Source organism: Chrysemys picta, chromosome 13 (genome assembly GCF_011386835.1).
Source record: "Chrysemys picta bellii isolate R12L10 chromosome 13, ASM1138683v2, whole genome shotgun sequence".
Classification (NCBI taxonomy): Eukaryota; Metazoa; Chordata; order Testudines; family Emydidae; genus Chrysemys; species Chrysemys picta.
In genome coordinates, this window is record NC_088803.1 from 6,960,903 (window position 1) to 7,028,845 (window position 67,943).

General features: G+C 51.0%; 3 protein-coding genes and 2 pseudogenes across 3 annotated transcripts; 4 read left to right on the forward strand and 1 right to left on the reverse strand.

Annotated features, from left to right (window-relative positions):
* Nucleotides 1–3,343: 3,343 nt before the first annotated feature.
* On the forward strand, nucleotides 3,344–4,425 carry LOC135975548 (olfactory receptor 10A4-like; annotated as a pseudogene).
* A 32,808-nt stretch (nucleotides 4,426–37,233) lies between these two features.
* On the reverse strand, nucleotides 37,234–39,111 carry LOC101946591 (apoptosis-stimulating of p53 protein 2-like). The gene has a single exon (XM_065566721.1). It carries the CDS (start codon nucleotides 39,066–39,068, stop codon nucleotides 38,268–38,270), a length of 801 nt encoding a protein of 266 aa, XP_065422793.1. The 5' UTR covers nucleotides 39,069–39,111; the 3' UTR covers nucleotides 37,234–38,267.
* Nucleotides 39,112–47,341: 8,230 nt separating this feature from the next.
* Nucleotides 47,342–48,289, forward strand: LOC122173193 (olfactory receptor 4D2-like). The gene has a single exon (XM_042847149.2). The coding sequence runs from the start codon at nucleotides 47,342–47,344 to the stop codon at nucleotides 48,287–48,289; it is 948 nt and encodes a 315-aa protein (XP_042703083.2).
* A 6,346-nt stretch (nucleotides 48,290–54,635) lies between these two features.
* Nucleotides 54,636–55,647, forward strand: LOC112061787 (olfactory receptor 14A16-like; annotated as a pseudogene).
* Nucleotides 55,648–65,912: 10,265 nt separating this feature from the next.
* On the forward strand, nucleotides 65,913–66,884 carry LOC135975467 (olfactory receptor 11A1-like). Its single transcript, XM_065566520.1, has one exon. It carries the CDS (start codon nucleotides 65,913–65,915, stop codon nucleotides 66,882–66,884), a length of 972 nt encoding a protein of 323 aa, XP_065422592.1.
* The last annotated feature ends 1,059 nt before the right edge of the window (nucleotides 66,885–67,943 follow it).

A 67,943-nucleotide genomic window follows, 5' to 3' on the forward strand; every position in this document is an offset into this window, starting at 1 on the left:
ATAGGGTAATTTTTGGCCAGCTCCAATCATTATATTTTAACATATTTATCCCGCTAATGGGATGATGTGCAAGTTATTATCAAGACCACTCAAGAGAAGAAATGAGAATCCAACCTAGAGGTCTTCAGCTTCTCCGCTTAGCCCATTATGTGAGAAAGACTTTGGGTGAACATTGCATACCAAGCTATAGTAGTTAGTCCCTTACCAGTAATGATCAATGGGAAATTTGGGTAAACAAGAAAATCAGGTTTTTACCCCCAGGATGTCACTGCTTTTAGTGATAAATTATTTATTGCTTCAGATTTACCAGCAGTATCATCCCATATTAAGCCAACAGCTAACTGATTTGGATACTTGGAGACTTTCTATGGGGTCCTGGGGTTCTACCTCTCAGTCTTATCAAAAAGATGACTGAGAAGTGACTTGATTACAGCGTAGACCTTCCTTCATGCGGAGAAAGGACCTGGTACTAAAGGGCACTCTTAATTTAGCAGGACAGGAACCAGTGGCTGGAAACAGAAGCCAGACAAATGTAAATTAGAAAAATTGGGCACAAGTGTTTAACCTTGAGGGCTTGAAGGGGGACACTGACTCCACACTGGCCGGAAAGAAGTTAATGAGGACCTGGGAGCTCAGTCAGCCCTACCCTATTACACCTACGAAAGAGGTCAAACCTTGAGTGAGGAATTAATAGAGGAAAAGCCCAATACAGTAGGGGATGATCAGGAGAAGGGATGGTTCTCCTGTGCTAGCAACTTGAAGGAAGGGCTGGCTGAGGTCAGAAAAAAACTATAGATTGCATGGAGGAAGGCTAGTCTGGGGCCAGAGGATGTCCTGAGACTGATAAATACAAAGAGCCTCTTAGGGGCAGATAACCCTGGTGTAGGACCTCTACATTAGCTTTGTTCACCATAACAAATCTTCTTTCCTTCTGGGACTGTGGAGGAGTGGGCCCAAGAAGGGGCTTTGAGAAAGGCCTAGGGACAGGCTGAGTTAGAAAGTAGCCCAGGGGGAGGCAATGGGAGTGAATAGACAGAGCTGAGCTGCTTACGACAGGGTCCCTGGGCTGGAACCCAGAGTAGAGGGCAGGCCGGGGTTCCCCTACCAGTCTGCCGAGGATGGTGGCACGAAGACCCGCAGAGATGAGCTGGAAGGCCAATGAAATCTGAAGTCAGGCTGAAGATCTGGTGTGCAGCTGCTGAACTACTGTTGAGCTGAACTGAGTTTATCTCAGAAGGGGTGAGATTATATGTGATTTAGCTGGAGGGCCAAGTCACGAGAACTAGACCACAGAAGAGTGGCCAAAGTGACAGTTGGCACGGGGTGCTGAAGAAGAAGACCCTGCTAGGCCATGCCCAAACATGAGGAGGCACGCCAGCCAGGGAGTCACCCTTCCAGAGAAGATGATTAACCACTGGAACAAGCTACCATGGGAAGTGGTGAATTCTCCATCTCTTGATATCTTAAGATCAAATCCAGATGCTTTTCTGAAAGTTGCTTTAACCAATCACACATTATTGGACTAAATACAGAGTTAACTGGGTTAAAAGTAATGTCCTGCTATGTACAGGAGGTCAGAAAAGATGATTCAATGTCTCTGCTGTGAAACTATGAACCTTCTTCTAAAGCAGTTGGTACTAGCCAGTTTAGAGATAGAAGAGCGGGTAAGGTGGATGACTGACCTCCTCTAAAGTGGCAATTCCCATGTTCCTTACAACTGGTAAAGAGAAACACCTTCTTTGAAGCTAGAAGTTGTCTTATCTCCGCAACTTTCTCACTTAGGTTAGGAGTTCACTTGTTACACTTGTTTGTAAGTTCTAAAAATAAATGCAGTATTAACTCTGTCTTTGAGGCAGTTGAAAATTCCCATTAGCAGAAGTTTCCAGGGAGTTGTGGCTCTCTCATGTAATGAATAAGAGGAGGCAGTCACTTTTGGGATCAGTTAAAAGCCAGCAGTGCCAAGTAGGAGAATGGAACTGGGGGTCCTGTGTAGAACTCTCAGGTCTCTTTACTGAGGTCCATGAAGATGATGGTGATAGACTCTAGATCCTGTATCGTACTCTGTGAAAGACTGCATGAAGAGGTCACATCAGAGAGTCCAGCTTTTGTTATACTTGTTTTTGAGGAAGCACAAAGCTTCTCATCAGATTCACAGAAGGTATGTATATTGTCATGAATGATGTGTAACAGATTTCTTTCTGTGAGACACACCCTGAGCAGACAGTTTAGATGCATGTAGAACACCCTGGGTTTACTCAGTCAGCCCTAACCAGAGAAAATGGCAGGAATTTCAGAGGATTTATGATCATTTGTATATCCCCAGTCATTCACTGCATAAAAGCCAACCTCCAGGATTGTTGTTGGTTAAAGCCCAGAGGTCAGTGAGACCCCAGAAGGAGGTAGAGAAGGTTTTCCCTTTCCTTCATCCATCTATCTCTCTTTCTTCATTAATTTGTCATCAGAGTGCTTTTTAGGTTACAAACGATAAAAGCAACCCTATAACACATGAGCTTACAGTTTGATATGACTGAAATAATGTAATTTCTAGCTGACATGAAGAAGAAATAGGCAAGTATTGTATCTGATATTTACATGTCTAGGATTTGTAAACCTGTTAAAACACCCTAAAAAAAGACATAGAATAACAATCAACCTACTAATATTGTACTGCTTAACTAAAACTTCACATACAAATTCACCACTAAGGAATCAGTAAACAATTCAGAGATGTGTGTCACAAGGAGATAGAATCATAAACCATAGAAAGAGTTGGAAAGCATTTTGAGATGTCACCTAGTCCACCCTCCTGTGCTGACCATCTAGACCATCTCTGACAGCTGTTTGTCTAAGCTGCTTTTCAAATGTCCAATGACAGGGATTCCAAAATCTGCCTTGGTAACCTGTTCCAGGGCGTTACTACCCTTAGAGTTAGAATGTTTTTCTACTATCTAAACTAAATCCATCTTGCTGATTTTGATGGTATTTGCAAGGGAAAGGTCATAGAATATCAGGATTGGAAGAGACCTCAGGAGGTCATCTAATCCAACCCCCTGCTCAAAGCAGTACCAATCCCCAGACAGATTTTTGCCCCAGATCCCTAAATGGCCCCCTCAAGGATTGAACTCACAACCCCGGGTTTAGAAGGCCAATGCTCAAATCACTGAACTGTCCCTCCCCCCAAAGTGTAGAAATCCCAAAGAGCCTCTCCCTACCTCTATAATCAGTTTATACATCAAATAAAATAAAGTAACACCCCCACCCCTCCACAAATGTACCTGTTTCATGTCATGTCCCACAGGCTACTGTTACTGCTTTTTAATTATTACTTTTCTTGCTAGAACCCATGGCAGACACAACAGAGGGAAATAAAACGTCCATTACTGGATTCATCCTCCTGGGCTTTGGGAATATCCATGAACTTCAAATTCTTCTCTTCCCGCTGTTTCTAGTGATCTACATTGTGACTGTGGCTGGGAACATCCTCTTCATTGCACTAGTTTTGGCTGATCAGCACCTTCACAGCCCCATGTACTTCTTCCTGGGGAACTTGGCCTGCTTGGAGACCTGCTACAGCTCCACCATCCTGCCCAGGATGATGGCTGGTCCCCTGGCTGGGGACAGGACTATTTCATTCAATGGGTGTGTCACACAATTTTATTTCGTTGGTTCTCTGATTGCTACAGAATGCCTTCTCTGATCAGTGATGTCTTATGATGGATATTTAGCCATATGCAATCCTATGCGCGATCCAACCCGTGTGAGTCACAGGTCTTACCTGAAGCTCGCAGGTGGCTGTTGGATAGATGGATTCCTAGGTAATAGCATAAATATGTTATCGATATCTCAGTTAATATTCTGTGGGCCCAATTGTATTGACCATTTCTTTTTGTGATCTCATCCCCCTTGTAAAACTCCTTGTAAAACTCCCTGCAATGACCCTCACCTGATGGAAATGGTGACTTTCACACTCGGCTTGCTTTTCTCACTCGTCCCATTCCTGCTTACCTTCATATCCTACATCTGCATCATCTCCACCATCCTCAGAATCCCGTCCATCACCGGGAGGCGAAAGGCCTTTTCCACCTGCTCCTCCCACCTCATCATGGTGAGCATTTATTATTCAACTCTGCTGACTGTCTATATGTTCCCAACCACCGACATCCTGAGCGACTTCAAGAAAGTTCTGTCTGTTGCTTACACAGTCCTGACTCCCTGGTCAATCCCCTCATCTACAGCCTGAGAAACAAAGAGGTCCAGGAGGCCCTGAGGAAAGCTTGTAGAAAGTTCATGTTTGGACCACGCTAACCTGTCAATTTCCTTGGGTTAAAATAGATATAACATGGGTTGGGGTAGGCCCTGAAGCGAATCCTGCTGTAGTCCCAGGTCGTGTTTCCCTGAGCTTCATTGGGCTTCATGTCCTGCTCTTAAAACAGTGTCTCGCACCTTTCCAGGCTACTTTACCCCCTTCAGGACTCTGATTTCTCTTGCCTATCTCCAAGTTTCACCTCACTTAAAAACTGTTTGCTTACAAAATCAGACATAAAAATACAAAACTATCACAGCGCACTGCTACTGAAAAACTGCCGAGTTTCTCATTTTTACCATATAATTATGAAATAAATAAATTAGAATACAAATATTGTTCTTACGTTTCAGTGTATAGTCTGTAGAGCAGTATACACAAGTCACTGTCTGTATGAAATTTTAGTTTGTACAGACTTTGCTAGTGCTTTTTATGTAACCTGTTGTAAATCTAGGCAAATCTCTAGATGAGCTGATGTACCCCCTGGAACACCTCTATGTACCCCCAAGCTACACATGGCCCTGGTTGAGAACCACTGCTCTGACAGCCCTGGGAGACAGGCAATTTTGGCAATTAATTGTCTTTGACTACTAGCAGTAAATATGCCCAATGGCTTGTGATGGGATGTTACATGGGGTGGGATCTGAGTTATTACAGAGAATTCTTTCCTGGGTGTCTGGCTGGTGAGTCTTGCCCACATGCTCAGGGTTTAGCTGATCGCCATATTTGGGGTTGGGAAGGAATTTTCCTCCAGGGCAGATTAGCAAAAGCCCTGTTTTTTTTTTTTTCCTTCCTCTGCAGTGTGGGGCACGGGTCACTTGCTGGAAGATTCTCTGCACCTTGAAGTCTTTAAACCATGATTTGAGGACTTCAATGGCTCAGACACAGATTTGATACAGGAGTGGGTGGGTGAGATTCTGTGGCCTGCTTTGTGCAGGAGGTCAGACTAGATGATCATAATGGTCCCTTCTGAGCTTAAAGTCTATGATTCCATGAAAATGGACAGCCATCTTGATAGACAGACAGCAAGAAAGACAATTAGATGGATGGACAGATGGATGGATGGATAGTTGGTTAAAGAGATGATTAGGTAGATCAGTGGGGATACATGTGCATGCTCTCTGTCTCGCCCCCCCCCCCCCCGACCCACCCCACATCAGGCAGTGTGCTCCATAAGTGCCCCAAGGTGCTCATTTCTATGGGTCAGAACCCAGAAATTTGTTCACACTCCATGTCTATTGTCCCTTCATGCGGCATCTGAACCTGCCAGGAAGGAGGCCAATTGGTGTGGTCCACATGTGGCTGCTTGTCCAACTAAGGGCAGGGCTGAATGACCAGGGCTGTGAAATTCAGTTCTGGATTCTGAGACTCACCAGGTTTATTGGGGGTGTTTGGATCTGAGTTTTTTGTCTCAGATCCTGAAGTCCAGGAAGCTTCATTCAGGTCCGTTGCTGCTGTGGATTAGACTGAGACCACCAAGTGATTCCCAGAGCGGCTGGACAGAGCTGCAAGACCGTGGCAATACACACTTGCTGCCAGTGATGCAGATGGCCCCATGGATGTCTCAGACAGAGGTGCATCTAGCATCAGTCAGTTGAAGGCGCAGCTCTATGGAGAACCATTGTGCCTGGACATCAGTGGTACGGGCAGCGATCAGGGAGACATTTGGAACATCCGGCTAGCTCCTCACTCTCGTTTTCACCACCCAACTCAGTTGTCCACAGTGGAGCTACTTTCACTTACCCCAGCTGAGGGTCTCCCTTCAGCCGTCTGTTACACAGAAAATTGCAACTCTCAGAAACACTAATCAAGAATTCATTTCCAAGCACGCACACACTGATACACAGGCAGGCACAAAGAGACCCCCAGAGAGACACACACAATGCAGAAATACAGAAAGCAGGCACTCACAAGCATATTCCATATAAGGTGGTTCACACAAAGGCCCCCCCACACGATATGCATCCACACACACACACAGTAGCACTATCACATACAAAGGCCCTTTGTTTTGAGTTTTTACCAATTTTTACTGAAAATTTACCCCAAGCTATTTTTTTTAACCAATTTTCACCCTAATTTTGGACCACTCAAAAATACTGATTATGTTAAAGCCGGGGTTCTCAAACTGGGGGTCAGGACCCCTCAGGGGGTCACGAGGTTATTACATGGGGGATCGTGAGCTGTCAACCTCCACCTCAAACCCCGCTTTTTACTGTGGTTGGACACAGTGTGCAGAAGGCACTTGGAGCTCTATTTCCTTGGCCACATGTAACCTGTCCTTTTTCTGGTGGCTCGTCCAGAAAAGGAGGACAAGAGCTCACTACTGCTACCATCTGAGGGAGTTGCTGGGTTGAGATCAGCTGGTAGAAGGAGGCAATAGCCCGAGAATCTGGGACTTCAAGGCCCTAGAGTGACCTCTTACCTTTATAGACCCCCCCCCCCCCAATCATACACAGCTATTTTAAAGTTTAGCGTGATAGTAAAGAGACCCCTTTTCAACCTTCCACACAAGAGAAAGCCTGCAGGATTTGTCATTAACTATTTATTTCTCCTCTCCTGGCTCCCAAACTGCTTCTCCTCCCTATTGCCACCAGCCACCTTCGAGTTCTCCCTCTTCTCTCCCCGGCTCTGCTCACTTGATTGCAGCAGCCCCCCCCCCATGGTTCCTCCGGCTGTGCCCCCTCCATGGCTCCTGCGGTCATGCTGTGCCGCCCCCACGGCCCTCCTCTCATATTCCTCCGGCCATGCCATTCCGCCCCCGCGGCCCCCGCATAGCTCCTCCGGCCATGCCGTTCCATCCCCTCGGTCCCCGCCATGGCTCCTCCGACCATGCCATGCCGCCCCCGCCATGGCTCCTCCGGGCAGGCCAAGCTTCCGAGCCGAGCGTGGGCCCCGCCTGCTGGCGCCATGGTAACCCCTAACTAAGGCGCCGCTTTTGGAAAATGTGCTGAGGGGAAGTGGCTGCTTCCCCTGCACCCCCCCAGCTACTCTTCTGGTGGGGATCACTGCCGGGGCACTAGTTCAGCCCCACATTTTTGGGTGGACCTCCCACAGTGGGAGCTGCAGAGCACTCCCCCACAACACACAAACACACACACCCTGGTGCTGGGAGGGGAACAGGGGAAACGACAAAAGAAGCAAGAGAGGAAGAGAAAGGAGGGAGGGCTGGAGGAAAAGGTGAAACAAAACGGACAAACCCCAATGTCCCCAGTGATTCTAAGGGACAAAATCCCAGGTGCGGAATAAAATGCTGCCTCCTTAAGCTCATGTTTTCCATGCCTAGAATTCAACTCTCACCCGATGGATCAGACTGAACAGGTTTCACACCTGGAGGAGGCTCTTACCTTCTACACAGGGACGTCTGCTTTCTAGTACAATCACGAAAAGGGAAGGAGAAAACTCGACAGAGGTTCCTCCTGCCGCTCACGTACGTGAACCCGAATGTTCTCTCAGTCCTCAAAGAGAGACCTCGAGACAGAGACTTGCTGAAGCAAAGCCCCAGGGGTCTCTGAGCTTTCCCGGGCCACTCGCCTCTGTCCTGCCAGGCTGATGTCAGCATCTCTCTGTGAGGTCACCACCTTTGACCAATAGTCTGAGGTCCTGCAAAAGGCCTTTGTGATGTCACTGTCACGCCCCTCCCTTGCTGTGCTAATGTCCTGCCCCTGGCCAGGCACTTGGGAGCTTTGAGCTACTCCCTGTGGATCACCCCACTCAAGGCGTGTTCATTTTAGGAAGCGAGCCGACTAGACAGTAAAACCTCAGACACTGCTCCCAATGCCACACTCCGTTTTTCAGAAATTACTAGACTTGATGGCCAGAAGAGACCATTAGAGCATCTAATCTGACCCCCTGCATGTCACTGGCCTCCTGTATGACACCATAGCTACTTTGGGGGCAAACACATTCCAGAAAGGCATCTAGTCTTCATTCAATGACATCAAGAGATGGAGAATCCACCACTTTCCTTGGTAGCTTGTTCCTGTGGTGAATCATTCTCGCTGTTGAATATTTGTGCTTTATTTGTAATATGAATTTGTCTCTTTTCACCTTCCAGCCACTGGGTCTTGGTCTGCCTTTCTCTGCTCGATTAAAGAGCCCTTTAATAGCCAATCTTTTCTCTCCATTAAGGCACTTCAACACTTCAATGAAGTCACCTTTCAATCTTCTTTTGATAAGCTAAAGAGGTTGAGCTTTTTCAAGCGCTCACTAGAAGGCATTTTTCTCCAGCCCTCAGAACATTTGGTGGCTCTTTGCCGCCCCAGCTCCAATTTCACAACATCTTTTTCAAAGGAGGACACCAAAACTGGATGCAGTATTCCAATATCGGTCTCACTGATGCCGTGTCACCTCCTGTGACGCTATTGACATAATCTGTAACTGTATAGATCACCGTTGCCACCACTGTTCTATATTTGCAGCCAATATTGTATAAAGGTTGTCGTGGAAGGGGTCTATGGAGAGGTTCTGATTGGCTGATTAGAATTATGCTCTCTGTATATGTGTAGCAGTTTTGTAGTTGACGTTCTGAATATTGGCTCTATACTGTCTGTATTTCAAACTTGTGCTATGCTTCCGGGGAACACCCCAGACAATTTGGTGTTAGTTCTGCCTAGCCTGCTTGATGGCCCTCTAAGGACCATGACCTATACAATTGACCCATTGAGAGAAGGTAGATACACCTTGTGACTCAGCAAGGCATGCAGGGACCTGCCTATGGACAGAACTCTAAGGTTTTTCTATGCCACATGCTGGATAGAGTGTCCTTGGGACAAAGAAAGCAAAGACCACACGGCAAGAGACTATAAAAGGCTGATGCCTTGTCTCCATCTTGTCTTCAATCCCGCTTCATACCTCTGGAGGGACTTGGCTAAAAAAGGAAGCTCTATACAAAGGACTGAATGACCCATCCCAGCTGGGGATGTACTCCAAAGACTTGATTTGAACCTGCAGTTTATTCTATCACTGCTACAAGCCTGAACCAAGAACTTTGCCATTACTGTATGCAGGGCTGGCTTTAGGAAGTGCGGGGTCCAATTTGAACATTTTAGGCGGCGCCCCGACAGGGATGAGTAAAAAAAAAAACACGTAAAAACCCCCTTTCATTTCTTCCATGTATTATTTACTTTCCATAACTATATAAATAAAATCAAAATTACATATTACATATATTGCTTGCTGGAGGCAGGGCAGGGGCAGGGCAGGGGTTGATTGGAGGTAGGGTCTGCCTGGAGGCAGGGCAAGGGGTGTGGGGCTGGCTGCGGGCAGGCAGGGGGTGTGGGGCTGGCTGCAGGGAGGGGCTGGCTGGAGAGAGGGGCTGGTGGGGGCAAGTGGTGCGGGGCTGGCTGCAGGCAGAGGGTGTGGGGCTAGCTGGAGACAGGGGCTGGCTGGAGAGAGGGGCTGGTGGGGGCAAGGGGTGTGGGGCTGGCTGGAGACAGGGGCTGGCTGCGGGCAGGAGAGGGGATGCGGGTCGGAGGCAGGGCAGGGGGTGCAGCAGGGGCTGGCTGCAGGTAGGGCAGGGGGTGCGGGGCTGGCTGGAGACGGGCTGGCTGCGGGCAGGACAGGGGGTGTGGGGCTGGAGGCAGGGCAGGGGGTACAGCAGGGGCTGGCTGCAGGCAGGGGGTGCGAGACTGGCAGCAGGCAGGAGCTGGCGGGGGCAGGGGGTGCGGGGCTGGCTCCAGGAAGGGGGCGCGGGGCTGGCTGGAAACAGGGGCTGGTGGGTGCAGGGGGTGCAGGGCTGGCTGTAGGCAGGGGCTGGTGTGGGCAGGGCAGGGGGTGCGGGAGGGGCTGGCTGCAGGTAGGGCAGGGGGTGCGGGGCTGGCTGGAGACAGGGGCTGGCTGCGGGAGGGACAGGGGGTGTGGGGCTGGAGGCAGGGCAGGGGGTGCAGCGGGGGCTGGCTGCAGGTAGGGGCTGGTGCGGGCAGGGCAGGGGGTGCGGGGCTGGAGGCAGGGCAGGGGGTGCAGCAGGGGCTGGCTGGAGACAGGGGCTGGTGGGGGCAGGGAATGCGGGGCTGCAGGTAGGGCAGGGGCCCCCCTGCTTCTACCACCCTGGCCCTTTAAATAGCTGCCAGAGCCCTGGGGAAGCTGTGGGGCCCTCGCGGCTATTTAGAGGACCGAGGCAGCAGAGGTAGCTGGAGCCCCAGCACTTTAAATAGCCCCCAGAGCCCCCGGTTACCCCAGGGCTCTGGTCCAACCACTAGACCCCACCGCAAGCGCCATAGCTCCCCCTTCTCCTCCACTGGGTACATAAAACTACAAGTCCCAGAATCCCTTGCTTCCCCCTCCCACCTCCTGAAGAGGCAGCCAATGGGCCGGAGCCGTTTCTGATTGGCAGGTGCGCGCGCCAGTGGGGATGATCCCGGTCCCGGCGCGCGGGGGCAGCAGACGATGGCAGCGCCGGGCTGGGAGCGGGCGCTGCGGCTCGTGCTGGGGCTGGCGCTCTCCGTGTACGCGCTGCACGTAGAGAGCTCCCGGGAGCGGGACCCCCGGGTACCGGGACATGTGTGGCCTGAGCCCCTCCGTCAGCTGCTCCAAGGTCTTCACTTCCAGGTGCGCGGGGGGGACCGGCCCCATTGCAACCCCCTGCCCCAAGGCATGACTCCCCCTCCCCTCATTGCAACCCCCCGCCCCATGACATGACTCCCCCTCCCCCCATTGCAACCCCCCACCCCAAGGCATGACTCCCCCTTCCCCCATTGCAACCCCCTGCCCCAAGGCATGACTCCCCCTCCCCTCATTGCAACCCCCCGCCCCATGACATGACTCCCCCTCCCCCCATTGCAACCCCCCGCCCCAAGGCATGACTCCCCCTTCCCCCATTGAAACCCCTCGCCCCAAGGCATGACTCCCCCTCCCCCCATTGAAACCCCTCGCCCCAAGGCATGACTCCCCCTCCCCCCATTGCAACCCCCCGCCCCAAGGCATGACTCCCCCTTCCCCCATTGAAACCCCTCGCCCCAAGGCATGACTCCCCCTCCCCCCCATTGCAACCCCCCACCCCATGGCATGACTCCTCCTCCCCCCCATTGAAACCCCTCGCCCCAAGGCATGACTCCCCCTCCCCCTGTTGCCAGCACAGAGTGCCCGAGGACAGCAACAGCGGGTTCGTTGCCCGGTGTGCTTCGCGTCAATAAACACACCAGGGGGAGAAGCAAACAAAGTTTATTTGGGATCCCAAAGCGATGCAAGGAGACTGGCAAGTCTCAGATCAAGCACATTAACAGGACCAGTTTTTCTTCTTTTATACATTTTGCAGTTAAGCCTGACCGCCCCCCCTTTCCCCTCTAGCCCTCCCTTTCTTCCCCCCATTCCTCCCTCTACCCCTCCCGTCCCTGGTAACAGTTACTAAGCAAATAACGATTACATTTAAGCAGTTCAATCATTCTTGGCAGCTATAAGCCTAGTTTGTTAGTAACTTCTTTAAACCGTTATCTTGTCCTTTTTCCCTTCAGCCAGAAACATGCAGGCCTCATTATTACCGCTTGAGCAGGGGGTTGCACACAGATAACTGGTTGCTTACATATTCCAATTGCACCTGGCTTTTGAGGTTGATTAGAGTTTAAACATGGAAGGACAGAGTTTGGTTCACTTAGGCCTAGTGCAGGAAGGCTTCATTGACACTTAGTGGCCTTCCACCCTCCCGAGTTACCTAGGGTGAGGCTTAATGACGTCAACACCCCCATTGCAACCCCCCGCCCCATGGCATGACTCCCCTTGACCCTATTGCAACCCCCCGCCCCATGGCATTACTCCCCCTTCCCCACCACCGGCTCCATGGCATGACTCCCCCTCGCTCCTCTGCAACCCCCACTGCTTCCCACTGCATGACTCCTCCTCCCCCCACTGCAACCCCTGGTCACCACTGCAACCCCCCGGCCCCATGGCATGACTCCCCCTCGCCCCATTGAAACCCCCCGCCCCATGGCATGACTCCCCCTCGCCCCATTGCAACCCCCCGCCCCATGGCATGACTCCCCTTCCCCGCATTGCAACCCCCCGCCCCATGGCATGACTCCCCCTCCCCCCATTGCAACTCCCAGCCCCATTGCATGACTCCCCTTGGCCCTATTGCAACCCCCTGCCCCATGGCATAACTCCCCCTTCCCCACCACCAGCTCCATGGCATGACTCCCCCTCGCTCCTCTGCAACCCCCCCTGCTTCCCACTTCATGACTCCTCCCCCCCCCACTGCAACCCCTGGTCACCACTGCAACCCCCCGGCCCCATGGCATGACTCCCCCTCGCCCCATTGCAACCCCCCCGCCCCATGGCATGACTCCCCCTCCCCCCCTTGCAACCCCCCGCCCCCATGGCATGTTCCACAGACAGAACACTGGAGACAGTTTCTCCCCCGGCAGTTAAACTGCTTTTCTGACTAGACAAACAGTTTGAACTTCCCTCCCTGTTGTCACAGACCACATGGCTTTTCACAGACAAACACTGGGAGATTGGGATGGCTTTCTTAACAGGCAAATCGCCACTCCCAAGAGACAAACCACGGGAGACAGTTTCTCCCTCATACCCATTGAGCTGAACCTGTTTAGTGGTGGGTCTCCCTTCGGAGATCCTGTCCGCTGGCAATTGGGCTAACATCCCTGGGTTCCCCACTGTAGCCTTCACAGTGGGTCTCCTCCATACATCGCACTGACATCTTGCGATCAGCTGGGGAGGCCCATGGGGAACCGGGCACCCCTACTGATCGTCAGACTCCCAGAGCCTCCACTCAGAAGAGGGGGCAGGGATCTGACAGGGAGGGGACGTGGGGGATGGACTCTGTACCGGGGCAGTGGGTTGTGGGGGAGATCTCTGCATTAACTCCATTTTCTGCATGACCTGAGACAAAGCATTAAGCAGGATGCTGAGGGGCTGGCAATCATGTTTTCCCATATCCTCCCCTAAATTCACCAGCTCCTTCCAAATCATGTTCCTAAGGGTCTCCTGGGTCAACGCTGCCCAGGGTTGTGGGAGGTAGGGGAATTAAGATTGGGAGGGTGCCTGGCAGAGTGAGGACCATTATTTGTAAATGTGATAGCCTGCACAGGCTCTGAGGTAGTCTTTTTGCTGACTTGTCTTTTTAAGACACCAGTTTCTCGCAGCAAATCTCCTGCTTGTTTGATTTTTGCCACTAGTTTACTCCAGGTGAGGTGTTCTAAATCCACAGTCCCCATGGTCAATTTCGTCTGAGAATTTAGTCCTGCATAAGTGCTCTGTACTAATTCATGTCCCTGATACTGGAAAGTGATAATCCCATTCTCTTCCGTCTGGGGTAATGAATCAGAGACAGCTGCCAGCATTTTCTTTCCAATTAGGTAAGCTTCTGGGGCCTCTCCTGGTTTCTGCTCTTCCATTATATACAGTTTCTTAAGGGAAGATGCAGGCAGTAATATTTTAAGAGCACTTATCATCCATTCCCGGGTGCAGGGCAGTCCGCTCCCAAGAACCTATGCCTATGTCTGGAGCATCTGCATCACAAGGAGAGGCGCATAACTGAGCCAATTGGGTTAAGTCCATGCCATCAGCAGAGGGGTACATTTGCATGGGCCAACCATGCAACGGCTGTGTCATGGTTCAGTGGCCCCAGTCTCTCAGCAATAGCCTTGGCTTGACTAGGAGACACCTTACTACATCCGTGGCCAGCTCTGTTGTGGGAAGATCAGCTCCTGCAACTATGCGCTTCACCTCCCTTGTGGAAACGGGCAACATTATGCCTGTGTGGCCAATCGGGGTTAAATGGGTTTTGTGGGACAGCATCAGGGGGTATCTTTGTTTTCCCAGGGGGCTCCAAATCACAATCCTCTCTTAACCTTACAGCTGCTACCACCCCCTTATGGGCACTAAGTTGGGCACGCAAGTTACTGATTTTTGCCTCACGCTCCTGATGGTCGGCTGCTGCCTTCGCTGCCCTGTTCTCTTCTGCCAAGAAGCCAGTTGCTGCTCTTGCTTCTTCTAACAGAACTTTTGTGTGTGTTAACTCTTTCCTCTACTGTTCTGCAGTCCTGCTGGCCTTGTCTCTCTCCTCTTGTATATCTGTGAGTACAGTCACCATTCTGAGCTTTTCTGCTATCAACTCACACCCGTCTCTCACATTTATTCAAACGTTGTTGTAACTGCTTTTCCTCAAGCTCTAATTCCTGCCCTCTCTTTACCATTTCAACCATGTCCAGACATGCATCAAATAATGCCCATGCAGCAGCTGCGTCCTTTGCACTACCACGTGGCTTAACGGTTGTGCAATATTGTTCCAAGCTCAGACTAGCTTCAGTCAGGGGATTCTCACGCTGAAAACACCCCCTTTCCCAGGGGCATTTCCCCTTTTTTATTACCCATCTCTCTAATCTGTTGGTTTTCTCCTGTCTCAAGCGAGCAGCAAAAAGGTCTTTTTCAGCCATCTCTATTTCCTTATTTCACTAATGATCCCCACCAACAGCTCTTTCTAACACCTTTACTTTGAAGGCTCTACTCTTAACTCCTTATTTCACAGTTCTACAGGTATTCTAAGCACAATTCTTATCAGAAGGTTACCAAATAGTGTATGAGAGAGAGAGACCTTGCTAGAGGAGCTTGGTCTGAAAAAAGAACAGAAAGAAAGCTTACTCAGGTCTGTGCCTCAGTTTCCCCACTCCACAGCAACTACTCAACAATTACCACGTGATTAGAGTCACGTGCTGCCTGCATTCTCCACCAGTTTGTTACCAGATTTGCCCATTACTTTGGGGTATGCTCATTTATTCGGGTTACTCCTCTGGGGAAGGGGGTTCTGTAATCCTGTCAATGTAGTGCTTGTGTCACTTGTGTTTACATATGGCGCTCTACTTCTCCCTTCTGCAAGTCCCCTCCCAATGGAGCTATCCTGCAGGACCTAGGGTCCCTAGGGCTGGGTTACTCCCACCCCAGAACCGGATGAACACCCACACGTACATTAACGGAGCAAGTCTGAGTGGACCGGGTCAATCTGCACTGTCAAGCTGACCCCTTATATGTCTCTGGGCTCCATGGACTGGGTCAAGCAGCACTTTCAAGCTGTTACCCTTATGCGTCCCAGATTCAGCACGTCCCTATCCCCACTCCCCCAAAACAATTGTACTGGCCGTAACCTACTCGATGAGCAAAGCCCGCAGTATTTTGGGCGCTGCAGGGATCTTTAGCTTAGGTAAAAGAAGCATTGCTGTAGAGTGAATGGGGGAAACTAAAAACACAAACGAGTAAAGTTCAGCAAGAGAGAGAGAAGCAACCAACTTAACCATAGAAGTTATTTATTGAATAATAGTAATAACTACATAAGGAGGACTAAACCAACATAACATACATGATTAAAGGTTAATACCTAAGGTAGAAAGGAAAACAGAGAGAGAGAGAGAGAGAGAAAGAGGGGGGTCTCACCCACTCCATGAGGCTTGAACTGGTCAGGGTTCTCAGATGATGGTAGTAGCTGAGGGTCCTGAGGGCTGGAGACAGGCAGAGCCCCCAGCACGATCAGTCAGGAGCTGGAGTTCCAGTGGAACTGATGCATAGTGTGGATCTAAGCATCAGAACCCTGACTGGAGGGTGAGTAGGGATTTTTGTAGAGAAATGACAATGGTTGAAGGGAGAACACTAGATTTGTTTCTAGGTAAGCTGATGACTCAAGGGTTTTCTTTAGACTAGACAATAGGAGCTGATCACTCTGGGCTATGGGTGGTGTTTTCTTCCAGGGAGCTCACAATGCAACTAGGCTGTTTCAGTATTTGAATATCAATTAAGGATTCATGACTAGAATTGGTCTGATAACTGCTGAGCTGGGTGTGTGTGCAGGTGTAGATTCATTAGCATCTGGAGCAGAGATTCCCAGGATGCAGTGCTTCCCTGCTTTTTCTGGTCCCAGAATTCAGTGTGGTTCTCTGTTCTCCATTCTGTATGGAAATTGAGATGTCTTCCTGTCCCATCTTTTATGCAGATGAGGCTGGGGGAGTTGTCTTTGCTCTCCATTCTGTATGCTAATGGAGATGTCTTAATCTTGTCACCCTTGTCAGGAGGGGTCTAGGTGTGTCTCCCAACGCCCTTCCCTGCTCTCTGCAAGTTTTCTTTTTCTGATGGGTTTTGGTTTAAGCAGAGCCTGCGGAGGGGCAGGGGGTGTCTTTCATGAGTCTGGCTGGATACTGCACCCTGGTTCCCCAGGAACACAGAGGTGTCTGGTATCATCTGGGAATCTGTTTACCGCCATCAACCCAATGATCAGATCATTGATGCCTAGAATCTTCCCTGACGTGTTGTAATTGATTGGATCTCGATTTGAAAACGGTTCCCACATTTGCAGACGGAGAAATGTCAGCAAGTTGAGTGGAAGGCCATTGCAAGCTCAGCTAATTATGCAATGTGGCTTATGCCCCATCTAACAAGTTCCTTAAACAATAGCTCTCAATTTTCATTCACATTGTTCTGTTTAGTGTTTTTCTCCAAAATACTTTCACTAATCATTTTGGTCAGCTTTGGAAAGTTAGCCCTTTCAGTGCACCAAATATAAATATTGCTGGTGGGGACTGCCCTCTATTGGTCATAAGAACAGCCATACTGGATCAGACCAATGGTGCAGCCAGCCCAGAATCCTATCCTCCCACAGTGGCCAATGCCAGGTGCCCCAGAGGGAATCGACAGAACAGGTAATCATCAAGCGATCCATCCCCTGTCGCCCATTCCCAGCTTCCGGCAAACAGAGGCTAGGGACACTTCAAGAGCATGGTTTTGTATCCCTGCCCATCCTGGCTAACAGCCAATGATGGACCTGTCCTCCATGAACTTTAGTTCTTTGTTGGACCCTGTTATAGCCTTGGCCCTCACAACATCCTCCTGCAAAGAGTTTCCCCAGGTTGACTGTGTGTTGTGTGAAGAAATACTTCCTTTTGTTTGTTTTAAAACTGCTGCCTATTCATTTCATTTGGTGACCCCTAGTTCTTGTGTTATGAGAAGGAGTAAAGAACACTTCCTTATTTACTTTCTCCATACCCGCCGTCGTTTTATAGACCTCTATCCTATCCTTCCTTAGTCATCTCTTTTCCAAGTGAAAACTCCCCTCAGTCTTATTAATCTCACCTCATAGGGAAGCTGTTCATCGTTCATCATTATCCACCACAAGGAGGCCCACAACAGAGTAACCCCTAGTTGGGTACAAAACTTTGTATTAGAAAAGTATCTATAATTTTTCAAAATCTCCAAGGACAATTTACTCCTGGCTACGTGAGACCTCCCCCGTCTGTCTCCCAATAGGAAGTCCCCCGGGCTAACCTAATTTCTTCCCACAAGTCACAGACAGGTACAAAAGGAGAAACATTTCCTGCTCTCTGGTTTGGATTCAGTGAACTGTGCCAGCCCCCCACCGGTTTATCTGCTGGGCTGTGTTAGTTAGCAGATTGATCCCTGTCCATTCGAGGTCCTGGGGTTCTCAATAATGTAAACCAGGTAATGATGTGTCTAATGCAGGGGTTCTCCAACGTCACTGCACTCCGACCCCCTTCTGACAACAACAATTACTACACGACCCCAGGAGGGGGGACCGAAGCCTGAGCCCTCTCGAACCCCAGGTGCGGGGGAAAGCGAAAGCCCGAGTCCACCCACCCTGCGTGGGGAGGCCACAATCGAAGCCCAGGGGCTTCAGCCCCAGACAAGGGGCTTGCAACCTGAGCTTGACTGCTTAGGACTGAGGCCCTCAGGCTTTGGCTTCGGCCTCAGTCAGTGGGGCTCGGGCTTTAACTTTGGCCCCAGGCCCCAGCATGTCTAAGCCAGCCCCGGTGACCCCATTAAAATGGGGTTGCAACTCACTTTGATGTCCTGACCCACAGCTTGAGAACCGCCTCCCTGCCCACCACTTTTTGTACCCTCTCTCCCCTACCTCAGTGGGCTGTAACCAGCGACAGGAACATTCCAGTCATACCCATCATCCCCTGGGTTTCACCATTTCCCCTCCCCAGGGAGAATTTCCATCTCCTCTTCCTTATTGCCCAGATTCCGCTGCCAAGAGCACTGGTGCTTCCCTTCACGAGTGATATCCTGCAGGGAACATACACCACAGCACAGCATTCCCCTGCGTCCACACTGGTGTTCCTGGCTTACAGATAACCCATCCTGCAGTGAGAGACTCCATCTCCCGTGTCCCTTTCTTCCCTCCACTGCAAGGTGCTGGGGGAGAAAGAGAACATGTCCCGAGGGCTGAGGCCCCATGGGATTGCTGGCGTTGCAGCATGCTCTCCAGGAACCCTCAAGCCTCTGCAGCATCAGAACAGCAGAGCCTGGATTGGAGCAAGGGAAAGGCCTGTTTTCCACAGAATCCTGCCCTCAGGCCTGGAGCATTTAGAACAGAAATCCCTGGGGGAGTTAATGTTGCTCTAAAAAGAGCTGCCAAGGGGGGTGCCGCTTCTTGACACCACCACACCAAGGGATCTGTTTGTTGAGCTGCGTAAAGCCCTGCACTGATTCTCGGAGAGGATTCCCCCGAGCAGTTGGGGGAGGCAGGACCTTATTCCTTACCACCCGTGACAGGGCCATGTGAGAGCTTGTAGGAAGACAGAGGCAGCTTTCTAGAGGGTTAATTCAGAAATTCCCTGTGGAACCTAGGGTCTGCGGCCTACGGCAGGAAGGAGCCAGGTGGTGGTTGGAGAGACTCTAGGAGGAATGCTATGGGATGGGGCTCTGATCTCCTCTTCACTCTGCTTCTTCCCACCCCCACCTTTGGGGTAAGTGCATCACCTTCTCCTTACTGCCTGTGGGTGGGAAAGCAGAGATGGCAGGAGAGAGGTTGCCCATTCAGCCCACGCACAGGGGGATCCATTGCAGCTCACGTCCTCCTGCTTGTCCCAGCCCAGAGCAATGCCTGTCACCGAGCCTGGACTCTGACTGCATTAGTCGCCAACAGGGGAGTGTGGTAGGAGAGGACACAACATGTCTACACAGAACTTTTTCTGGACTGCTGTGGTTGGGGGAGAGAGGCCAGATTCCATCTGGCTCTTTAGGACTCTGAGGAAGCTCTGGGATCTGGAGAGACGTCTCTGGAGCCTCGCAACGTGCAGGTCTGGAGACGTGGCTCCTACCTAGTCCAGCGTAACCTGCCGTGTTCCCCCACAGGAGCCATATGAACAGGCAACACTGCCTCTATTTCCTTGGCCACATGTACTGTGTGCTTTTTCTGGTGGCTCGTCCAGAAAAGGAGGACAAGAGCTCACTACTGCTACCAGCTGAGGGAGTTGCTGGGTTGAGATCAGCTGGTAGAAGGAGGCAATAGCCCGAGAATCTGGGACTTCAAGCCCCTAGAGTGACCTCTTACCTTTATAGACCCGCCCCCATCATACACAGCTATTTTAAAGTTTAGCGTGATAGTAAAGAGACCCCTTTTCAACCCTTCACCACACAAGAGAGAGCCGGCAGCATTTGTCATTAACTATTTATTTCTCCTCTCCTGGCTCCCAAACTGCTTCTCCTCCCTACTGCCGCCAGCCACCTTCGAGTTCTCCCTCTTCTCTCCCCGGCTCTGCTCACTTGATTGCAGCAGCTCAGCGGATGGTCCAGCTTTACTCTCACTTCCGTTCTTCTTCCCTTCTTTGGGTGGCTGCATTTGCCATTGAGCAGGCTGATGGAAATACCTGAGTGCTCGGCCTAGGCCAGGGGTCTCCAACACGCGCCTGCGGGGCTATTTCTCTAGGTGAGTGGCTCCGGGCCAGAGCTCAATGCCGTCCTGCACCCCAACCCCCTGCCCTGAGCCCCCTGCCTGCACCCCAACCCTCTGCCACACCTCACAATCCCTCCTGCACTCCACACTCCAACCCCGAGCCTCCCCCCTGCACTCCTGCCTGCATCCCACACCCCAACCCCCTGCCCTGAGCGCCCTACCTGCACCCCAACCCTCTGCCACACCTTGCACTCCCACCTGCACCCCACACCCCAACCCCCTGCCATGAGCCCCCTGCCTGCACCCCAACCCTCTGCCACACCTTGCACTCCCACCTGCACCCCACACCCCAACCCCCTGCCATGAGCCCCCTGCCTGCACCCCAACCCTCTGCCACACCTCGCACTCCTTCCTGCACCCCACACCCCGACCTCCTGCCCAGAGCCCCCTACTGCACCCTGCATCCCGACCCTCTGCCTCACCCCTCCAACTCCCTGCCCTGAGCCCCCTGCACCTCAACTCACGCCCTGAGCCCCCGCCACACCCGTCCTGCCCCCTCTGGGGGCAGGGCTGGGGACAGCGAGTGGGGGTGTCAGCGATGTGGCCCTCGGGCCAATGAACTAGTCCTCAGTCAGCCGTCATGGTCATTTGAGTTTGAGACCCCTGGTCTAGGCTCACAGGCCCAGCAGCTAAAGCCAAGCCCCACTGAGAGCAGGGGGAGATTAGCCTGGAGTGTCAGGAGTGGAGGCTTGGCCCATGGGGACCCAGGCACTGCCGCTGCTGCCACCTTCGTGGTGAATCCTCCAACGCCTCGCCAAAGGGCTCTTCCCCATTCCGCAAACTGGCCTCACGGGCTGACTGTCTAGGAGACCAGAAACCCTTTGTTAGAGCCGGAGAGGCTCTTGCCACGGCTCCCTGAGGGTCACAATCAAACACCTGCGAGTCTCTAGGAGGCTCTCAAGCAGTTCCCTGCTCAGGCACTTGGCACCCACTAGCCATGGGTCTCTGACAGCGGCATTGCCAAGGGGAGCTCAGCAGATGGTCCCTTTTATGACTTCCTGAGTGGGAGGGAGGTTGGTCTTGTCATTTAAGGCCTAGTGTCAGAGTCAGGGCTCCTGGGTTCTCTGACTTTGGAAGTGGCTGGAGTCTAGTGGTTGGAGCTGGACTGGTATCAGTCCCACGCTTCCTTCCTGCCCCTGTCAGGGACGTCGTGTGTGACCTTGCAGCCAATTGCTTTCTATCCCTATGCCCCAGCGAACAGGGATAATACTGACCCCCCACAGAGGGGCTGGCAGGGGCAAGGTGGGGCTCCAAGTGGCCCTCCCTGAATGTTTCAATCACTTGATGGTGGCAGCGCTACTAAGGCAAGGAAGGAATTTGAGCCTTGGGGAAGTTTTTAATCTAAGCTGGTAGAAATAAGATTAGGGGGTCTTTCATGCAGGTCCCCACACCTGTACCCTAAAATTCAGAGTGGGGAGGGAACCCTGACATGCGCTGACCTTAGAACCTAACCCCCACGTAAGATGTGACTCCACTGTATTCATTTTTGATAGTTTAGCGACGCTCCAGGGAGAGGGGAGGTGGGAGGGGCTGGCCTCTCCTTTTGCCTCTCAGTTAGGGCTCAGTCTATAATCAGCTTGGCTAGGCCCCAGGCTGTGCAGCCCAGGGGAAATCACCCTGTTACAGGCCTGCTCTGCTCACTCCCACTGTTCGTGGCCTGGGGTCCTTGCTCCCCATTTCACACCTGGTTTCCAGAGGAACTGAGGACACACAGGCCCCTCTGCCTGGAACTGGAGTTTGCTCGTTCTGGTGACTCTGACATTCAGAGGCTGACAGGTGTGGTGAGGGGGCTGGAGAAATCCCATTGCTGCAGGAAGAGGAGCTGGAGACCAGAGATGCCAGGTGATCAAGACTACCGGATGCTCTCTTCATGCCCCAGGGGCTGGAGTCTCCTGCCAGAAATGCTCTCAGGAGTCCAGGTTCGATGACATCTCTGGAGAGCCCCTTCCTAGGAAGGAAACCAGGGTGGTAGGATGATGGAGAAGTCTCTGTCCCAGAACTGGGAGCCAGGGACAGGGGAAGCTCCCAGACAGGCTATGCATCAGGGATGCCATTTCTCCCGCAAGAGACCCACACGCCCCAAGGAGTAAATGGCTCTTACCTCCATGAGGGACTGGGCTCTTCCATCTAGGCCTCTTTGAGAGCCAGCATTGCTTGCTTGGATGGGACGAGGTGACCTGTCCCCACTGCTCCCTGACGCGGCTCAGCTACAGGATGCGCCCGTCTGGGAGGCTGTGCCAGATCCCAGGGCCTGGAAGACAGCTGGGAAGGAGGCTCCTATTCCTGTCATACCTAGAGACCCCATAGAAGGGCCAAGGGGAGAATAAAGGGCAGGAGATGAAGCTAGCCCTGAGCCTCTGTCCCACCCCCACCTCCTCAAAAGTGGAGCTTTCTGAGCTCCAGTGGGGCTGTGGCCCTGACACAAGCGCCTTTCTGCACCACATGGGGCAGGGAGAGCTCTGCATGGGCGCAGCAGGAATGGGAGGGGGGTAGACCAAGGAAAGCGGGGAGAGGAGTGGGTGCAAGGGAAAGAGGTCCTACCCCATATGAAGGAATTTGGGGGGCAGAGGGAAGAACCCTGCTCCACAGAGAGGGGGGAGAGTTTCTGTGAGTGCCAGGGGGCTCCATTTCCCCTTCCACTAGCTCTCCTTCTCGCTCTCCCACTCCGAGGGAGGCCACGCCGGCTGGCCCAGTCTGGTCCGGACCAGACTCTGCAGGGTAGCAGTGGGCCCACAATAGGGCTGGGTGGTTTTGACGGGGTTGGGACTCACCACCATGGCGCCTCCCGCTGGTCGCTCCCGGAATTAGCTCACTCCATGAGGAACACCCTCTGCTGGCAGTGTCCCATCCATCTCTTGTCCTCCATTGGCATCTGGACCCGCGTTGCTCACTGCTTGACAGTGTCCTTCAGGCCACTGCCCCTCCATCAGTGCCCACTAGTCCATCCTCACCCCATTCCAGGGGGCAGGGGTTAGTAACAGTCCTTGCACCTGCTTCGGTGGCCAACCACAAACCCCAAAGTCTAGCCTCTTGTCTCAAGGGCCGGTTGCAGTTTGACTCAGCCACCGCATGGACAGGTGCAGTTCAAGAGAGAAGAGAGGGACCCAGGCCCACCCACTACTCTCGTTCCCAATCCAGGGATCCTCCAGTGGCAGCCTCCCTGCTCTCCCCTTGTCCAACTGTCCCTGGGCCACTTACCCTTCAGGCCCTTTCAATCACGGCCTGCAGTCTGGCAGGTCTTAAGCCAGAGCTGTAGTATGCTCCCTTGAGCCTGCCTAGCACTGCTCTTTCTGAAATGCTGGTCTCCTGCTCTGGAGACAGACCTTCTCCCATGAAGATCTGGGACAGACTGCCTGTTGCTCGCCTGGGCAGCCTTTATATAGGGCCTAGCCTAGCCCTGATTGGCTGGCTGTAATCTTGGCCCTGACTGGCTCTCATTTCGTCCTTCTCTGATTGGCTGCTAGCCTGTGCAGTCACTCTGGCCTACTCTAGCGCCCTCTTGCATGGGGGTGGAGCAGCCGCCCCACCTCAGCGATCAGCTGTCGCAACCAGGTGCGGGGCCGGCTCCAGGCACCAGCGGAGGAAGCCCATGCTTGGGGCGGCATTCCGTCCATCTTGGGGCAGCACAGGCCGGGCGACTTTTTTGTTTTTTGCACTTTGCCAGTTCGGGTGGTGGCAGTCCAAGTGGTTGGGGTTTTTTTGGTTTTCTTTTTGCTCGCTTTGGCAGTCCGAACGTTGTTTTTTGGGGTTTTTTTTCCTTGGAGCGGCAAACATGGTTGAGCCGGCGCTGCTGGGATGAGGTCGCTCAAGTGGTCAGCCTCTCAACACAGTGTATCAGGGGTGGCTCAGGCCTGGGCAGGGCCCAAGCACCCCACAAACAACCAAACTTCAAGGGCGGACCCCGGCCTGGGTGGAACCCTGGCAGCCAGCAAACAGACAGGCTTGATGGGGCTGGCTCTAGTCTGCGCGGGGCCCCGGTGGCCAGCCAACAAACAGTTCCTGTCCTGGGCTACAGCCTTCTTGCACTATGTAGGGAGTCAGCCACCCGGGGTGGGGTGGCAGGGGGACACGGTCCCACCCTCCTCCCCTGCGTCCCAGCCCAAGGCGCTGGCAGGGGCAGGATTGCTTGCCCCTGCGTCGGCGGGGATCCAGCCGCAACACGCCGACTGAGTCGTGCCGGGCTCTGCAGCCATCAGCTCCTGGGCTGCCCCTGGGCTACTTCCTGCCTCCCCGGGGTTTGGTATCTGTGGCCTCCAGGCCTCTTCCGGCTCCTTGAGGTAAACTGCAGTGGGTACTCCGGGCCAGTCCTCATTCATGCCTGGGGTTAGGGTTAGGGTTAGGGACCTCTGGAGAAGAGTCCAAGTGTCCTCTGTTGAAGGCTGTCCCCCAACTGTGGTGCAGGGCAGGCCTTTTATATTTCCGGTCCCACGCCCCGGTCCTTACGGCGAGGGGGGCGGGGCGATATAGGCTCCGCCCTCCAAGGGGCATGTAGGAGATCCCTCGCTCTCCTGCTCTGAGGGAGGCCACTCACTCGCAACAGAGTGTACCAGAGGCCCCAGTGGCCGGGCAACAAACAGTCCAACAGGCGAAGGGGATGGAGTGATATAGGCTCCGCCCTCCAAGGGGCGTGTAGAGGGGCCCTCGCTCTCCTGCTCGGAGGGAGGCCACTCAGTCTCACTACACTCCCCGTTTAGAGGGAGCGGGAGTTGCTGGTGGCCTTGGAGGCAGAACTGCAGCACTTCCGGCACTTGGCGCAATTGCCGGATGATGTAAAGTTGGTTCATTATGTTGGCCGTGACGTCCTCCTGCTGCAAGGGAACGAGGTCCTGTCAGAGACTGGAATCATGGGGAATTAAGGGCACCTGGGACCAGCAGCATTTCCACCCAGCATCCGCGCACCTCTGAGGGATGGAGTCCCCCTCCTAACCCCCAGAATGGAATCTTTCTAGGGACCTCCAGTGCCAACCCCCCTCCTTGTAGGGGGAGCTCCTGCCGCCCACTGCCCCTGACAGCTATTCCACCGCCAATCCACAGCTCAAGTTCTCCGACCCCTCTCCTCCAACCTCACCCAGGTTGGGCAGGGAGGGTGCTCTAGGGGGGGCAGGGGGCAGAGGGATTCTGGCAGCAGTGAAGTGGGATGTGGGGAGCTTGAGACCTTTCCCCAAGTCATCCCAGCCACTGAGGCTGAAGCCGCAGGATGGCAGCCCTGGTGAATGGGGCAGATCAGCAGCCCCTGCTGACTGAATCCTCCCGTTCTCTCTAGAGCGAGTCCAGCCCTGCCAGCAGCAGGAAGAGCTTCCCCTGCCCATGTGCCTCAGAACTGCCCAGTCAGTAGCCATCACCCCTCAGTCCTTGGCCTCCCAGGCTGCCAGTGAGGGGAACAACTCTGGGTGGTGGCACGGGTGACAGGAGAGGCTCGCAGAGGGCACGTAGAGGACTCTGCTGCCCTTCCCAAGAACAGAAGTCCGTGCTGAGGCAATGCTTGTCATTCATTAGCCTTGCTAAAGAGCTGGGCTGGAACTGCTCCAGGGACAAGCTGGCTCCCTCCTGCTCATGGAGGTGAATTCATCTCCCTTCCCAGGAGCAGCTGCTCTCACTCTCATTCCCCACCAGTCGCCTTGCTGCCAGGCCGGCGAATGGCCAGAGGATGGGAATGAGGCCTGGGCCCCGCCCCAATCTCCTGAGTCTAATGCAGCTGCTCACCTTGCTCCCCATCAGCTGCTGGGCTTGCCCCAGGAGGGAGTAAGTGAGGAGCAGCCCAGCCTGGCTGACACGCAGCAGGGGGTCGTGCATGGCCAGCACTGCTGTCTGCAGGAAGAATCTTCTCTGCCCCTCCGAGAAGAATTTGCCAAAGTCCTGAAACCAACCAGATGTGAGGCTTCAGCAGATTGCCCAGAACCAGGCTCCAAATCCTGCCTAGAACTGCAACTCTGTCGCGTGGCTCCAGGAGGCAGCCACCTGCCCTGCAGAGCTGTGCCATGCCCTGGCAGAGTGTCCTTACCTCCCCGACCCTGGCGGTGTTCTTGTAGCCCAGGAGCCTGCTGTCCTGGTGCCAGTCCCAGCACCAAAGGTCTTCGACCTCATGGATGTTCAGGTCTGGGAAAGAGAAAGACACATACACATTGGTCATTCTGGTTGCAGGGCTTGTGTCCTTCCAATCCCATTGGTGGCTGCACAGTGGGCAGAGCCCAACAGAACTGCGGGGGTGGTGGAGAACACAGAAAGAGATAGAGAGAGACTGATCCGCCAGCCGGGGTCACTCGGAGAGAAATTGGCTGGGGTCCCAGTCTCACTCGTCTAGCCGGGTTCCTTACCCCTCTGGCGCAGCAGGAGCTGGTAGAGCCGGTAAACCCCCTCCCTGGCCTGCTGGCTGATGTCCTGGTCTGGGTCACTGATGGACAGAGCCAGCAGTGCCACGTGGTGGCCCATCCTGGGGAATTCGGCTGAGTTCTAATGGAAGGGAGAGGGAGAGGGGACTCCATCAGCATTTTCCTGTCAGCTCCCAGTCCCCGCCTGGGCCAGGACTCTCCTTCCCCTCAGCCCCTCTGCAGGAGATGCTAGAGGATAGGAGCTAGAGCTGGATCCTTAGTTATCTCTGCCCACAAGGGAGCCCAGAGAACAGGGATGTGGGCAGGGCCCTCCAGGAGGATTTGCTTCCCCAGCTGCTCCAGGATGTCAAGAAAGCAAGAACCTGGAGCATGCTCCCCTTACAAGCGAGAGCTGCCACTTAACCAGGAGAAGAAGAACTTGAATCAAGCCAGGCTCATTCTCTGCTCTGACTCTGCCTCCCCAAGAGGATCACTCCTAACCCACAGCCCCTGCAGCAGCAGATCCTCCAGCCCGTTGGAGCCGGCCCCCCTACGCCTGGAGTCAGGAAGCTGGGCTCAGAGGCCACTTATGTCAAAGTCAGGGAGGGTGATGATGGACGTGAGCAGGGTCGCACTGCTCCTGATGGCCCTGGCTCTCTCTCGTGGCACCCTGGACACGGTCCAGTAGTTAATGTGCTGTGGGGAAAGGAGGCAGCTCAGGATTGATGGGGGTGTGTGCATGTGTTGTGCTAATGGCCCCTCTCCATCCCCAGGGGGCTGATACATTGGCTGCGGTGGGGGTGGAATATCTGATTCATTGACCGCAGAGCTTTAGAAGGGGACTCTTGCCCCCAGGACGATGCTTGTATCCTGCAGGTCACAGCTTGTCATTGTCTCTCTAGATTGGGACAATGCTCGGTGTCGGGGCTGGTCCCATCCTCCCTGAACTGCTGATTCCTGAACAGCTCCCCAGGAAGGACACAGACCCCTCCCCCCTCCCTGGTTCTCAAGTACTTGGCTGGGTGAAGGGACTGAGTGTGAGCACAATCCCCCCAGGAATCTCGGGGCCCGTCAGAGACAAGGGCTGATTTTCTGGGGCCCTCCTGTTTCTCTAGGAATGAGGCTGTGTCTCGTCCCTGAGGACCATCTTCTGGATCTCCCAGGAGGGGTTCAGACTCTCACTCCCCAAGCCAGCCAGCAGCCCTGTGCTTAGTGCTCAACACAACCAGGCAGAGCTCTGGGTGAAGTTCCGGCTCCTTCCTCTGTCCTTCAAGGAGGAAGGGCCTGACCCTGCATTGCACTGACTGCTCTGACCAAGGACGGCCACTGGGGGCCCAGCTAGGAGGACAGTCTGGAAAATGGATCTAAGTGTGAAGGTCAAATTGCCCCCACCCCGCTCATCGGGCTCACCTCCAAGATGTAGTGGAGCTTGTCCGTGTCTGGGGTCTTTGCCAGCAGGTTCCCCAGCATGGCGTCCAGAAGGTGTGGTATGACCCTATGCAGATCCTGCAAAGCAAGGGAGAGCCATGGATCAGACTTAGGGAAACTGGGGCTACACCTGCCACAGGATGGAAAGAGGGGTCTCTGGGAAGCACTGGTGAGACCCCCAAACACATATCCTGGCCTCTCTCATTCACATCCCACTGCAGGCAATTAGCAAGTATTCAGGCAGGATGACAGCTGGTTCTTGAATCCATGATTTTGCTGATCTACCTGGACTTGAGTGGTGCCCTTCTCCGTGCCCAGGGTGAAGACGGCATGCAGGGCGGCTTGGAGGAGGTGGGTCTCCAGCTCCGGCTCCAGGACAGGTGTCATGGTGCTGGCAAGAGAGAGGAGCCCGTATTAGACTGTGCAGTGCGGGGGTGGGACTAGCACCGACACTGACGTGAAACTGCAGGGAAATAGGCAGAGGCTGGCGAGAATGGAAACTGAAGCACCGAGCCAGGGAATGATAAGGCCGAGGTTTCCCAGACAGACTGTGACAGGGCAGGAATGGCGCCTGTTCCCTGGACCCTGCTGCCCCTCCTGTATCTGATCCTGGGAGTCAGCCTCTCCCCAAAGCCATTGCAATGTGACTGGAGTGAAAAGAACAGAGCAGCCAGGAGTGGGAGGGGCAGTGATTCCCAGCCAGGGGCCTAAGCAGCACCGGGGTTAGGGGAACCGGGCGGGAGGGTCTCGGTACCTGAGGTTGGCCACAGCAATGAGGGAGTTGGCCAGGACGGCGCTGGGTGGAGAGTCAGGAGGAAGCTGCTCAATGAGCTCCTGTGAGACCCAAAGGAGACAAAGGAGCGTGTGAGATTCGGGCCTCACTGACACTCCCCAAGGAGGAGATTACACAGCCAGCAGGATCTCCCCAGCTGCCTCCCGCTTCTCCGATTCCTGCCCACTAATTCTGCCGTCTCCTCTCCCCAATCTTCAGCCCCAGCAATCCCTGCCCTCAGCTGCCCTCCAGCATCAGCCATCCCCCAACCGTCGGCCCGGGGAGACCCCTGCCCCTCCCATGTCTCTATCCACCCTCCAGCTGCCGGGCGCCGTGTCTCACTCACCACAATCCTCTCCGCCACAGCCGCCTTCGAGCAGTGTGGCTCCAATGTGTCGTCCCCTCTCTGCTGGGCAGCGAGGCACGCGGGGTAGATGGCGTGCAGGAAATCGAGCTGCTGCGCCTGGTCCTGCGCCCACCAGGAGTGGGGTTAGGGGAGAGAGAGCCAGTTAGCCAGGGACCTCCCTGCCCCAGCCACACCAGCTGCAGGACTTAGGCCTGAATGGGGGATAGTGGGGACCTGCCTATTGTCCAAATCACCCACGACTCCTCCACAATCAGGGTCAGGAACTGGGACAGTGCCTGTGGGGGGAGGAGATCCCGGCTGGTGTGTGACAAACACCCCCATCTTGGGGGTCCCAGATCGTGAAGGAGAAAGGTCCCCATTAGGGCCAAAACCTTCTGCAGGGGGTCGGGATGCTGGGAAGGGGCAGGACAATCTCAGTTCCAGCACAGCTGGGGAAGGTTTGTACCTTTTCTCGGCCATGGAGCTGCTCTCGGATGTTCATGAGAGCAGCCTCCTCTGTTACCAAGTCTACCCGTTCTTCTTCCTCCTCCTCCTCGTCCTCAGAGTGCCTGGCGGACGCTGCACCAGGGAGAGATGGGGACAGGGTGACGCCTGCTGCCACTCGGGGGAAGGAGAGGGGCATGGTGGGACAATGTGTCCCCTTCCCACCTCCGGGACATAGGGCAGATTGGGCCCCGCACTACCCCCTCTCAGTGATGTTGTCAGCCCCCAATTCCTTCAGGAGCCCATATCAAAGAGACCCCCCCACTGTCCTGGACTCCGTTGGAGGTGCCTCCCCTCCCCACCCCCCATGCAAAATGGAGGACCAAGGACCAAAGTGGCAGCATCTAGTGTTGGTGGGGTTCACATGGCTCAGGCCAGACACCTGGGCTGGAGACCAACCCCCATAGCACTGCTCAAGGGCCTGGGCCCAGGGTGTTCACAGCCCCCTCCTCACTCCTCCCTGAACCCAGCCTGGCTCCTCACCTTGAATCAAGCAGAAGCATCCGTCGGCCAGGCTGCTGTCCGAGTCGCAGGCGCTTCTGCTGTCGGATGGGGAGCGGCCCGAGCTGCTGGGGCTGGCAGAGGGATCCTCCACCTCCTGCCCTGGGGAGGCTGGAAGGTCCTCACTGACCGAGCAGGGCGATGGCCCCTGTTGGAAGTTGGGGCTGGGCTCCTGGGGCCGCTGCTGTCCACACAACAACAAGCCTCAGAGCCACCCTGCCCGGTTCCGCCCCTGGGCTGGGTCCTGCCTGCCCAGCCGCAGCCTGGCCCAGCTCCATTTTGGCCTGGGAGGTGATGCTCCCACCTCGGCGCCTGCGCCGGGAGCGGGTTTCCTCCGCCAGAAGGCTGGGCACTTCCACCTCCTGGCGCGGCCGGGAGCTTCTTCCCCACCAGCGGGGACGGAGGGGCCGCTCCGCTCCTGGGGAAGATGGTGGCTGCTTCCCTCAGGCTCTTGGGCCACCTGCAGAGCCTTCTTCCTGAACATCCTCAGGAGCCCGGCCATCCTGGAACCCAGCGGGGAGCAGGCGTGAGTCTGAGGTCAAGGCAGCCACTCACTAACCAGCCTGTTTGGTCCCTCCCCATCCCTGCCCCAGCCGGAGCAGCTCCTGCTCCCCCCACGGCGGTACAGGGAGGGCAAGCTACACACACTGGCAGGAGTTCATTGCATGATCTGCTCCCCCTCAACGCTCCCCCTCGTCATCCCTGGGGCTGTAAGAACTGGGGAGTCTCGTCCTTTTCGAGCACTGGGGTCAGTCACAAAGACCACTGGTCACTTTGGACAGGCAGCTCCCTCCTGCCATCCCAGACCACACTCACCCCCTCCCCACCCCCGGCCCAGGCTAGAGAAGGAACAGAACCCAGGCAGGGCCGGCTTTAGGCTGAGTGGCCCGATTCCCCGGAATCGGGCCCCGCGCCTTAGAGGACCCCGCGCACTCACCCCGGCGGCAGTCATCTTCGGGGGCCCGCTCCCCTGGCCAGAGCACAGGCCGGAGCGTGGCAGCCCCGTAGCCCCGCAACCCAGGCTGGAGCACGACAGCCCTGTGACCCCGTGACCCCGGCCGGAGCGCGACAGCTCCACGACCGCGGCCGGAGCGCAGCAGCCCCGCAGCCCCACGACCCTGGCTAGACCGTGACAGCCCCGCAGCTCCGCGATCCTGGGCAGACCTCCAGACGGAGCACGGCAAGCCCCGCGGGGCCCCCTCCCACACACAGCACTCCGAAGTGCCTCTCCAGGAATCGGGCCCCGCACTTGCTAAAGCCAGCCCTGAACCCAGGAGTCTGGACTTCTTCTGGGAAACCATTCCCCACTTCAAAGTCCCTAGGCATAGCAAGGCCAGGGCCCCCTCAGTTCCCATTGATTTCCATGCTCAGCAGCTCACCGGGTCTGGCCCAGCTCAGAGACTCTCAGCCTGGGGAACAGTCTCCCACAAGGGAAGGACTGGGAGCCTCATTGCTGGGACCTTGCCAAACACACTGGAGATGGCTCTGGAGAAGCCCCTCCCCGGTCTGAGTGCGAGGGGTTCCTGGGGGCTGTTTGCAAATCCAATCTCCTTTGGGAGAGATTCTCTCCCCCTCTTTCTGCCTCTCCCTGGACAGACAGGGGACGCCACCGAGGAATCCTAATGCCACTCACTTGCTCTGGTGATGGAGCGATGGATGGGGGATTTTCAGGGTCGTCCCTCGGCCTTCTCCTCACTCTCCAAGCCCAAGGCAGGCTGGAGAGGGTGGTGGTGAGCTGAGGAGTTACCCTGCCCAGCAAGCAGGCAGGGTGATGGCACGGGGCGATCGGCTGGCTGTGAAAACAAGAGTCTGTCTTATTGCCAAGGGACAGAGAAACTCGGCCAGCAGCAGCGGGTGCTGGACACCGCCCTAGTGCGGGGGTGACAGCGCGTCCAGGTTCCCCACATCCCAGCACTTTACACACCTTCCTGGAGCCTCCCAACCCCCCTGGGCTGTCGGGACTGCGACCCCAACCCCACTGATGAGAACCAGGCCTGGGGAGGGGAAGCTACTGGCTCAGGGTCACACCAAGTGTCAGAAGTATGGTGGGACCCAGCAGGCCTTCTTTCCAGGCCCCTTCGCTAACCACTGCTGCACACTCCCTCCCACAGCTGGCAATTACAACCAGGCCCTCACGTCCGCTCCCCCTGCTTTGAGAGGGAGTGTGCTCCGCTGGAGTGACTGGACCAGGGGATTGGGAGTCAGGACTCCTGAGTTCCATTGCTGGGTTTCCTGTTGGTTCCACTGCTGGGGGTTTTCCTTTCCCTGTGGGACTTTGAGCAAATTGCTCCCCCGTCTCTGGCTCTGTCCCCAGCAGTCAAAAGGGGATTTCATACTTTCCCACTATTGGAAAGTGCTGGGAGAAGCCCCCAGCAAAAGCTGCTCTGGCAGCGCTAAGCAGCATCTGCCCATTGAAGGTGAGAGCGCACTGCCCAGGAGAGAGGAGAGTTTGGCTCTGGGGTTTCACTTCAGCCCAGTCTAGAGAGAGGGGCCCAGCCATGGAGTCTGGCTCAAGAAGACCAAGTCTCCAATTTGTTAAGGGCGTTTTGAATTCCAATCCTGTGCTCCAAAGTGCTTGGTGTCATTTGCAAATTGTAGAAGCATGCTCTCCACTCCATTTTCCAAATCCTTAAGGAAAAGATTGAATACTACCGGCCCCCGGACTGATCCGTGCTGGATCCAGTAGGTACTGCCTCTCCATTGGACAGCCAGACATGGAGAAGGGCTCTTGGAGTCTGGGCTTTCAACCAGCTTTGCACTCCCATTACACTGATTACATCTAGACCACATTTCCCTCGTTCGCTTGTGAGACTGTCCCATGGGACTGTGTCAAAAGCCTTAGTGACACCAAGAGAGATCACATCTACTGTTTACCCACCTCCACTAGGCCCGGAACACTGCCAAAGAAGGAGCTAGGATTGGTTTGGAATGATTTGTTTTTGACAAGTCCACGCTCACTAGTCCTAAGAACCAAATTATCCTGTAGGTGCTGACAAAGGGATTGTTTAATGATGCAGTCCAGTCTCTCTCCAGCTATGGAAGTGAGGCTGGCTAGTCTGTAAGTCCCAGGGTTCTCTTTGTTCCCCTTTTACAGATAGGTCCTGTCTTGTTAATGCATGGGAAGATGTTCTTTTTCAGGGATCTCAGACGAGAACTGGGGCACAGCACCTGCTTTGTTAAGGCCACAAAAATGGAGGCAGGAACCTCTTCTCTCCTGCTGGCAAAGAACCCCAGGTACCTAAAAGACAGGGCCTCACATCCCTGAATGAGCTTTTAAAAAGACAATGCTTAAAAAATTTGGCCCCGACCATTTCTTGTTTCTGCAGACTAGATATTTTAGCAAACTTTAGAATTCCTTGGTGCTAAACACTGAGAAATTCCCCTTTCTCCTTCACAGAGGCTTTAACGCCCCTTATCTCACTTAGGCTCAGGACCGCCCAGACTTTGAGAATTGTCCCTGTTCGCATTGGACAGATGGGGAGGAGCCTGAGCTACAGAGAAGGGAAGGGACCTATCCAAGGGCCTAGACAGCAAGGCGGGGGCAGAGCCAGAAAGAGAAGCCACCAGTCCGGACTCCTGTTCTAATGGACAACAAACCCCCCAGAGGCACGGCAGAGGGGAAAGTAAGCCGGGCCGGTCTGGTACAGCGTACCGGCAAGAGCCAGTACGCCGTGCCGGACTGGACCGGCTTCTGTGGCGGTGATTTAAAGGGCCCAGGGCTCCAGCCGCTGCGGGGAGCCCCGGGCCCTTTAAAGTGCCGCCGGAGCTCCGGCAGCCGGGCTCGGACGGGGATTTAAAGAGCCCGGAGCTTTGGCCGCTGCGGGGAGCCCCGGGCCCTTTAAAGCGCCGCCGGAACTCCGGCAGTTGGGCTCAAGCAGTGATTTAAATGGCCGGTGCTACTGCCACTGTGGGGCTCCCTGGGCCCTTTAAAGCACTGCCGGAGCTCCGGTAGCCGGGCTCCCGCGGTTCTTTAAGGGGCCGGAGCTCCTGCCGCTGTGGGGTGCCCCGGGCCCTTTAAAGCGCCGCCGGAGCTGCGGCAGCCAGGCTTGGGCGGGGATTTAAAGGGCCCGGAGCTCCGGCAGCCAGGCTCCCATGGTGATTTAAAGGGACGGAGCTCCTTCCATTGCAGTCAGCCCCGGGCCCTTTAAAGCGCTGCCGGAGCTCCGGCAGCTGGGCTCCCGCGGTGATTTAAAGGGCCGGTGCTCCTGCCACTGCGGGGAACCCCGGGCCCTTTAAAGCGCTGCTGGAGCTCAGGCAGCCGGGCTCCTGCGGTGATTGAAAGGGCCCAGAGCTCCACAGTGGCTGGAGCCCCCGGCCCTTTAATTCGCCCCTGAGCACCGCGGCTCCCAGCTGCTCTTATCGATTTCAAAATAAAAAAATACAAATAAAATCGACTATTTCAGCTATTCTATTATGTCACAATCTGATCTGAGTAAACGTGATAGGACACCTCATCTTATGCACTGCTCCTAGTGACACTCTCCAATGGATCCCCAATGGATCCCCATCCTCCACCCACCGTGAGGTAGGTAGGAGCGGATCATTATTATCCGTATTTGAATGAGGGAGAAGCTAAGGCTGAGAAAGGAGAATTGACTTGTCTTAGGTCACACAGCCAGTCAGTGGCAGAGTTGGGACTAGGACCCAAGAGCCCTGATTTTCAAACTAACCATCGGATCTTGAATTTCATACATTGAATGACCTGAATAAAGTGCTCTCAGATGAGTTCCAGACCAACAACAGTGCACAGTAATTATTCAGCAAGTATTTGAGGAGAACTGCAATGGTAGAGAGAATCATGAGCTGCTCAGAGACAATTCATGCAGAGACGGAGCAAAATTCATCAAACCTAGAACTGCTTATGACTTATTTACTTGGTCTTAAAAGAGAACAAGGACCTGAGTCTCCTCCCTGCCAATAACCCCCTGCTCAGCCAGTCAGGGTAGAGGCTGAGGACGGGAGGCAGAGGGTTCTCACCAGAGAGCCCAAAGGATGGCTGAGGTCACTGGTGGGGATCAGTGGCGTAGCCCCCCCATGGCTTCTCTGGCTGTGCCGTTCCATCCCCAAGGCCCCCAGATGGCTCCTCCGGCCGTGCCGTTCCGCCCCAGCGGCCCCCCATGGCTCCTCCGGCCGTGCCTGTCCGCCCCCGCGGCTCCCCCATGGCTCCTCCGGCCGTGCTGTTACGCCCCCGCGGCCCACCCCCTGGCTCCTCCGGCTGTGCCCCCGTCATGGCTCCTCCGGCCATGCCGTGCCGCTCCCTTGGCCCCCCAATGCCTCCTCCGGAACGCCATGCCGCCCCGCGGACCACCCTCATGGCTCCTCGGGCCATGCCGTTCCGACCACTCGGCCCCCCCATGGCTCCTCCGGCCGTGCCCCCCCCCGCGTGGCTCTTCCGGCCATGCCGTGCCGCCCCTCGGCCCCCCCCATGGCTCCTCCGGACATGCCGTGCTGCCCCCTCGGCCCCCCCTCATGGCTCCTCCGGCTGTGCCGTTCCACCCCCTCCGCCCCCCCATGGCTCCTCCGGCTGTGACCCCCCAGGGATCCTCCGGCTGTGCCCCCCTCATGGCTCCTCCGGCCATGCCGCCCCCCCATGGCTCCTCTGGCCATGCCGTGCTGCCTCCGTGGCTCCCCCTCATGGCTCCTCCGGCCGTGCCCCCCCACCATGGCTCCTCCAGCCGTGCCGTTCCGCCCCCTCGGCCCCCCGATGGTTCCTCCGGTCATGCCATGCTGTCCCTGCGGCCCACCCTCATGGCTCCTCCGGACACGCCGTTCCGCCCCCGCAGCACCCCCCTTGGCTCCTCCGGCCATGCCATGCCGCCCCCGCGACCCCCCCAAGGCTCCTCCAGCCATGCCATTCCACCCCCGCGGCCCCCCCATGGCTTCTCTGGCCATGCTGTGCTGCCCCCGAGGCCCCACCTCATGGCTCCTCTGGCCGTGCCGCCCCCCCATGGCTCCTCCAGCCGTGCCGTTCCGCCCCCGCGCCCCCCCCATGGCTCCTCCGGTCGTGCCCCCCCCCTTTGCATGCAGGAGGTCAGCGCCGGCTGGGCAGGCCAAGCTTCAGAGCGGAGCGTGGGCCCCACCTGCTGGCGCCATGGTAACCCCTAACTAAGGCGCTGCTTTTGGAAAATGTGCTGAGGGGAAGTGGCTGCTTCCCCTGCACCCCCCAGCTACGCTACTGGTGGGGATCACTGCCGGGGCACTAGTTCAGCCCCACATTTTTGGGTGGACCTCCCACCGTGGGAGCTGCAGAGCACTCCCCCGCCACACACAAACACACACACCCTGGTGCTGGGAGGGAAACAGGGGAAAGGACAAAAGAAGCAAGAGAAGAAGAGAAAGGAGGGAGGGCTGGAGAAAAGGTGAAACAAAAAGGACAAACCCCAATGTCCCCAGTGATTCTAAGGGACAAAATCCCAGGTGCGGAATAAAATTCTGCCTCCTTAAGCTCGTGTTTTCCATGCCTAGAATTCAACTCTCACCCGATGGATCAGACTGAACAGGTTTCACACCTGGAGGAGGCTCTTACCTTCTACACAGGGACGTCTGCTTTCTAGTACAATCACGAAAAGGGAAGGAGAACACTCGACAGAGGTTCCTCCTGCCGCTCACGTACGTGAACCCGAATGTTCTCTCAGTCCTCAAAGAGAGACCTCGAGACAGAGACTTGCTGAAGCAAAGCCCCAGGGGTCTCTGAGCTTTCCCGGGCCACTCGCCTCTGTCCTGCCTGGCTGATGTCAGCATCTCTCTGTGAGGTCACCACCTTTGACCAATAGTCTGAGGTCCTGCAAAAAGCCTTTGTGATGTCACTGCCACGCCCCTCCCTTGCTGTGCTAATGTCCTGCCCCTGGCCAGGCACTTGGGAGCTTTGAGCTACTCCCTGTGGATCACCCCACTCAAGGCGTGTTCATTTTAGGAAGCGAGCCGACTAGACAGTAAAACCTCAGACGCTGCTCCCAATGCCACACTCCGTTTTTCAGAAATTAGTAGACTTGATGGCCAGAAGAGACCATTAGAGCATCTAATCTGACCCCCTGCATGTCACAGGCCTCCTGTATGACACCATAGCTACTTTGGGGGCAAAGACATTCCAGAAAGGCATCTAGTCTTCATTCAATGACATCAAGAGATGGAGAATCCACCACTTTCCTTGGTAGCTTGTTCCTGTGGTGAATCATTCTCGCTGTTGAATATTTGTGCTTTATTTGTAATATGAATTTGTCTCTTTTCACCTTCCAGCCACTGGGTCTTGTTCTGCCTTTCTCTGCTCGATTAAAGAGCCCTTTAATACCCAATCTTTTCTCTCCATTAAGGCACTTCAACACTTCAATGAAGTCACCTTTTAATCTTCTTTTGATAAGCTAAAGAGGTTGAGCTCTTTCAATCGCTCACTAGAAGGCATTTTTCTCCAGCCCTCAGAACATTTGGTGGCTCTTTGCTGCCCCAGCTCCAATTTCACAACATCTTTTTCAAAGGAGGACACCAAAACTGGATGCAGTATTCCAATATCAGTCTCACTGATGCCGTGTCACCTCCTGTGACCCTATTGACATAATCTGTAACTGTATAGCTCACCGTTGCCACCACTGTTATATATTTGCAGCCAATATTGTATAAAGGTTGTCGTGGAAGGGGTCTCTGGAGAGGTTCTGATTGGCTGATTAGAGTTATGCTCTCTGTATATGTGTAGCAGTTTTGTAGTTGACGTTCTGAATATTGGCTCTATACTGTCTGTATTTCAAACTTGTGCTATGCTTCCGGGGAACACCACAGACAAGTTGGTGTTAGTTCTGCCTAGACTGCTTGATGGCCCACTAAGGACCATGACCTATACAATTGACCCATTGAGAGAAGGTAGATACACCTTGTGACTCAGCAAGGCATGCAGGGACCTGCCTATGGACAGAACTCTTAGGTTTTTCTATGCCACATGCTGGATAGAGTGTCCTTGGGACAAAGAAAGCAAAGACCACACGGCAAGAGACTATAAAAGGCTGATGCCTTGTCTCCATCTTGTCTTCAATCCTGCTTCATACCTCTGGAGGGACTTGGCTAAAAAAGGAAGCTCTATACAAAGGACTGAATAACCCATCCCAGCTGTGGATGTACTCCAACGACTTGATTTGAACCTGCAGTTTTGAAAAGTAGAGGGCACTAGTTGAACGTCAGGCTTGCTTAGGCCAGATGTAGCACAATGCCATTTGCTTGTAAGCAGCATTTCAGCTTATGGAATGCCCTCCTCCATTTGTGAATCCATTGATCCTTCATTTGTTTTCAAGCACATTCTTCATTGCTTTCAAGTTACATTGTTATTAAAATAAGTCTCATGAAATTGGAACTAACACAAAATGATTTCTTTTAGAGAAGTGATAAATCACCCTTGATTAGAACTTCATAACTCGGGATTCTGTGCAATTTCATGCCAAGCTTCTTTGCCTTGGTTTAATCCTTGGGTACAGCCCCAGCAGGTTGCGTGGTATATATCCTTCCTTGTCATTTAGCCGTGCCCACCACCACTCAGTTTCATCTTCATCTTCCCGGCGTAGTATTGTCATGCAGTCTCCTTCTTTCATGGACAACTCATCGTCATTCTGTGCTTCACAATCCCAGAGTGTGTAGATCACTCCTTTGTTCATTATCCCCATTTTCTCCTGCACTCCGCACAGAAACTGAGAGCACTGGGTGTAGCCTTCTTCCATTTCTTCACATTTGTCTGCAGCTGTCTGCATGTCACTGTAGGTCATAGCAAACACAGCAGCACCTGATTCCACTAGGAATTTGCACACCTGGACGTTATTGCAAGATGCCGTGCAGTGTAAAGGGGTCCATCCATCACTATCTGCAGCGTTAACATTCACACCAAACTGTACCAGAAACTTTACAATCTCAGTGTGACCAGCACACACGGCATTGTGAAGTGCTGTCATTCCTTCATCATTGGGCAGGCTGGGATCTTCAACCTCATAAATGATTCTCTGCACAAGGTCAAATTCTCTCTCCAAAGATGAATCTAAAAGCAATGCAAGGGGGTTGAATTTCACTCTCATTCCATGGGCAATCCTCTCTGAGCCAGTTTTACGTAAGTTCGTCCTCTTCCCAGGAGGTAAGGAAAACTGTCCAGTGACTTCAGGGGGTCGCATACTGAAGGAGTCCTCTCCCAGTCCCTCTGGTTCTCCTGATGGGTAAGGTGGTGGTGGGTATGGAGGATATTCCTCCATGTAAACTTCCAGTGGTTCTGCTGACTCTAGACTTGGTTCTTCCATTTCAGACTGTATGAGTGCATCACTGTCTGATGTTACCTCAGGCACGCTATCTAGCCCTGCTAAAGGTAGAGGCACTTCATTCTGATCTGTGCTTCTATCACTGCTACAAGCCTGAACCAAGAACTTTGCCATTACTGTATGCAGGGCTGGCTTTAGGAAGTGCGGGGTCCAATTTGAACATTTTAGGCGGGGCCCCGACAGGGATGAGTAAAAAAAAACACGTAAAAACCCCCTTTCATTTCTTCCATGTATTATTTACTTTCCATAACTATATAAATAAAATCAAAATTATATATTACATATATTGCTTGCTCGAGGCAGGGCAGGGGCAGGGCAGGGGTTGATTGGAGGTAGGGTCTGCTGGAGGCAGGGCAAGGGGTGTGGGGCTGGCTGCGGGTAGGGCAAGGGGTGCAGGGCTGGCTGCGGGCAGGACATGGGGTGCGGGGCTGGTTGGAGACAGGGGCTGGCTGCGGGCAGGACAGGGAGTGCGGGGCTGGCTGGAGACAGGGGCTGGCTGCGGGCAGGAGAGGGGGTGCAGGGCTGAAAGCAGGGCAGGAGGTGCAGCAGGGGCTGGCTGCAGGCAGGGGGTGCGAGGACAGCAACAGTGGGTTCGTTGCCCAGTGTGCTTCGCGCCAATAAACATACCGGGGTGGAGAAACAATCAAAGTTTATCATAGAATCATAGAATCATAGAATCTCAGAGTTGGAAGGGACCTCAAGAGGTCATCTAGTCCAATCCCCTGCTCAAAGCAGGACCAATTCCCAGCTAAATCATCCCAGCCAGGGCTTTGTCAAGCCGGGCCTTAAAAACCTCCAAGGAAGGAGACTCCACCACCTCCCTAGGTAACGCATTCCAGTGCTTCACCACCCTCCTAGTGAAATAGTTTTTCCTGATATCCAACCTGGACCTCCCCCACTGCAACTTGAGACCATTGCTCCTTGTTCTGTCGTCTGCCACCACTGAGAAACTGTCTGAGAGGGAAAGCCACTGGTCAATCATTGAAAAGGAATGCTACGCCATTGTGTACGCACTGGAAAAGCTACGCCCATATGTTTGGGGACAGCGTTTCCAACTACAAACAGACCATGCTGCGCTACAGTGGCTGCATACCGCCAAGGGAAATAACAAAAAACTTCTTCGGTGGAGTTTAGCTCTCCAAGATTTCGATTTTGAAATACAACACATTTCAGGAGCTTCTAACAAAGTGGCTGATGCACTTTCCCGGGAAAGTTTCCCAGAATCAACTGGTTAAACATTGTTCTTGGAAAGTGAAACATATTGTTAGTTTTTATATAATCAGCAGTATGTCTAAAGGTGCATGTGTCTTATTAACTCTGTTTTCTCCGAGAGCTCTAGGAAGAAATCACAGCCAGTGTTTAACCAGCTGTCCAACACTATCTGTGATTTGGGGGGGCGTATCATAACTATAAAGGGAAGGGTAACAGCTGTCCTGTGTACAATACTATAAAATCCCTCCTGGCCAGAGACTCCAAAATCCTTTTACCTGTAAAGGGTTAAGAATCTCAGGTAACCTGGCTGACATCCGACCCAAAGGACCAATAAAGGGACAAGATACTTTCAAATCTTGGTGGGGGGAAGCCTTTTGTTGTGCCCTTTGTTTTGGGGGTGGTTCGCTCTTGGGACTGAGAGGGACCAGACATCAATCCAGGTTCTCCAAATCTTTCTGAACAAGTCTCTCATATTTCAAACTTGTAAGTAAACAGCCAGGCAAGGCATGTTAGTTTTTATCTTTGTTTTCTCAACTTGTAAATGTACCTTTTTGCTAGAGCGTTTATCTCTGTTTGTTGTAACTTTGAACCTAAGGGTAGAGGGGATTCCTCTGGGCTCTTTAAGTTGGATTACCCTGTAAAGTTATTTTCCCTCCTGATTTTACAGAGATGATTTTTACCTTTTTCTTTAATTAAAAACCTTCTTTTTAAGAACCTGAGTGATTTTTCCTTGTTTTTAGATCCAAGGGGTTGGATCTTGATCCAACAGGAGTTGGTGGGAGAAAGGAGGGGGATGGTTAATTTCTCCTTGTTTTAAGATCCAAGGGGTTTGGATCTGTATTCACCAGGGAATTGGTGAAGAGTCTCTCAAGGCTACCCAGGGAAGGGAATTAGCATTTGGGAGTGGTGGCAGCGGACCAGATCTAAGCTGGTAGTTAAGCTTAGAAGTTTTCATGCAGGCCCCCACATTTGTACCCTAAAGTTCAGAGTGGGGAAGCAGCCTTCACACGCTTATTGAAACAAACCCCAAATCTCCCCCCTTTCTGGTCAGTGTCAGGCCCTGGTATCTGACATGCAGTGGGGGGAGAGTGTCTCAGCTGATCACTAAAGCTTGGCACTAAGAGGGCACTGCTGTGGAGAGCTCACAGCCCTAGGCACTGCTGTGGAGAGCTCGCAGCCCTGTTCTCCTGACTCACAGAGGACCCAGTCCTGCTGCTTCTTTCATGATTATCACCAGGAGACGAATCAGTTTCTCTTGTCACACCGTCCCCCTGCCATCACCAATACACCAGGATCCCCTACTGCCCATGTCTGTGGGAGACGAAGGTGCACCCTGAGGTGTTTGGGCCCCAGGGGTGAAAGTACCATAAGATCCAAATTCTTCTCTGAAAACAGGGATCTGATCTGCAAAGAGGTCCCCGGTCCCAGTGGAGTGACCGGCTGATGCTCACATCTGAGACAGGGACCAGCCGCCCCTTAGCCCTGCTGTGGACTGGGAAACCTATTCCAGCCAGCAGATCCCACACCGGGAGGCCCTGCCTCCATCTGGGTAAGATGTGGGCACAGTGCAGCATTGGGGTTCAGTGTGGTACAGGGGTGCAGGGAGTTTCCCACAGAGAAGTCTCCAACCCCCTCTAATTGCTGAGATGAATGTAAACTGGTAACATCTGCCCCTCACCTTCCAGGCCTTCCAGAGATCCCGGCCGGGTGTGACATTCTTCTGTAGCTAACCCTGATCCCCCTTTTTCCAGACCCCGCTGCAACTCCGTCCCTCTCTCTGAGCCCTGGTCTCGCTGCGTACCTCCACGGAGAGCCTGTTCCCCTCACATGCTGGGCAGCCCCTGGGGTCACAAAGCTGCAGGATTCCAATACGACGTGGTGGGGGCATGGAGCATGTCAGCTGCGGGCTATCTGGGGGTAGCTTCCCTCATACCCTGAATGTCACAGGGCCAGGGAGGCTCTGGGTTATGCTCCTGCATGTACTGGATATGCCCGTTTGACCAGGAGAGCCCAGCTGGAAAGAGCCAGCCCCTCTCCACCAGCCTGGGGGAGGCTGCACTGGGCAGAGAGAACGGGGTGGTTTGTGTATGTTAGGGACTTTGTTCATCTATCTCCCCGTCCTACTCACTTTGTGGAGGTTCCTCCCTCGATTTCACATGGGTTTCACATCTCAACTGGATGGCTCCTGAGATCCAGGGGAGTTTGTCACAAGTCTTAGAGGCACAGACACACGGGCATCCTGTACATCACGCTCAGCAGGGACGTTAACCTGCTGGTTCCATTTGAGCTTCTCCTCTCTCTGCAGCTCGAAGCTTCCGCTTCCTCAGGTCTGGGAGCTGGCAGTAGGTGGCTCCTTCCTCATTAATGGTCTCATCTTCCTTGTCTCCCACGGCTGCTTCTAGATCCAGGTAACTGGCTTCCTCTGTGAAGGGGGCCCTTCATTCTGTGCCTTGGATTCTCTCCACAAGGTGACCCGTTTGATCTGCAATCTCTCCCCTTCAATTACAGCCTGGAGGGGGAGGTTCTGGTGAAAAGTCCAAGAGTGAGATCTGAGAAACATCCACAGGGTTTGAAAGGGTTTTAGGCACCATGAACGCTTCAGCAACCAACCAAAATGCAACTTTATTTGGGTTGGGGAACAGCTGCTGTTTCACAGCTGCACAACCCTTGTGCACAGAATTTGCTTTCCCAGTGTGAACCCAGGCACCCCTGTATTCACACCCTACACACAGCTGCAGTGACCTATACAAACTCTGCCTTGTGAGTTATCATTTGAAAATCCCACCACACTGGTCAATAATATCACTGTGAAGCACAGGTGAGAACGCTGCAGGTGGAGATATGACTGACCTCTGTGAGTCTGTTTTAAAGTCTGTATTTGAACAAAGGAGACCCAGGTCTGCCCAGGGCTTGAATAGAAATTAATCCGGGTTGCCAGTAACAAGAGAATTAGGATGTATATGGCCACCATGGACAGGAGGTGAGGAATCAGCTATCAACCGGGTGGGAGAAGGCACCCCCAGGAGACCTTCCTTCCTGAAGCAGTGTCAATGAACAAAGAGAGACGTTCTCCTGAACTACAGAGAGAGGGGCAGTGAACCCCCAAATTCTCTTCCCCCTCAGACAACAAGGGAAACCAGCACCTCACACTTCCCAGGAAGGTCAGGATCAAGAACCAGGCCAGACCAAGAGTAATTGGAAAGTGAAATCACCTTCAACACAGACCGTGCCTTGCTACCTTGAGTTTTAGCCTTTCAGCTGTGTGTTTTCCCTTTGATTTACTTGTAACCATCTCTAACTGGGTTTCTTTTCCTTTGGAATCTCTTAACCCATGGCCTTTTGTTAATATACTTGGTTTATTCTAATCTAAACCAACCCAGGGATGGGTTTGAATTCCAGTCACTGGTAACTCCAGTTAACGTGGCGAGCAGCTGAAGTTTGTCTCTTAAATGGAGCAAGTGACCACTATTATTTCTCTGGATGCTGCAGGAGAGGGCTGGACATTTCAGGGCAGATGGTTTGGGGGAAATGCAGACCGGGGTGTGTGTTGGGGTTCCTTTCCTAGCAGTAACCGAGGCTGCTGTGGACCAGGGCATGGCGGGATGTATCAAGCAGGCTGCTGGAGTCGGTGTTGCTAAACCAGGGCTGTTGATCGCAGACACTCAGTAAATGTTTGTCTGCTGGCCGGGAATGTGCAGACACGGAGCTGCAGCAGCCGAGCATTTCAGGGCACCAGGGTTACAGGGCAGGTGGTTTTGGATCAAACCCCAAAACGTGACACCCAGCGCTTCCATTCAGCCCCCTCCTGTGGGGGATAGCGGCTTTTCTGCCATGTCAGTGAGCAGCGATCCCAGCCAACATTGACCCATCCAACCCCGGCCGTGTAGGACACTGGAGCTGTTGTAAAAAGGCGCAGACCTTTATCCATGAGCTCAGCAGAGTGAGATTTCTGTGCCCAGTTGAAGAGGAGGTGGGAATTTTGGGGACAAGAATTACACATGTGAAAAGCCAGTGGATATTTAACGACCCTGCATGTTATTAGCTTCTGTGCACACCTTCCACAAGGTGACAAGTCCAGCAGAACAATGCACCCTAAGGAGACACTCACGCCCCTTCCTGAAGCACAGCCCCCACCCCTCCGGCACTGCACAGGGCATAGCAGCCAGCACTACCTGCCAGGGGGGAGCACCCCCTGCTAATCCCCTGCCTTGCTCCCTGTGCCACGGCACCCCCAGGGCAATACAGCGAACATGGTTGGGGTCACCCAGTCTTGCTGAGCACGACAGATTGGAGTGGATCACAGCTCACAAGGCAGGAGATTGTGGGAAATGGAGCCCCAAGAGTTGGTGACCCTTCACTGCTCCTTGTGCTACTGTCTTCTGGAGATTGCAAGATGCCTGCAGGCAGAGCCCACAGGGGGTCTAGGAGAACAGTGACATTCTCTGGCACCCTTCATCTCTGTGACACTCTATTGGTTTGACTGAAGGTTCATGATGAAGAGTTGTCTCTGGTCCTCCCTTTTGTTCTTTTGAGGCAGCCAGCAGGGGGACTGGGAACCAGGTCTCCTGGGCTCTATTCTGGACTCTGGGAGTGGGGTGGAGTCTCATGGGTTCGAGCAGAGGGGAGCTCAGAGTCAGAAGCCTCTGTTCTAATCCCAGCTCTGGGAGGGAAGTGGGAGCCAGTGGGTTGGAGATGGGAATAACACAGTTACTCCGCCTTCAGTTAACCTTTCCAGCCCGCTTTGGTTGCTGTTCTCTTTTATGCTTTTTCCTACTGTAAAATGTCCACAAAGCTTGGAAAATTACATCCATGGTGTTTATGGGCCGTGCAAGAGAAGACAAAGAAAATCCCTAAAGCTCTTTGTCACTGGGTTCATCGAAATCTCTGCCTTGTATGAAGGCTTGAAACTCACAACGCTCAGAGCGCGGAACCGGAGAGCAAAGCCACAGCAGGTTCAACGCTGGTCTCTAGACGGCAGGTTCACGATGAACGGAAAATGATGGATTTTCTCATCAGGGGACATGAAAATTTCACCCTGGCAAAACGGTCTGTCCCCAGGCCAAGAGTCTGGCTGGGTGGGGAAGAGGGGACTCACCGCTGGAGCTCCCCCTTGTGGCAGGGCCTGGCATAGCACCACTGCCGACAGTTCCTCAGGCCCTGCGGGTGGCAATTTTGCAACAGAAAAGCTTCAAAAACAGACTCCAATGAGAAACTGCTGAGCTAGAATTGATATGCAAACTAGACACAATCAACTCCGGTTTGAATAAGGACTGGGAATGGCTGAGCCATTACAAACATTGATTCTATCTCCCCTTGTAAGTATGCTCACACTTCTTATCAAACTGTCTGTACTGGGCTATCTTGATTATCACTTCAAAAGTTTTTTTTCTCTTAATGAATTGGCCTCTCAGAGTTGGTAAGACAACTCCCACCTGTTTATGCTCTCTGTATGTGTGTATATATATCTCCTCACTATATGTTCCATTCTATGCATCCGAAGAAGTGGGCTGTAGCCCACGAAAGCTTATGCTCTAATAAATTTGTTAGTCTCTAAGGTGCCACAAGTACTCCTGTTCTTCTTTTGACCAAGATAAGGGTCAGTCACCATCTTTCTGGAAGGCTGTGGGTGAGAAAGACTATCTCAATCAAAGCCTTGAATCAAAACTTTCTAGATTTAGATTCTGACTTTTAGCTGTGTTTTCACTTTTGTTTGCTGGTAACCATTTCTAACTTGGTCTCTTATATTTGAATTTACTATAAATATTGTCTTTTTTGTTAATAAATTGGTTTTATTTGAAATCTAAAGCAATCCAATGCTGTGTTTCAACTGAACTGTTTGGAACTCCAGTTTAACTAGCAAACCATTGAATATTGACTCTGTAGAAGAGCAATGAACCTTTAATAGTTGAACTGTCCAGTAGAGGGCAGCACAGTGCAGAACACAGGTTTTGGGGAAAATCTGGGACTGGATGTGTGCTGGGGTCAAACTGCAAGTAGCAACCAAGGCTGGTGGAAGCTGCAGTGTGGCTGGTGTGTTGCTGACAGGCTACTGGGGTCAGAGATACGGGACCAGTGCTGCATCTCTACACAGACACTCAGGGTGTAGCTCGCATGCTGCTAGGCTGGCTGTGAGTGTCCCAGGTTGGGAGCTACACCAGCAAAGCATTGTAAGGCACACAGGGTTATGGAGCAGGCGGTGCCTCAAACCCTCACTGGTCTGGATTGCACCCCAGAATGTGACAGACCCTCCCCCCACCCCGATGAGAAACCTGTACTGTTAGAACCCTTGGACTCCCAGAAAATCCACATTCTCCCCAACCCTGAACCTCTAGGGCAGTGGTCTCCAAACTTTTTTGATCACGCACCCCTATCAGTAAAAAAAATTTGAGCACGCACCCCCTGCCACGCCGGCTCTACCATTTTTGCCGAAGCACACACACACACACACACACACACACACACACACACACACACACACACACACACACACACACACACAAAAATAGCCGCTCGGACTCCCACCCGAACTGACGATGCAAAATAAATAAATATTTTTTTAAAGTGCTCCTCCTGCTGCACACCCCCAAGGATCTCCTTGCACACACCCTGGGGTGCACACACCCCACATTGGAGACCACTGCTCTAGGGCACATGCGGAATCTGTGGCCTGCACGAGGTGTGCACCACCAGGGCTTCAGGAAGACCAATGGAGACAGTTGTTATCCGGGGGCATTACGAGTGTGTAGGTTGCTATTGTTCATGCCCAAACACCCAAAACTGGTGATAATCACTGGTGGGGTGTAGGTGTTTTGCTGCAGCAGGGCACTCACCACTGGGGCTAAGGACACAGTCTGGAATTTGGTAAACAAAGAAAATTTCCAAGCACGTGTATCAGTTAACATGGAGTTAGTATCCCTTTCATATCCGTTATGTACTAAGATCAAATTATAACTATTAACATCAGCGTTTCCTCTTCAGGACTATTTAGAGATTAATAAATGGAGAAGAAGAATCTCACCAACCCAGTGACAGAATTTGTCCTCTTGGGCCTCACCCAGAGTCCTGAGCTGCAGCAATTCCTTTATGTGGCTTTCTTCATAATCTACATGAACACCTGGCTGGGAAACTTCATCATCATCACTGCTGTGATCAGTGACCACCGGCTCCACACCCCCATGTACTTCCTGCTGGCCAACTTGGCTTTCCTAGACCTCAGCGACTCATCAGTCAATACTCCAAAATTGCTATCAGGTCTCCTCTCACAGCATAAAACCATTTCATTCTATGAGTGCATTCTCCAGATGTTTTTCTTCCACTTCATGGGTGGTGCTATGGGGTTATGCCTTGTGGGGATGGCAATTGATTGGTATGTGGCCATCTATAAACCACTGCGGTACTTGACTATCATGAACCAGCGTGTGTGCGTGGGGATAATGGTACTGGCATGGCTGGGTGGATTGGCCCACTCTGCTGTTCAGATTGGACTGCTCCTCCAGTTACCGTTCTGTGGGCCGAACGTCCTGGACAATTTTTACTGTGATGTCCCACAGGTCATCCAACTGGCCTGCATTGACACTCAGTTGGCTGAACTGCAGATGATCTTCAACAATGGAGCAGCGATTATAATAATATTCATCATTCTGCTTGTTTCTTACACCGCCATCTTAGTCAAGATCAGGACACACATCACGGATGGGAAGCAGAAAGCTCTGTCCACCTGTGTAGCCCAGATTATCGTGGTATGTTTACAAATCATACGCAGCATCTTCATCTATGCTCGGCTCTTCAAGAACTTCACCCTGAATAAGGTGATCTCAGTCATTTACACTGCAATCACCCCAATGCTGAACCCGATGATCTACACGCTGAGAAATGCCGAGATGAAGAAGGCCATCAGGAGGCTGATGAGCAGAACGCTGTGCTCAGGGAGGGAGATAGAGACATAATTTATCTTTCATTGTCCATTTGTGATAAAAACCTGACCTCAGGGACGTATCAGAGAGCAGATGTATGTGGCATATGAAATGTGTGTTTGGTCAAATGAGTTCAAATCCTTCATGCTCATGAGAATCTCAGCTCAGAAATGAATAATAGACTGAGGGCCAGAACCTGGGTATAAAGAAAAAAAGCAGTCAGTGGAAATAAGACATAGCTCCATCTGGGTAAATGGGCCAGATCCCCAGCTGGAGGAAATGGGTGCATCTCACTCCATGACTTCCACCAGCTGGGGCTTTGACACTGAGAACTGCTGGTTGAAATTATTCTAAGAATGATTTTGCCTAATGAGAAATCCATGAAAATCAATATCTTCTAAAAAAAAGAGGCGTCCCTCTCCCTTGGCCGCCCCAAGCACCTGCTTGTTAAGCTCGTGCCTGGAGCCGGCCCTGGGGGAAACTATAGATGCCTGTCTCACGGCCTTTGGGAAGGCTGGCAATTGGAACCAGGCTGGCCCTGAGGAAAGGCTCCGGCATCTAGCCCCCTTCCTGGGTCCCAAGGCCATAGAGCTGTTAAGCCATATGGGTGGGGTGGCCGACTGGCTCTCAGTCCCAGCCCCAGCATATATGTCTGTCTGGAGTCTCCTGGGCTCAGGACCCTCAGACCCACAGTGGGAGCAGAAGGTGGTGGTCAATGGGGAGACATTCCTGCGATGGCGAGATCCAGGGACAGAGAGAACTGTTGTCAGGCCCCGTGTGGTGCAGCCTCATGAGATGCTAAGGGGCTGGGTGCCTGTCCTAGAGGAGCCTGTTCAGAAGGTGGCCCTGGGCTTGGTGAGGGACTAGTGGGAGGGGAAGGCCTCCCCCGGTGGAGAATCAGTGGTGGAGCATGTGCTGACTTTCCGGGGAAAGCTCGCTGAGCTCATGGGTCTTCATGGCCATGGGGGCCTCTCCCATGGTGCTGGTCCCCAGGAAAGACGGGTCTATCTGATTCTCTGTGGCCTACCGGAAGCTCAATGCCATCACAATATCTGGTGCCTGCCCATACCTAGGCCTGATGAGATCCTAGATAAGTTGTGGGTGGGAGACTCAGTACCTCATGACCAGGGATCTCACCAAAGGCTACTGGCAGGTGCCTTTGGATCCAGATGCCAGGTTGAAACCTGCTTTTGTCACCCCTCTGGGGCTGTACAAGTCCCTAGTCCTACCTGTCAGCCTCAAGGAGGCACCAGTCACCTGCCAGCACCAGATGAATCAGTTATTGAGGTGGATGGGGAATTTTACCCTACCGTACATGGATTATATTGGTGTCATTAGCCAGACCTGGGAGGACCATGTGTCCCAGGTGAAGAGGGGGCTGAGTCACCTCCAGGATGCAGGGCTGACTGCAAAAGTTGGGACGTGCAAGGTGGGGATGGCAGAGGTGTCGTGTCCAAAGTGGAGATTTCCCCTTGTTATATTGTATGTGAGCCAGGATGGGGATGGGACCAGGGATACGATGGGGAGTGAGCTGCACAGGGGTCACTGAGGGCAGGGTGTAAAGGGGAGGGACTGCACAAGGGTCACTGAGGGCAGAGTGTGGATGGGAATGGGCCGGGCAGGGGTCATTGGGGCAGGGCATGAAGGGGAGGGGCTGCACAGGGGTCATTGAGGGTAGGGTGTGATGGGGAGGGGGCTGCACAGGGCTCTCTCAGGGCAGGGGTGAAAGGAAAGACAAGTTGGATCATTCATCCCAATACAAAGTGAAGCTCAGATAGAGAAAATCTTAGCAGCACTGAATTCCTCCAAAGTTCTGCCCTGGTGGGAATGAATCACAACATAACCTTTAAAAGTTACATTCTTGTAATTAATCCCATGGGACAAAGAACTAAGAATGAATAAACAGGTCCGGTACTTGTGACTCATCGGTTTAAACTCACAGGCAAAGAATTTAAAGCTGTATTTAATTGATTTAAAACTGTGTAATGGGCCAGTTTCCCAGTTGGAGTAAATCAGCCGTTGCTCCATCAGAATCAAAGGGCCAGATCCCCAGTTGGTGAAAATAGCCGTAGCTACTACAAAGACAGTGGAACTTTGTCAATACACACCAGCTGAGGATCTGGTCCTTAGTTTTTAGTATGTGCTTTTGGATTCCTCTTAATAACTTAATTCAACCAACCAGGGCAGGCTGAGCTGTGGGTTCCTCTGATGGCTGCATCCCAAGAGCTGTTCATGCTGGAGAACAAAATTTCCTGCTCCGGCAGCGGTAATGATGTGGCGTTAATGAAGGAACAGGCTATTCCAGGACAGTAGAGTTTCTGGTGCTGCTGGGCTCTGAGCTATTCCAGGTCACAGGATGCTACAGTAAATATATATTTTATTCTGCCAACCCCTCGGGGCACCCTTTGTGCCTCAGCTCTGCCTTGTTTTTCGCCAACGGTCCTTCCAGGGATGCTACCACTGTGTGAGATCCAGGGCAGGTGCTGTTCCCCTCTTGGGGATTGGGCTCAGCTAGGGCCCGTTGTCAGGGTGGTTTGCTCCAGAGCTGAGAGCAGAGCTGGGTTCACAGCCCTGGAGACCATATTCAGACATTTAGCCCCAGAGCAGGGACATCCTGCACTGTGACCATCTCTGGAGCCTGCACAAGCTGGGATCAGCTCTAGAGATAGGAGGGGCTTTCAGTCCCTCATCCTATTTAGTCCATCTCCTCTCGGCCAGGAGGGGAGCAGGGAGCATCCATCTGTGGAATGGATCCTTGTCTGCTGGGCACTGCAGAGAGACCCAGCAACTCCAGTGGAGGACATGGAAAGGGCTGTGGGCTAATACAGTGATGGGGGCATGAGAGACAGACAGATCAATAATGACAAAATAATCACAACCCTGGAGGATCAAATGCTTCGCTAGCTGTGAGAAATTCCACAAAAATCTGCATCGTAAGTTTGCTTTTTCAACTGAATATGTTGGTGTATTAATACACAGGGCAGATTTAAGAACACAAATTCGCATGAGAGTCAGAACTCTTGAAGACTTTTACTATCAATTTAATCTGGCACCAGTCAGACTGACTTATTTGTAAATTTTTCTAGCAGCAAAAATAGACTTTTCATTGAAATTGGGAAAAGCCAAACATTTTTTGTCATTCTGGGAAGTGAGAACAAGGTAATTTTAGGTAAGAGCTGTTGAAAACTGAATAGTTTTAGCCTCTGCTATCCTTGAAAAACAAAATACATATGGAGGATAGCAGAGATTTTCCATGAACATGTGTTCAATTGAAAACCCAATTTTCCTTTGAGATAATTAAAGCCAAAAAAGTCTGATTGCCCTTAATTGGAAACTTAGATTTGTGCTAGGATGCGGAAAATTAATAATTTCAATTCATATTAAAATTTCACCGCCAAGTCCCTCTGCCCCATCCTCTATTATTTCTGTTACAAAGGGGTAGTTGCAGGCTGGTTAATCTGAGTGAGAAGCGAAGTTAACAGCCAGAATATATTTTAAACATACTAACGCCTTGAAGCGAAAACACAGAGTCAAAGCTCCCAGCCAAAACCTTTCCATCTTGACCATGCCCTAGGACATCGCCACTGTAGTCTCTGTCCCACACTGCAGCCAGCTAAGCGGCAATGCTGCCAAGATGTGCTCAGAACATACACATAGACACTGGCCATCCACCCCACAGCTCCCAGTCCTAGAAGACAAGCCAGAGAAAGGGGTGTGGGGAATCAGTGGTACAGGAAGGGGAAGTGACTGGCCCAAGGTCACACAGCAGGTCAGTGGCAGAAACAAGAACAGAACCCAAGTCTCCTGCCTGTACAGACATAAAGTCGCAGAGGGAAAGGATACAGCACAGTAATGGAGGGATGCTACTAGTCCGTCATCACCCAGAGATGGAAATGCAGTGGGATTTGGCGCCTTAAATAATAAGAACATAAGAACAGCCGCACTGGCTCAGACCAATGGTCCATCTAGCCCAGTTTCCTGTCCGTGACAGTGGCTAGTGCCTGAAGCTTCAGAGGGAATGAACAGAACAGGGCAATTATCAAATGGTCCATCCCCTGTCGCCCATCCCCAGCTTCTGGCAAACAGAGGTTTAGGGACACCCAAAGCATGGGGTTGCATCCTGACCATCTTGGCTCTTAGCCATCGATTGACCTATCCTTCGTGGGCTTGTCTAATTCTTTTTTTAACCCAGTTATACTTTCAGCCCTCACAAAATCCCCTGGCAATGAGTTCAACAAGTTGATTGTGTGGTATGTGAAGAAATTCTTCCTTTTGCTTGTTTTAAACCTACTGCCTATTTATTTCATTGGGTGATGCCTGGTCCTTCAGTTCTGTGAAGGGGTAAACACCACTTTCCTATTCACTCTTTCCAGAACATGCATGATTGTATAGACATTTATCATATTCCCCCTTAGTCATCTCTTTTCTAAGCTAAACAATACCAGTCTCTTTTTTATCTCCTCATATGGAAGGTGTTCCATGCCCCTAAGCATTTTTGTTCTTCTCTATATCTTTTCGAATTCAAATATATCTTTTTTTTTTAAGATGAGGCAAACACAACTGCACACAATATTCAAGCTATGAGCGTACCATGGATTTATATGCCGGCATTATATTTTCAGCTTTATTATCTATCCCTTTTCTAATGGTTCCTAACATCTTGTTCACTTTTTTCACTGCTACTGAACATCGAGCAGATGTTTTCAGTGAATGAACCACAGTGACTGCAAGATCTGTCTTGAGTAGTAATAGCTAAAGTAGACACCATCATTTTGTATGTATAGTTAGGATTATGTTTTCCAATGTGCATTACTATGCATTTATCAATATTGAATTCCATCTGCCATTTGATTGCCCATTCACCCAGATTTGTGAGATCCCTTTGTAGCTCTTCGCAGTGTGCTTTGGACGTAACAATCTTGAGTAATTTTGTATTCTGTGCAAATTTTACCACCTCACTCTTCGCTCTATTTATGAATTTGTTGAACAGCACAGGTCTCAGGGAAGATCCTTGGGGAGCACAGCTATTTACCTCTCTCCATTGTGAATACTGAATATTTATTCCTACCCTTTGTTCCCTAGCTTTTAGCAAGTTACTAATTCATGAGAGGACCTTCCCTCTTATCCCATCACTGCTAAGTTTGTTGAAGAGCTGTTAGTGTGGGACTTTGTCGAAAGCTTCCTGAAAGTCCAAGTACACTATATTAACTGGATCACATTAGATTAGCTACCCTTCAGTCATCTGGTCCAGAGGCTGATTTAAATGTTGGTTTATTTATCACATTTAGTAGTTTTTGCAATTTCATATTTCAGTTCCTTCAGAACTCTTCGGTGACTACAATCTGGACCTGGAGACTTATTACTATTTAATTTATCAATTTGTTCCAAAACCTCCTCTACTGACACCTCAATCTGGGACAGTTCTCAGATTTGTCACTTAAAAAGAATGGCTCTTGTGTGGGAATCTCCCTCACATCCTCTGCAGCAAAGACTGACGCGAAGAATTCATTTAGCTTCTCTGCAACGGCCTTGTCTTCCCTGAGAGCTCTTTTTGCACCTTGACCAAACAGCGACCCCACTCATTCTTTGGCAATCTTCCTGCTTCCGAAATACTTAAGAAAAATTGCTTAACTTTTGTGTCTTTTGTTAGTTGCTTTTCGCATTCTTTTCTAACCTGCCTAATTATACTTTTACACTTCTCTTGCCACAAATCAATGTGTAAATCAGTAGTTGGCCATTTACATGGTCTTGGGGTGGAATCATTACAGAAAAGCTGCCACGTAGGAGGCTGGGTGAGTCAATGTTAAACTTCTCTGGAAAGTGGGAATCACTATTTCAGCATTGTATCAAGTATCAGGGGGTAGCCGTGTTAGTCTGTATCTACAAAAACAACAAGGAGTCTGGTGGCACCTTAAAGACTAACAGATTTATTTGGGCATAAGCTTTATACTCACGAAAGCTTATGCCCAAATAAATCTGTTAGTCTTTAAGGTGCCACCAGACTCCTTGTTGTTTTTATTTCAGCATTGCTATCAGTATTAGCCATGTTAGTATTAACATTTCATGCCCAAATTTAGAGCCTTCTGTTTCTCACACTCGGGTACCATATGGGCTATTAATATTGTATGTAGTTGTACTTTGTTCCAGCCTTCATACGGCATTGGCCAGATCCTCAGATGGTGTAAACTGATCCATCGCCCTTAGCTTTAAAGGGGATAATCCAGTATTCACCGATGTGATAATGCATCTCACTAGTGCTCTGACTCTCAGGGGTAAGGAGCACGCTCAGTGGAAGTGACAAGAACTGTGCACCATTGACATTCCCATCATGACATGTTAGGGAGAGAGAATTAGATCATTTTCTCTGTCACTCTAATCTTGCCCATTGCCCTTGTCCTTCCATCCACAGGCAGGACACAATGTGTGGAGAGGGAAATGTCCAACCGAACCACCGTGACCGAGTTCCTTCTCCTGGGATTCTCTGACGTTCGGGAGCTGCAGATTTTGCACTTTGTGGTGTTTCTGGTGATTTACCTGGCAGCCTTGATGGGGAATCTTCTCATCGTCATAGTTGTTACCTTTGACCACCACCTTCACACCCCCATGTACTTCTTCCTGATGAATTTGTCCATTCTAGACATTGGCTTCATTTCTGTGCCAGTCCCCAAATCCATGGCCAACTCCCTCATGAACACCAAGTCAATTTCTTATTCTGGATGTGTCACACAAGTCTTTTTCTTTATGTTCTTTGCTGTAACCGAGTACTCCATACTCACCATCATGGCATACGACCGATACGTCGCCATCTGCCAACCACTGCACTATGAGAGAGTGATGAACAGGAGAGCTTGTGTCCAAATGGCAGCCAGTGCTTGGATAAGTGTTTTTGTCTACACTGCAGTGCACACCGGGAACACATTTGCACTATCCTTCTGTGGAGGCAACATGGTGGATCAGTTTTTCTGTGAAATCCCCCAGCTCCTCAAGCTCGCCTGCTCTGACTCATACCTCCGTGAAACTGGGGCTATTGTCTTTAGTACATGCTTAGCCTTCAGCTGCTTTGTTTTTATAGTTGTGTCATATGTTCAGATCTTCACCACAGTGCTGAGAATCCCCTCTGAGCAGGGCCGGCATAAAGCTCTTTCCACCTGCCTCCCTCACCTCACTGTGGTCTCCTTGTTCTTTTTCACTATAGCCTTTGCCTACCTGAAACCCATCTCCAGCTCAACATCAGGACTAGATCTCATGGTGGCTGTTCTCTATTCTGTGATGCCTCCAATGATGAATCCGATCATCTACAGCATGAGGAACAAGGAGATCAAAACTGGCCTGAGGAAACTAATGGTGGGGAGGTTATTCACCAAAATGAACTGTCCATCTTTCGTCTTTGATCGTGATTTCTTTCTGTGTTTCTTTTCAAATATAATCAAATGAAAACATTACTGAAAACATGTTTTGAAATATGTTTATGCAGAAAGGGGCATTTACACTGGTAAAAATGCAGAGTCAAGTCAATGGACTTATTGTATATTTACAACTGTATAAAGAAGATCAGAATCTATCTATCTATCTATCTATCCAGTATTGCCACCCACCATCACACCATCTCAGCACCTTCCACCTAAAACGAATAGCCATAATCAAGTTCCCAATGGACTCGATGAGGTCTCTGACCCTTTTCCTTTTGCGGGTATAAATGCTGATTAGGATACGATGGCTTTTGGTGAATTGTTTGCTTGTGTGACAGAGTGTGGTGTGATGGTGTCATGTTGTGAACTTTGTTGTAGTATATGTGGAAATATTGTCACGGTAACAGGACAAGTCAGACCTGGCTCAATGGCAGCCTATTGTGCTGCATTCCAGTCAGCTGCCCTGCCTGGGAGAGGTCTTTGACACCTCATTGAAGCACCATCATTGAGAGCCCATCAAGACTAGAGTCTGGGGCCATCCATCTTTATTGTGTCTCTGCTACTTGCCCACTCCCAGGGAAAATGATTTTTCTATACAGGGACCCACAGGCATGGAAGTCAGAGATGGAACTTCACAGTTTGAACCCATGGCCAAGAGACTGGGGCCTACTTAACAGTGCGATGCCCCTGTTGGGGTTGCATGGGGCCATCCATGGCCACGTGTAATAAAGACTTTCAGAAGCAAGATGGCTGTGGGACGATCTCATGCTGAGAAAGAGGGATGATCGTTGAGTTATCTTAAGTGCCTATACACAAATGCAAGAAGCCTGGGAAACAAGCAGGGAGAACTGGAAGTCCTGGCACAGTCAGGGAACTATGATGTGATTGGAATAACAGAGACTTGGTGGGATAACTCACATGACTGGAGTACTGTCATGGATGGATATAAACTGTTCAGGAAGGACAGGCAGGGCAGAAAAGGTGGGGGAGTTGCGTTGTATGTAAGAGAGGAGTATGACTGCTCAGAGCTCCGGTATGATACTGCAGAAAAACCTGGGAGTCTCTGGATAAAGTTGAGAAGTGTGAGCAACAAGGGTGATGTCGTGGTTGGAGTCTGCTATAGACCACCAGACCAGGGGGATGAGGTGGACGAGGCTTTCTTCTGGCAACTAGCAGAAGTTGCTAGATCACAGGCCCTGGTTCTCATGGGAGACTTTAATCACCCTGATATCTGCTGGGAGAGCAATACAGCGGTGCACAGGCAATCCAGGAAATTTTTGGAAAGCGTAGGGGACAATTTCCTGGTGCAAGTGCTGGAGGAACCAACTAGGGGCAAAGCTTTTCTTGACCTGCTGCTCACAAACAGGGAAGAACTAGTAGGGGAAGCAAAAGTGGATGGGAACCTGGGAGGCAGTGACCATGAGATGGTCGAGTTCAGGATCATGACACAAGGAAGAAAGGAGAGCAGCAGAATACGGACCCTGGACTTCAGAAAAGCAGACTTTGACTCCCTCAGGGAACAGATGGGCAGGATCCCCTGGGAGAATAACATGAAGGGCAAAGGGGTCCAGGAGAGCTGGCTGTATTTTAAAGAATCCTTATTGAGGTTGCAGGAACAAACCATCCCGATGTGTAGAAAGAATAGTAACTATGGCAGGCGACCAGCTTGGCTAAACAGTGAAATCCTTGCTGATCTTAAACGCAAAAAAGAGGCTTATAAGGAGTGGAAGATTGGACAAATGACCAGGGAGGAGTATAAAAATATTGCTCAGGCGTGCAGGAGTGAAATCAGGAAGGCCAAATCACACTTGGAGTTGCAGTTAGCAAGAGATGTTAAGAGTAACAAGAAGGGTTTCTTCAGGTATGTTAGCAACAAGAAGAAAATCAAGGAAAGTGTGGGCCCCTTACTGAATGAGGGAGGCAACCTAGTGACCGAGGATGTGGAAAAAGCTAATGTACTCAATGCTTTTTTTGCCTCTGTCTTCACGCACAAGGTCAGCTCCCAGATTGCTGCACTGGGCAGTACAGCATGGGGAGAAGGTGACCAACCCTCTGTGGAGAAAGAAGTGGTTCGGGACTATTTAGAAAAACTGGACATGCACAAGTCCATGGGGCTGGATGCGCTGCATCCGAGAGTGCTAAAGGAGTTGGCGGGTGAGATTGCAGAGCCATTAGCCATTATTTTTGAAAACTCATGGCGATCGGGGGAGGTCCCAGATGACTGGAAAAAGGCTAATGTAGTGCCCATCTTTAAAAAAGGGAAGAAGGAGGATCCGGGGAACTACAGGCCAGTCAGCCTCACCTCAGTCCCTGGAAAAATCATGGAGCAGGTCCTCAAGGAATCAATTATGAAACATTTAGAGGAGAGGAAAGTGATCAGGAACAGTCAGCATGGATTCACGAAGGGGAAGTCGTGCCTGACTAACCTAATTGCCTTCTATGATGAGATAACTGGCTCTGTGGATGAGGGGAAAGCAGTGGATGCGTTATTTCTTGACTTTAGCAAAGCTTTTGATACTGTCTCCCACAGTATTCTTGCCACCAAGTTAAAGAAGTATGGGCTGGATGAATGGACTGTAAGGTGGATAGAAAGCTGGCTAGATCGTCGGGCTCAACGGGTAGTGATCAATGGCTCCATGTCTAGTTGGCAGCCGGTTTCAAGTGGAGTGCCCCAAGGGTCGGTCCTGGGGCCGGTTTTGTTTAATATCTTTATTAATGATCTGGAGGATGGTGTGGACTGCACTCTCAGCAAGTTTGCAGATGACACGAAACTAGGAGGCGTGGTAGATACACTAGAGGGTAGGGATCGGATACAGAGGGACCTAGACAAATTAGAGGATTGGGCAGAAAAAACCCTGATGAGGTTCAACAAGGACAAGTGCAGAGTCCTGCACTTAGGACGGAAGAATCCCATGCACTGCTACAGACTAGGGACCGAATGGCTAGGTAGCAGTTCTGCTGAAAAGGACCTAGGGGTCACAGTGGACGAGAAGCTGGATATGAGTCAACAGTGTGCTCTTGTTGCCAAGAAGGCTAACGGCATTTTGGGCTGTATAAGTAGGGGCATTGCCAGCAGATCGAGGAACGTGATCGTTCCCCTTTATTCGACATTGGTGAGGCCTCATCTGGAATACTGTGTCCAGTTTTGGTCCCCACACTACAAGAAGGATGTGGAAAAATTGGAAAGAGTCCAGCGGAGGGCAACAAAAATGATTAGGGGTCTGGAGCACATGACTTATGAGGAGAGGCTGAGAGAACTGGGATTGTTTAGTCTCCAGAAGAGAAGAATGAGGGGGGATTTGATAGCAGCCTTCAACTACCTGAAGGGCGGTTCCAAAGAGGATGGAGCTCGGCTGTTCTCAGTGGTGGCAGATGACAGAACAAGGAGCAATGGTCTCAAGTTGCAGTGGGGGAGGTCCAGGTTGGATATCAGGAAAAACTATTTCACTAGGAGGGTGGTGAAACACTGGAATGCGTTACCTAGGGAGGTGGTGGAGTCTCCTTCCTTGGAGGTTTTTAAGGCCCGGCTTGACAAAGCCCTGGCTGGGATGATTTAGCTGGGAATTGGTCCTGCTTTGAGCAGGGGGTTGGACTAGATGACCTCTTGAGGTCCCTTCCAACTCTGATATTCTATGATTCTATGATTCTATGACTCTGCCAAGTTTGAAACACGGATGAACCCTGGACTCACAGAATCAGTGCGATCAGTCCAGGGAAGGGGTTGTCTCAGAACTGTCTTGTTTTACAGATCTGTGTCAGTCAAGGGCTTACGGCATAAAGTTTCCCTTTGCTACACCCGTGTTCCTTGCCTTCCTGCCATGTTCTTCTTAAAGGGGTTCAGCTAAAAGCCGAAAGGGACCACAGGCTAGGGGAAGCTCTGGTGGAGTGTGTGAGTGACTGGGGGCTTGGGAGAACTCAGATACTGGTTTTGAACTCTAAGGCAGCAGGACAATGGCCTCCCACAGTCAATGGAAGGGGATCAGAGTGTTCCCTAGAGCCCCAGAGCTAGAAACACTGATGAGACTCTTCCCAGATGCAGTTGCCTTGGAATTACGTGGCTCCCATTGATTGGGCCCTCTTGCAAGAGACAGGTGACTGGACAGCTGGATAAGGGCCACGTTCTAACACCTTCCTTTTGTTTTGTTTTATTTGATCAGTTGGTCAATTTGGTTCAGCTCTTTTATACTTTTGGGGGAAGGGAGGGAAATGATTGTTACTTGGGGTGTCATATTTGGTCTTGTGGTTGGGAAGCCAACGTGTCAACTCTTTGATGTGTTTTTTTTCTGAGCAAGCTGAAGGTTTGCTTTCCAAAATGACCAAGGTGTGGGAAGGAGCCTCTGCATCTTTCTGGATGGCTGTTTTCCTGCTGAAAGGATTATTTGGATGGTGCTGGGATTGTATTGTATTAGTAATGACATGTTAGGGGCCTTGCACCTTGGATAAGTGCCGCTGATTATTTTAAATCTAAAATAAAACTCCAGCCACACTCTAATTTATTAATTTAGATGGGGAAAAAATGGGCTGAAGGTGTTAACATAACGCAGTCACTGTCCAACGTTAAACAGTGTTAAACAAGTTCCGGAGCTTGGTGTCCAGAGACCACAGCCTGCTTCTCACCATGGCAAACACACCATTAAAAATCCGGTTAATCTTTTATTAACAATCCAGACAGGAAAGGAAACCACTCACAGTATTTGAAATGTAAAGTATTAAGTCAGGCTTTCATTTTATCCACACCCCTTGTTCCTTTCCCTTTAGCTGGAGGCAGTTTTTAGAAGGAAACCCCTCCTCCTCCTCCCCCGACTGTTTAGCAGTCTCTTAAAGATATCAGAGATGGTAATAACCATCGTTTTGGGGAGAAGAAAAGACCTAGAAAAATTAGAGGATTGGGCCAAAAGAAATCTGAAGAGGTTCAACAAGGACAAGTGCAGAGTCCTGCACTTAGGACGGAAGAATCCCATGCAAAGCTACAGACTAGGGACCGAGTGGCTAGGCAGCAGTTCTGCAAAAAAGGACCTAGGGGTTACAGTGGATGAGAAGCTGGATATGAGTCAACAGTATGTCCTTGTTGCCAAGAAGGCTAATGACATTTTGGGCTGTATAAGTAGGGGCATTGCCAATAGATCGAGGGACGTGATCATTCCCCTCTAGTCAGCACTGGTGAGGCCTCATCTGGAGTACTGTGTCCAGTTTTAGGCCCCACACTACAAGAAGGATGTGGAAAAATTGGAAAGAGTCCAGCAGAGGGCAACAAAAATGATTAGGGGTCTGGAGCACATGACTTATGAGGAGAGGCTGAGGGAACTGGGATTGTTTAGTCTGCAGAAGAGAAGAGTGAGGGGGGATTTGATAGCTGCTTTCAACTACCTGAAGGGGGTTCCAAAGAGGATGGATCTAGACTGTTCTCAGTGGTACCAGATGACAGAACAAGGAGTAATGGTCTGAAGTTGCAGTGGGGGAGGTTTAGGTTGGATATTAGGAAAAACTTTTTCACTAGGAGGGTGGTGAAGCACTGGAATGGATTACCTAGGGAGGTGGTGGAATCTCCTTCCTTAGAGGTTTTTAAGGTCAGGCTTGAAGAAGCCCTGGCTTGGATGATTTAGTTGGGGTTGGTCCTGCTTTGAGCAGGGGGTTAGACTAGATACCTCCTGAGGTCCCTTCCAACCCTGATATTCTATGATTCTACGCTTCTGTGGTTCTGTGAGTTGGCTGATTCCTCAGATGCCTGGCTGTTCAGATGCCCATGCTGTCTGCCCATCTCCAAGGCTCCCAGCTGCCCAGCAGGAAATGTCAGTTTTGATGAAATCACATTTTTCAAGGGAAGAATCTCTCATGTGAAAAATCCCAAGCAGCCCTGGAAAGAAGTTAAGGGGAAAAGTAAAGGCAGATTTCCTCTTGCAACCTTAACTCTGCCCCTCTGGGAATGCCAGTCTTCAGTCTTCACCCTTGATCAAACAAACCCTTCTCAGATCTACATCAATATCCATAAATTATGTAGCTAGGATAAGAAAGGGTAGTTTGGAGCGCCCCTGGTGGCTTGGGATAGCTCTGCAGTGCCCAACTTCCATTTGGCTTATGGGTCCCTTGTTGGGGTTTGGCTTATTAACATACATTTCAAAATAAGCACAAAGGAATTGTCCAGACCAGTCCCAAGCCAGACACAGCCCCTCCTCAGTGAGGTCTCCCTGTCTGTCTATCTTCGAGTTTCCAGGTTGGGAGCAGCTTTTCATCCCTTCCCAGGATCTGCTTCTGCTCTCCCCTTGGACAAAAGTCTGTCTCCTGTAGGAGCCCACTGAGCCCTGCAGCCTCTGCCACAGCTTCCTCCCCTATTTCCTGTTTCCCTCTGGCTCTTTAGAAAGAGCAGCTGTCCTCTATCAGGCCCCACTGAGAAGCTGGTGATAAGGTCCAGATGGGTTGGGCCTATTCTCTCTTCAACACCCAACTCACCTGCTGAGTGGTTGAGTGAAGAAAAGAAGGTTGAGTTGAGTATTATTATATTGGTTGTCAGACAAGGAAACCTTGTTCCCAAGAATATTCTCCCAGAAACATATGTTGTGGTGTCATTTCTATACATTCTCAGTTTACCTGATTTGTGTTTGAAGGCCTGATTATTTACAGCTGGGAGGACTAACAATTCTTTAAGTTAATATCTCTTAGTGGATATTTCTTATCCCACAATCATTCTTCCATGTTGATTTCCCAACAGAAAACATCTGCTATAACAATCATCACTTATTAAAAGAACAGGAGTACTTGTGGCACCTTAGAGACTAACAAATTTATTTGAGCATAAGCTTTCATGGGCTACAGCCCACTTCTTCGGATGCATAGAATGGAACATATATTGAGGAGATATATATACACATACAGAGAGCATGAAAGGTGGGAGTTGTTTTACCACCTCTGGGAGGCCAATTAAGTAAGAGAAAAAAAACTTTTGAAGTGATAATCAATCTAGCCCAGTACAGAAAGTTTGGTAAGAAGTGTGAGAATACTTACATGGGGAGATAGATTCAATGTTTGTAATGGCTCAGCCATTCCCAGTCTCTATTTAAACCTAGGTTGATTGTATCTAATTTGCATATCAATTCCAGCTCAGCACTTTCTCATTGGAGTCTGTTTTTGAAGCTTTTCTGTTGCAAAATTGCCACCCGCAGGTCTGTCATTGAATGACCAGACAGGTTAAAGTGTTCTCCCACTGGTTTTTGAATGTTATGATTCCTGATGTCAGATTTGTGTCCATTAATTCTTTTGCGTAGAGACTGTCCGGTTTGGCCAATGTACATGGCAGAGGGGCATTGCTGGCACATCACTTATTAGTTTCCCAAGTCTATATATGCTTATGTTAGCATTTATATATATGGCACCCAAGATTTATTAAATACAGCATAATGAATACATTCCCGAATAGGGTTATTTATCAGGCAAGGACAAGTGTTACGAACAGGTGCTAACTAATGTAACTTTTTAAAAAGTTATCAATATAAAGCTGATTGGGAAAAACAAAATATTTCACGAATCTACAGAACAATTTCAAAAACATTTTCATTTCAAAGGTTTTGAAACTTACTCCCCGGAAAAAAAGCATTTTTTACAAAAGATTTTTTTTTACTACTTATATCCCCATTTTCTCTATTTTTACATTCTTCTCTTTTTCTAAGGAAAAATGAAGGAGGGGAGGAGAAAAAGTGGAAGAAAAGCAAAACCCAAAGAGTAAATTAATTCATTTTTCAACTTTTTATTTTTATCCTCACAAAACTCTGGAAAATGTCTGATAATATTTTCACTTTATTTCACTGTATTTATTTATTTCAATAAAAAACAACTTTTTTCATCATAACAAAGATTGCACATCTCTGTTTACAAACACACTTTGACATCAGAATTAGTAGCCAGGGGGGAGGCAATGGGAGTGAATAGACAGAGCTGAGCTGCTTACGACAGGGTCCCTGGGCTGGAACCCAGAGTAGAGGGCAGGCCGGGGTTCCCCTACCAGTCTGCCGAGGATGGTGGCACGAAGACCCGCAGAGATGAGCTGGAAGGCCAATGAAATCTGAAGTCAGGCTGAAGATCTGGTGTGCAGCTGCTGAACTACTGTTGAGCTGAACTGGGTTTATCTCAGAAGGGGTGAGATTCTATGTGATTTAGCTGGAGGGTCTAGTCACGAGAACTAGACCACCGGAGAGTGGCCAAAGTGACAATCAGCACAGGGTTCTGAAGAAGAAGACCCTGCTAGGCCATGCCCAAACATGAGGAGGCACGCCAGCCAGGGAGTCACTCTTCCAGAGAAGATGATTAACCACTGGAACAAACTACCATAGGAAGTGGTGAATTCTCCATCTCTTGATATCTTAAGATCAAACCCAGATGCTTTTCTGAAAGTTGCTTTAACCAATCACACATTATTGGACTAAATACAGAGTTAACTGGGTTAAAAGTAATGTCCTGCTATGTACAGGAGGTCAGAGAAGATGATTCAATGTCTCTGCTGGCCTAAGATCTGTGAATCTATGAACCTTCTTCTAAAGCAGTTGGTACTAGCCAGTTTAGAGACAGAAGAGTGGGTAAGGTGGATGACTGACCTCCTCTAAAGTGGCAATTCCCATGTTCCTTAGCACTGGTAAAGAGAAACACCTTCTTTGAAGCTGGAAGTTCCCCTATCTCCACAACTTTCTCACTTAGGTTAGGAGTTCACTTGTTACACTTGTTTGTAAGTTCTAAAAATAAATGCAGTATTAACTCTGTCTTTGAGGCAGTTGAAAATTCCCATTAGCAGAAGTTTCCAGGGAGTTGTGGCTCTCTCATGTAACGAATAAGAGGAGGCAGTCACTTTTGGGATCAGTTAAAAACCAGCAGTGCCAAGTAGGAGAATGGAACTGGGGGTCCTGTGTAGAACTCTCAGGTCTCTTTACTGAGGTCCATGAAGATGATGGTGATAGACTCTAGATCCTGTATCGTACTCTGCGAAAGACTGCATGAAGAGGTCACATCAGAGAGTCCAGCTTTTGTTATACTTGTTTTTGAGGAAGCACAAAGCTTCTCATCAGATTCACAGAAGGTATGTATATTGTCATGAATGATGTGTAACAGATTTCTTTCTGTGAGACACACCCTGAGCAGACAGTTTAGATGCATGTAGAACACCCTGGGTTTACTCAGTCAGCCCTAACCAGAGAAAATGGCAGGAATTTCAGAGGATTTATGATCATTTGTATATCCCCAGTCATTCACTGCATAAAAGCCAACCTCCAGGATTGTTGTTGGTTAAAGCCCAGAGGTCAGTGAGACCCCAGAAGGAGGTAGAGAAGGTTTTCCCTTTCCTTCATCCATCTATCTCTCTTTCTTCATTAATTTGTCATCAGAGTGCTTTTTAGGTTACAGACGATAAAAGCAACCCTATAACACATGAGCTTACAGTTTGATATGACTGAAATAATGTAATTTCTAGCTGACATGAAGAAGAAATAGGCAAGTATTGTATCTGATATTTACATGTCTAGGATTTGTAAACCTGTTAAAACACCCTAAAAAAAGACATAGAATAACAATCAACCTACTAATATTGTACTGCTTAACTAAAACTTCACATACAAATTCACCACTAAGGAATCAGTAAAAAATTCAGAGATGTGTGTCACAAGGAGATAGAATCATAAACCATAGAAATGAAGGGCTGGAAAGCATCTTGAGATGTCACCTAGTCCACCCTCCTGTGCTGACCATCTAGACCATCTCTGACAGGTGTTTGTCTAAGCTGCTTTTCAAATGTCCAATGACAGGGATTCCAAAACCTGCCTTGGTAACCTGTTCCGGGGCGTAACTACCCTTAGAGTTAGAATGTTTTTCTACTATCTAAACTAAATCCATCTTGCTGATTTTGATGGTATTTGCAAGGGAAAGGTCATAGAATATCAGGATTGGAAGAGACCTCAGGAGGTCATCTAATCCAACCCCCTGCTCAAAGCAGGACCAATCCCCAGACAGATTTTTGCCCCAGATCCCTAAATGGCCCCCTCAAGGATTGAACTCACAATCCTGGGTTTAGAAAGCCAATGCTCAAATCACTGAGCTATCCCTCCCCCCAAAGTGTAGAAATCCCAAAGAGCCTCTCCCTACCTCTATAACCAGTTTATACATCAAATAAAATAAAGTAACACCCCCACCCCTCCAAAAATGTATCTGTTTCATGTCATGTCCCACAGGCTACTGTTACTGCTTTTTAATTATAACTTTTCTTGACAGAACCCATGGCAGACACAACAGAGGGAAATAAAACGTCCATTACTGGATTCATCCTCCTGGGCTTTGGGAATCTCCATGAACTTCAAATTCTTCTCTTCCCGCTGTTTCTAGTGATCTACATTGTGACTGTGGCCGGGAACATCCTCTTCATTGCACTAGTTTTGGCTGATCAGCACCTTCACACCCCCATGTATTTCTTCCTGGGGAACTTGTCCTGCCTGGAGACCTGCTACAGCTCCACCATCCTGCCCAGGTTGATGGCCAGTCTCCTGACTGGGGACAGAACCATTTCTGTGAGTGGCTGCCTCGTACAATTTGATATCTTTGGTTCTCTTTTAGCTACAGAATGTTGTCTCTTATCGATGATGTCTTACGATCGGTATTTAGCCGTATGCAAACCTCTGCATTATGCAGCCCACATGACGAGAAGATTTTCCTTCCAGCTAGCAGCTGGGTCTTGGCTAAGTGGGTCTGTGGTCAGCACCATTGCGGCATGTTGGTTATCACAATTGATTTTCTGTGGCCCCAATGAAATTGACCATTTCCTTTGTGATTACACCCCATTGATAAAACTGTCCTGCAGTGACACCAGCTGGATGGTTCTTGTGAATTTCCTTCTCTCCTTTATATTCATTCTTCCTCCATTTCTCTTAACCCTGACATCTTACGTGTGTATCATCCACGCTGTCCTGAGAATCCCTTCCAGCACGGGGAGGGAAAAGGCTTTCTCCACCTGCTCCTCTCACCTCATCATCATCTCTATATTCTATGGGACCGTGTTCATTGTCTACATGCTCCCAGACACTGCGGCACTGAACAAAGTGTTCTCCATCTTCTATTCGGTCCTGACTCCCATAGTGAACCCCCTCATCTACAGTCTGAGAAACAAAGAGGTCAAGGAGGCTCTGAGAAAAGCTCTAAGTAAGACTATGACTTTTATAACCAATCGCAAACTTTTTTCTAGGCATTTATTGTAGATTGCAATTCAATGTGTATAACAGGAACTCATTAGGTGGTGTGATGTAGCAAACCACAGCTCATGTGGGAGCCCTGAATTACCAGAACTGTTCTAATACTTACAGTAAGACCCATGCAGAAGAACCAGTTCATAAGTAATGATTGCAGAGCCAGGTATTCGCTGACTCGTGAGTTCTAGTGTGGATGGGCCCTGGATCAGCCTGGGGTAAGGGGAGCTAAAAGACTGAGTTAATAGGGAGCAGGTTTAATACAAATAAAAGGAAATATTCCTTCACACTACACACAGTTAACCTGTGGAACTCCTTGCCAGAGAATGTTGTGAAGTTGAAAACTATAACAGGGATCAAAAAAGAACTAGATACGTTCATGGAGTATAGGTCCATCAATGGCTATTAGCCAGGATGGGCAGGAATGGTGTCCCTAGCCTCTGTTTGCCAGAATCTGGGATTGGGTGACAGGGCATGGATGTTGTCACTGTGTGTTTTAACAGCTATAAAGCTTTGACTTTTTAAAATCAACATTTCCTGTCATTAACTAATTATTGTCTGTCCAGCCCTGTTGTGTCACCCATCCTCACAATTTCCCACAATTGTGTATTAGTATATAGGCTTGTTTGTGAGCCTGGCATAGAATTTGGGGTTTGACTTTTTGATACTCTTATATCCTTACTAATATGTGTGAACAAAGAACAAAGACGCTGTGTGTTACATTTGCCCACAAGCAGATAGTGTTAAGGTGTTACAGGGTATGGTGGGAGTGTAATATGTGAGCATACACTGGAAAGTTTCCTGGATCTTCTCTCAAGCCAGGGTCAAGCAACCAATCAAGAAGGACAAGAAGGAATGGGGCTGGGGGCAGCCATAAAACAGACTAAAAGCCAAAGAAAAGTCTGGCCTTGGCCAGAACACAACGTCACTCCTTACCTGTCCCATGGAGTACAAAAGAGGTCGCATGAAGACCCCAGACTCATGACCCTCCAAAATGGAATATGACCGTAAGTTGTAAGGGGTAGGACCAGGGGTGTGCACAGCAGGTATATTTGAGCCTGCTAAGAAGTG

Excerpts from the sequence above, each read along its gene's own strand:
- LOC101946591 (XM_065566721.1), bottom strand. The coding sequence starts at position 39,068 with ATGGAGGAATATCCTCCATACCCACCACCACCTTACCCATCAGGAGAA.
- LOC122173193 (XM_042847149.2), top strand. The coding sequence starts at position 47,342 with ATGGAGAAGAAGAATCTCACCAACCCAGTGACAGAATTTGTCCTCTTG.
- LOC135975467 (XM_065566520.1), top strand. The coding sequence starts at position 65,913 with ATGGCAGACACAACAGAGGGAAATAAAACGTCCATTACTGGATTCATC.